Below are 72,089 nucleotides of genomic sequence, written 5' to 3' on the forward strand. Positions count from 1 at the left end.
AGCCCCCTAGTTTATCTGAATTGTGAATTGAAGATAAAAATATATATTTTTCACTAAAGTAAAATTAAAATTGTTTAAGTTTTGTATATTTTTTCACTCTAAAATTATACATCCGTGCCTGCAATTTCGAAGCCCCAACACCAAAACATACGCTTGAAGAATTCTGAACAGATTAAAATGTCTAACTATAAGTTCAAAGATAAATTTCACACAATTAAATAAAATGTAAATATTTTTGGATTGCTTTAAATCCATTTAAATTTATTTCAGTACGAGGTTTATAATGAGTAAAACAATATAAAAAATAATTGAAACAATGATTTCAATGAACTTCCAAGCACATTTAGTAGTGAATTTTACACTTATTGTGAAATCATTTTGGTCATTCATTTCTTACCTCTAGAAATATAAATAAATTATTATTGTCACAGTTTGTTTTAAAAAGAATCATTTCTGCTCTTCAGTGGAGGACGCGTTAAGCTTCACGAACCAAACAGGTTGAATGAATGGAGAGATGCTCGCGGAACGTCACGCTGGTAATGTTTTTTTTTTCTTTATTTTTTTTTTTTGCACGATTTTGTCCATAAACATTCTCCAAACGATTTAAAGTTACTCACCAGTCAGAGAAATGGCGTACAGTCCTGCTTTTAGCCACGACATTCTTTACAGTTCAGCTCGTCTCGAAATCCCCCCGCAGTACTCTGATGTTTTCACTTCCTTTTATCTTCGATAAATCCGCCCCACTTCAACATCAGCTGGCACCTTCAGAGCACAAAAAGAAGCTGAGCAAATGACAAACGAAATATAATTACACAGTAAAAGTGGTCTGTTTATGGAAAATAAATAATTAAATAAATAAATAGGATTTAAAATAGTGGTGAGCTGGAGAAGCTATCCTCCATAGCAAAACTTGATTTCTACTGTGATATTGATGTGTAAAATCGTGTTCTTCAATATTATGAATTCTTGCTAATTACAATTTGCTTTTTCAGTACAGACCAACTTGTTGGAAATCACCGCATCTCACAAAAAGGAGTAGTAAGTTATAATGCATGATGGCGATGTTTCAATTAGCACCCTTAGAATTTCTTACTTTCTTTATTCAGTTATAGACTTTTTAAAATATTGTATATTGTTTATTTATGTATTCCTTTTCCTCAATTTGTTGCTCTTGCTTTATTCTGTATTTATTATTAATCATTACAAGGGTAAATTCATACTAAAAAGCAGAAAATAGGTTTTCAAAATACGTTAATTTTTCAATACATATTGATACTTATTGATAAAAAATATGTTATTCAATTTACACCACCTTTCTGTGTTAGTCCAGAATGTGGATTATTGTTAACTTATATTATTATAATGGAATATTTCACTGTTAAACATAATACTATGTAGTCACTGAAAAATAAATAATAATAATAAACAGTATTTTATATAGCACTGTATGATAGATAGATAGATAGATAGATAGATAGATAGATAGATAGATAGATAGATAGATAGATAGATAGATATCAATGAAAGGTACTATATAATAGATAGATAGATAGATAGATAGATAGATAGATAGATAGATAGATAGATAGATAGATAGATAGATAGATAGATAGATAGACATGAAAGGCACTATATAATAGATAGATAGATAGATAGATAGATAGATAGATAGATAGATAGATAGATAGATAGATAGATAGATAGATAGATAGATTGTAAATTAAACTATTTGGAAATCACTTACGTTGTACTACATTGAATTAGCATAACTGATGTATTATGCTTGGTAAAATATAATTTTTTATAATTCTTCATTTTTATTACAATCTTTATGTTGAACAGACTCAAACAGCTCCGTACATTTCAAAAAGTGACATAAAGATTAATTTTTATAAATACAGTAATATATGCCCATATACACCTTTTCTCCTCCAATGTGACAAAACGTATCAAAAGCATTTGGTTTAAGTTAACTGGCAATTCAGAAACGGCCTCCACATGAGTGTGGGTACTATTGTGCATGTTAGTGGGCATTATAAAGAACTGGTGCCCTGCCTGGGGTGCCAAGAGTCACCAGAATAGATAATGAATTAAAGTAAGCAGGCTTTAGAATTGTATCATACATACATACATACATACATACATACATACATACATACATACATACATACATACATACATACATACATACATACTTTACACACTTTTCTTTTTTTTCCTACTAGCTGGCTGAAGCAAACTTTGAAACAAGAATATCTGAGGAAGCTACATGACCTCTCCAGAATATTCCATGTGTTTAAGCATCATTTATTGGTAAATGTTTATCTAATACAAAGAAACATCATGTTTTTTATTTTATTAAAAATATTACAAAATTGTGGTTTAATATTGATTTGCTTTTATTTACAAAAATAATTTAAATTTGGTCTAATAGAAATATGATATGTAGATCTACAATAGCAAGAAGTGACCACAATCTTCAACCAAGACTGCCTGTGATGGTTGCTTGATCAAAAACATCTACACTTGCATGAACCACATAAACCTCTGTGTAGCTGTTTTAGCTCAGTCTTTTTAAAATGATTTAAACTCCATCCATTATTCAATCCATTATATCCTAACACAGGGTCATGAGGGTCTGCTAGAGCAAATCCCAGCCAGCCCAGGGCACAAGGCAGGAACAATTCCCAGGCAGGGCACGCACACACACCAAGCACACACTAGGGACAATTCAAGATCACCAATGCACCTAACCTGCATGTCTTTGGACTGTGGGAGGACACCGGAGTTCCCGGAGGAAACCCACGCAGACACGGGGAGAACATGCAAACTCCACGCAAGGAGGACCTGGGAAGTGAACCTGAGTCTCCTAACTGCGAGGCAGCAGCGCTACCATTGTGCCACCATGCTGCCCTACTGATTTAAACTAATGTCAAAAATGACTGCATATGTTTAATTGCTGTTTTTCTTTTCAGATAATATAATAAAATGTTTTAAAACAAACAGCAAATTAAAATCTGTATAGGAAAAATTGCCAGTGCTAAATGAATACCCAAAATGTATATATATTAGAGCACACTCACTATAGATACACTATAGCCACAGTTGTGGTGATATAAAAATTAAAACAGTCAATAAATAAAATTAGCAGAAGATAAATAAATAAGTAAATAAATAAATACATAAGCAGTGAATAAACAAATAAACTAAATAAGAGTGGGAAATAAAAGTTATGTACAATACAAATTCACATAAACCAGCAGCTGAGTAAAGAACACAGGACAGGACTGGTAGGAACAGGATATTAGAAGTTCAATGACCTTATGGTCTGGGGGGTGAAGATGTTCCTGGAGTAGTTGGAGGGAGTGGTGAGACTCCAGTCACGCTTTCCAGAAGGCAGAAGTGAAAACAGGGAATGAGTTGGGTGGCTGTCATCAGAGATGATGGATTCAGCTTTCCTTAGACATCTGGTGGAGTAGATGGTATGAAGCTATGAAAGGTCAGTGCTAATGATTTTAGAAGCCATAAGGTTACCAAGCCAAGAGTGGCCACGGGTCCCAACAGGGTTGGGCTTCTATGCTCACGACCCATGGTCCCGCTGGAAACCAAAAGGGCTGCCCTCTGTTGGTCGGGAGGAGAAACAGTCTTAAAAATACTGTCTCTCCTGGTCCTTCTCGCCTCAGGGCGTCCCGGCCGTCCGCCACATCTTATGTATCTTTATTAGAAAATCTTTGTCTAAATCCAAATTCATCCATGAAAAAGTTACAAGCGTATATAAATCATTTGATGGAGAGTTGCTTGTAATCTCACTACCGTTCTTACAGTCCTTGATAAAAGTTTATGAATACTCATCTCACCCTTTGTTTGCTCTGCTTAACTTAAAACAATAGCCTGAGTGATTTTAAAGCTCTTCTTTATTGGACCCCATATGCACATAAACCTGCCATAGAAGAACCATTTATGATAATGATAATACAGACTGTTGATTTAGGTAATCCAAAGGTGTTACTGATGTCTCAAATTGTTTTAGTCTTGTTTTTCAGCCTCAAAATGGCTTCTTTGACTTTCATTGGCACAGCTCTTATCCTCATGTTGAACAATGGCAACTGCAGACTCCAAAGGGTAGAAGCAAGCTGAGGTATCTTATGAAGCAATGAAACAAACCTGAGGAATCACAAACACCTGTGATGACAATTATCCGAGACACGGTGACCTGAAATGAGGGGACGCAGTAGAAAAAGTGTTGTGTGACTGAAATGTATACAAATACCCTTAAATGAAGGTGTGCAATGTACACTTTAGTCACATCTGAATCATTTGATTTGTAATTTTAAACTGTGGAGCAGATGGGTAAATGAAGGGAAAATGTCTGTTTGTCCCAAACATTATGGAGGGCACTGTATACTCTATATAATCATAATACAGTGGTTCTCAAACTGTGGGGTGGGCCCCCCTAGGAGGGCACGAAATAACAAAAAGGGGGGGCGCGAAGATGTGAAAAAAAGAAAACAAGAATCAAAAATATAGAAAATACATCTACTTAAACCAAAACAAATTAACTTAAACTACATTCTGATACTAGAAAAATAAATATAGAGTTAGATAAATGTCGATAAAAGTTAAGTAGGTATAATAAAATATGCATCTACTGTATGATATATCATTAATTAAAAAAGAACAAATTGGTATTAGTGGGCTCTTTTCAAAAAATGTTAGGGGGGCGCGACTAAAACTGTTATGAAAACTCGGGTCACAAATACTTAAAGGTTGAGAAACACTGTCATAATATATGGTTTTGTCATAAGAAGAAACCAGAGACATCAAAAAGGTTTTGGGCTGCCACCCGTATATTGTGCCCTGGCAGCAAATGGGTTATTTTCAGCTGAGTAGTGTTCAGGTTCAAGTCCAAAACAGAACTGATATAGATGAGCAAAGAAATGGCCGCTTTAAATGACACTACCAGAAGTGACATCATTGTGACTAGAAATTTACATCTTCTTTGGCGCCAGACCCGGAAGTGACACCATTATTGGTACTGGGACCAGAAGTGACGTCTTCATTGGCACTGGAACCGGAAGTGACGTCATTATTGCTGCTGTAAACGTGCAGAATTTCACATGAATGGTCTGCAGAGGAACTACCATTATTCAGGCCCTTTAGCTGCCTCCCAATCTCACATGTGTGACAGGTTGTATCAAGCAACCTGGCATGAATAACAATATACTTAAAGTCTTGCATTTTCACGCCTATAAGTTGTGATGCTACAACAAATGAAGCATAACTTAGCCTTGTATGAATGTGTATTCACTGTGGTTGGCTGGCATCCTGTCCTGTTTTTGTTCCTAGGCTGCCATCATAGGCTCCAGCCTCATATGTTGGGACACCATCAAGTCACATCTCACCAATGCAAAACATATCTAAACTGTATCTTCTATGACCCCTAGTGGCAAGGAAATGATTTCTAATATGCCCTGGATGTGAGTACCTATTGTCTGCTCAAATGCAAACTTCTAACAACTGACAAGGAGATGGAACTGCTGTTTTGGTAGAAGACCACTCTGTAGAGAATCTAAAGATTCAAACCCATGACATCAGGATTCCAATAAGACACTGGTGTGCTTCTGCCACTCTCTCTCAGTGTACGGCTCTTCTAAAAGGTGATCATCTCCATCCTACTGGTCTAACTTACAGACCCACACGGGTTCACATTGAGTACCAGTCCACCTGACTGCGTTTCTTGAATTTAGACTGTGAGTAGAAATCAATCCAATTTACCAGAGGAAACCCACCCACTTAAGCACTGCAAGAACATACAATATTCATTTAGAAGACCCTCATTTGCGAAATGAACCCAGGGTCCTATTAGTGGTTTACTTTGACTATGGACTGTAGAAATAGGATGGCCACGCACACCCAGGCTACTTTCGGCCTTTGTACTCTGTGTTGTTATATTTTACATAATCTATGGAGTGAGTGAGACTGGTAACACAAGATAATGGCAGGGTGATGTGTGTTGGTCAAGCCTAAAAATAAAACTTTGCTCATATGATAATACATATGAACAGCACAGATTACACCATCTTACATTTTCTAATAAATGGAAAACCTTACATTTTTGAAAGTTTTTAGTAAATGGTTACTAATTTCACAATCCCAAACAACACTCAGTACTATATGCTTCCTGTTGTATGGAGTGTGAATGCACAAGAAAAAAAAATGCTTAGGACGTTAAAACAAAGTAATGGTAGATTATAGGGTACTAGCCACACAACTTGTCGAAATCAGGTAATCAGATGAATTTACAAATATTTGATATCTCTCGTCCTACATGTAACGTCAATGCCTTTCCTTGGTATCGTGCTGTGTCCGAACCTTTCTTGACCGGTGCTCCTTCTATTGTGTGGATTTCCATAAACCCACTTCTCATACTCTGTCATTTTGAGGCACCTTACTCACCAACTGTCCGCTTTAATACTTCTAGTCTTTGAGAGTGATCTTCAGCGTGCCTCCTACGCATTTACCCCTTCTTTGTCTTTTCTTTTAATCATGTCGATAAAGCCAAACTGACCAGTCATACCAAAGTCAAACTGACCAATCAGATTGCTCTGAGGGAGCTTAGCATTTTATTATATAGTAGATAACTAAACTGCTCTTGTCGAGAACATGGTGGACAGAAAGAGAACTATTGGGGACAGCATTTTTCAGTGAGTTAAAGTAATGAATAACTTTCAAGTATTTTTTGTCAGTAGACATTTTTTCAAGTCTATAATATGATAAGGCGAGTCTGCTTTAAGTCTGCCACCAATGAGTTGTGATTCCTAGTACTTTTAACTCAAATTCGAATGATTTCTAATTATCTTTATAACATTACCAAATAGCAAATACAAGTTTCTGGTCCCGTCTCCTACAGGAGGGAGTATCCCACCCCTCTATCGTGTCACTAAATTGCAGGGTGTACACACACTCACACACATTTGGGGACAGTTTAGCATCACCAATCCACCTAACCTGCATGTCTTTGAACTGTGGGAGGAAGCCGGAGCACCCAGAGATGGGGAGGTCATGCAAAAACTCCATGGTTGTGTGAACCCTGATCGACTTATCTGAAATGGAAAGTTTTATTTTTTTTAATTAAGGAAGTTAATAATGAATTATCTGAATTCTGCCTTGTCACAGGTTTAACCATGCAATGATTATTTGATTATAAAAATCAGAATCATCATCTTTTTTTTACTGTGTTTGCCCATCAAGTGTCATTGTTGTAAAATTTGTTGCTGCTTAAAACTTACAAGCAAAGAATTTTGAGTTTGTGTTGATTAATCATTTTTATTGGAGCATACTACGAGGAATGTTCAAAAAGTTTCCACACTTTTATATTTTTGCTGGAAACAGTGAAGGCGAAAACATTTTTTGCTGTTGACATTAAAAAGGTGGTATGATGTTGGGAAGATTGCATCACAAAGGATGGTGACAATGTAGAAAAGTGATGTTATTTGTTTCTGAAATTCTTAATAAATAGAGTGAAAAAAAAGTGCGGAAACATTTTGAATGTCCCTCGTATTATACTGTCTGTGCTGTGTATCTCTTGAATGTAATAAACTTACCATATTTTTTCTTTGAATGTAATAAAAATATTTAAAAAAACACAAGTAAACACAATCCATGACACACATTTTTACAAAATATTCATTTTATTTCTATGACTCACAAATAAAATTTAAAGAATGTTACTCAGCAGTTACAACACAATTACGCTGCACAAAAGTGATTAAAGGGATCCTATGATACTAAGAATATTTCCCCTTTTTAACTAGAATTATTTTTCCAAATCTGCCTTAATGATGCCACTTAGACTCTAATACTGTAGAATAATTTGAATGCGATTCGTTCTGAAACTGAAGAATCTCATTAATAAGATTTTCCTTTGCAGTCAATAAAACAAATCTTTAAATGATTACATAGTAATCAAAAGCTTAGAAGTACTTTGTCATGGAGCTTTGCTTTTAAAACAAAGCTAATATTTTACTTCAGAATATTCTGAAATTCCTTCATTTTGTAAAGAGTATTGAAGTGGTAGAGCAGGTAAACTGATAAAGCTACATACGACAAATTCATGGAGGAGAATCGCTCAGTGACAAATGCACACAGCTGGTAAACTGTTCTTGGTAATAATTTCTCAACTTACTTTTGGGACAACCCAAATACTTTCCTACAAATCATGTTCTGAGTAAAAGCTGTTTTCTGAGTTTTCTACTAATTTCCTTTGCAAATGGGCCTCAATGAATTAGAATGTAGAAAATGAAATGGAATAGCAAATAATTTACTCAGTCATTCAAAATGAGGTGCTTATTTCAGGCTGAGAAATGCTAAAAAGGTGTAATTTTGGAAAAAAAATTATCGCTTTTTCCAGAATTTACTGCAGTAGAGTGATTACTGTTGATTAATGACCGAATGTTGTGAGCTCTGCTCATTTCTGGCAGCCGCCAACTTAATTTAATGCAAATGTTTTTTTCCAACTGACGTTTACTTCAGTCCGTGTATGTGTATATTGCATTTGCTCATACAGAGCTCACTGTACATGAACACATATGTTGAAATATAATACAAGATGTAACATGAGTAATACACACCAAACAGCAGTAAGCTAGCATGTAGAATGTGTGCAGTATCTGATAGATATGGTGGTATCAGACATACTTACTTACCTACCCACTAAAAACTCTTGAGTACACAAATGGATAAGCTTCCTGTCAGTGAAAATATGTTAAAGCACAGATGACCAAGAGCCATCTCATCGTCATCCTCATTCCTGCCAGCATATCCTTAGCGCTCCTGAGTCCTGCCTCCATGACAGCTCTGCTGTTCATAGCATCTCCTAACTCCCTTCAGCTACTTAGTTGTTTCTCAGTCCTGTCACCAGTGCTTTGCTTTCTCCATCCAACTTTTTTCAATCCCGAATGTTTCTCCTCATTCAGGCTGCCCTTTCCACTCACCCCCTGCCTGCAGAAATGCCAGACCACCAGATAATTGTAGTGCTGTTATTTGAAACATCATCATTTCTGTAGAATCCAGGTTCCTGACATGTCCATTTTTAACTGCCTATGTTTCTGATCCCTAAAACATTGTTGGACTGACTACCATTTTATACACACACTCCCGATACCTTTTTCCAATTTTTCCAACCTGATTGCGTTCTATGGTTTACTTTAAAATCTAACTCTCCATCCTCTGTTACTCTTGAGCCAAAACATTTGAACTTTTTCATGCCTTTAAGACTTTCTCCTTGAAGACTACCAACTCCATCTCATTCATGTCGTCCAAATCTTTTTCCTTAAAATTGTAAGGCCTCAATAGCTCCAGTTTCTTTTCCACAATATTCTTAGAGGTACCCCTTGTCACAATGCCATCTGCAAACAACGTGTACCATGGGCCCTGATCTACTATTCCCCTAAGAATAAAATCCATAAGTAGAGTAATGGGCTTAATGATTTTTCTTAATGTAATCCATCCTTAACAGCACCCTCACCTTGGATTTCCCAGCCTCCTAGAAAGCTGTGGATCTGATGGGCTGCTTCTAGAGACCTCACCATCAATCAGGTATCTAAATTCACATCATCCATAACTGCTGTTCCTTGCAGTGAACATTGCAAGCACCTGACTCCTGACCATCAACAAGTGCTTATGTCTGCTGGCCTCTAAATCAACAAGCTCTTCAAAATCAATGTGCAGATCATCACAAGGCACACATATTAAAGCTCATACCATTTTAACTTTCAAGTCAGCCATTTCATCTTTTCTATAAGTGTCTGCACAGTTAACTTCCTGCATGTATCTCCAAAACAATTACCCAGGATGGAAACAGCAAGAGACAAGCTGTGTGCCACTTTCACCGAATGCTTTTATCACTGCACTTTCGTCAGGATGTTAGTTTCATTTGTGTCACCCATGGCCTTTTGTGTCCATCAATAACATGTTCCATAGTACAGCCCCTCTACTGCCAGCCTGTACTGAATAGTGATCAGCACAAGCTGTCAGCTTAGCTCACCCATTTGACAGCACAGCTGATAACACAGGCCAGGTTGTACACCCATACAAGCTGGAACTTCAGATATCTTTTATGCCAGCATAATCCAAGTCTTTTCCTCTCGCTCTCATTAACACATCTCTCTGGTCTTCTCTTCTCTTCTTGGCCTGGTGGCCTGTCCTTCCAAGATACCCAACCAGATTCTCTGACGTATCTCATGGTATCTTGTACTACTATGAATCTGTAAACTTTATGCAGTCCTAGGTCTGCCTGCAGTAATGGGAGGGTCTCAGAAGGAATCTGGCCACCTTCACACTATTTCTGTCACATCACAATCTGAAGATCTTTTAATCAGCACTGAGTCTGAGGAACGTGAGCCTGTAGAGCTGTTAGAGTCCAATCTATCACTCATATATGGAACTTCCTTGTTTGTTTCAATGTGACTGCAACCTAAAGACAAAAAATTGTGAGTTGGACTGCAATCAAAGATAACATTTTAGCTTTCAGTGTTCTTTACATACTTGTACTTTAACATTATAATTAAAATAGTAATAGTTTATGAAAATTTTTTTTTAATTTTTAGTGGCAGAGAAGTATGTAAGAGTTGTACAGGATATGTATGAGGGAAGTGTGACCGTGGTGAGGTCTGCAGTAGGAGTGACGGATGCATTCAAGGTGGAGGTGGGATTACATCAGGGATAGACTCTGAGCCCTTTCTTATTTGCAATGGTGATGGACAGGTTGACAGACGAGATTAGACAGGTGTCCCTGTGGACTGTGATGTTTGCTGATGACATTGTGATCTGCAGCGATAGTTGGGAGCAGGTTGAGGAGACCCTAGAGAGATGAACATATGCTCTACAGAGGAGAGGAATGAAGGTCAGTAGGAACACCAAGACAGAATACATGTGTGTGAATGAGAGGGAGGTCAGTGGAATGGTGAGGATGTAAGGAGTAGAGCTGGTGAAAGTGGATGAGTTTAAATACTTGGGATCAACAGTACAGAGTAATGGGGATTGTGGAAGAGAGGTGAAGAAGAGAGTGCAGGCAGGGTGGAATGGGTGGAGATGAGTGTCAGGAGTGATTTGTGACAGACGGGTATCAGCAAGAGTGAAAGGGAAGGTCCACAAGATGGTAGTGAGAGCAGCTATGTTATATGGGCTGGAGATGGTGGCACTGACCAGAAAGCTGGAGACAGAGCAGGAGGTGGCAGAGTTAAAGATGCTAAGATTTGCATTGGGTGTGACGAGGATGGATAGGATTAGAAATGAGGACATTAGAGGGTCAGCTCAAGTTGGACGGTTGGGAGACAAAGTCAGAGAGGCGAGATTGTGTTGCTTTGGACATGTGCAGAAGAGAGATGCTGGGTATATTGGGAGAAGGATGCTAAGGATAGAGCTGCCAGGGAAAAGGAAAAGATGGAGGCCTAAGAGAAGGTTTATGGATGTGGTGAGAGAGGGCATGCAGGTGATGGGTGTAAAGGAAGAAGATGCAGAAGACAGAAAATATGAAAGAAGATGATCCGCTGTGGCAACCCTTAACAGGAGCAGCTGAAAGAAGAAGGTAGTGAAATTTTTTACATGTGGACTTACCTAACATGTTTTTCCAAACAATGACTGCTGCAATTAAAATTACAACAGAAAGCAAGCCTATTACTACACCAACAATTATTAAGGCAAGACCTAAAATAGAAGAGAAAACCTGCATTAATACATTGGTCTACAGAGGACAACAGACATTCTAGTGTGTTATGAGTTAATTAAACATGCTTTCTTCAACATAATAATTTTCTGATGGTGTCAATATTTCAAAAGGTGTAAAGAAACTTCAAGATGAAAATTCCCTGTACAGCTCTTCAGGATTCTTATTAGCATGGACAATAATTCACCTGTAAAATCTACTTGGTGGTCCCATTTATTTTGCAAACACACTTATCCCCGAAAATATTTAAATGGATGGAAAAGATTCAAAATATAAAGCTTTCGGAGGAGTGGAGATGATATTTTATGCTAAGATGAAATGAAGGCAGTCTCTTACATGACAAGGCTGATAAATTTATGGTCTGCAAATTGGTATTCAGGGTGTCTCTTACCTCCTTGAAAGCATTTCATACATTCATGTGGAGTCTAAATATTCAACCTGCCTCCTCCACTCTCATCTATTGTTCACTTCCTCCCCTGATATCCCTTTCTTCCTTAGATTCCCCTTCACACAACCCATTTACTTGCTCTCTGGGCTTTCTCTTATTCTCCATCCATCTCCACGTCCATGATTCTTCTCCCCACATTGTTTATTTCTCTTCTTATCTCATGCCTGTACCACTTTAACTTTGTTTCTTGTATTTTCTTTGAAATATCCCCAACTTCACATTTACCCCCGATTCTCAGATTACTCCACATGTCTATCTCAACATACTCATTTCCATAGCATCCAGTTTTATACACTTCACTCTTTACATCTGCACTAATTCTTCAGTCACATAAAACGTCTGATACCTTTATCCAGTTTTTTCAACTTGATTGCATTCTTTGGTTTATTTCAAAATCTAGCTCTCCATCATCTATTTTTTGTTGATCCAAGATATTTGAAATTTTGCATGCTTGTAAGACTCTCTCCCTGGAAGTTAACTTCTCCATCTTGTTGTTGAACCTTAAATCTTACATATTATGTATTTTTTCGAAAATATCTTAAGGCTTTTATCTTCCATAGCTCTGCTCCATTGTTCCATTGCTTAGAGGTACCACATTGCACAATGTCATCTGAAAGTAGCCTGATCTTCTATTGACCTAGGAATGACACCCATAAGTAGAATAAAACAATATGGGCTTATTGATGATTCTTGATGTAATCCATCCCTAACAGCAAATCCATGTGCTATTCCTACATTATTTCTCACTTGTGTGTGGGCACCCTCATACATATCCTTAGCTATCCTTACATACTTCTCTGGTACTCCCTTCTTTTTCATACATCTTCACAATTCTTAATTAAGAACTCTATCATATACCTTCTCTGAATCTATAAATACCATGTGCAGCAAACAATAATAGCCAAAACAGACTAGTCAACACCCTGTGGTGTGTGTGGTGTACAACCAAACCCTTGCCTTAAAGTTGGACTCTTTAGTTAAGGGCTAGGCCCATCTAAAAAAATAAAAAACTGAGGTTGGGGTCAGGAAGGGGATTTGCCAAAACAAAAAACCACCAGTCGCCTTGTCACTAACTAAAAGAGAAAAGTAATAAAACAGCATTGCCTTTGCAAAGACTAACTACCTCTTAGCATGCACCATTGTGCAGAGTCAGATGTGTGTCTTTGCTGAGCTTCTGTTTGACCATTTTTTTTTAAAAATGGACTAAACACAACATAAGTAAACAGTTTAAAAATAAATGTTGAATGTATTCAATGGATGTACTGTTTTTCAAGGCTTACCCTGCTGTCTAGGCATATCCTTTAGTATGATGTCAGACTTGTTGATTGGATCTACAAAAAAAAAGACAAAAGAAATTAATTAAATTAAGTACATTTTCTTGTTGCTTTAAAAACAACATGATAGCCTGAACCCCTTCACCTCTTATATACACACAGCCTTTTTGCATTTTTCAATAATAAAATCCCCTTCCATCAGTGTGTAGTTGGTAGGTCTTTCCTATAAGCAGATCATCTACTGCAGTCTTCTGAAAAGCCACCCAAACAACCGTATTCAGAGTGTGCGCCTACTATATAAGAAAGTTTGCCACGACTGTGGATCAAATCGTTACAAATGAAGATTTGTTGACAAAAGATCTTATTTTTTTTTAGCAATCCCTGCAAGTTTTTACTTGGTTCGCTATAAATACTGTAGACAAAAACTTTAGTACCAAAATAAATTCTTTTCGGAAAATTAATTTTGACACCTAATTATGTTTTTTCTTTTTGTTTGTTTTCACTCCAATGTGTCAGGATTTACTACGGCCCCTAAGACTCTGAATTAATTTAAGTGGACTTGATGAAGCAAAAGATGGTTAACACTCTTCTCCATAAGAAGTTCTTTATTTTTATATAAACTAAGGGGCTCTGCCCTCTGCTCACTTCATTTGCCAACCCCTGGAGGCGGGCACTGGGCGCCCAATATCTCATGGCTGAGCTGCTGAAAGGGAGTTGGGGTGCTCCACTGTTAGAGAAAGTGATTGTATTTAAAGAACTGGTATATAGAAGAGTATGTGTGCCACGGGAGGAAGATGGTTTGGTCCTTAGTTACTACAGATTAAAAAACAGTTACTTGAGTATTTCACTGGAACTGTCTATTTTAAATACCAATGAATAATAAAATGTAGTAAAAAGTAAAACAAGAATTTAAAAAATTACAATGTAATAAAACATAATTAAACGTAAATAAAAATATTAAATTACATTAACGCCTTGTCAAAAACAATAATATGAATTAATTTATCCTCTAACTTACATTCTATAAGCGTTGCATTTTTGCATTTCTGTTCGCATATTGTTCAGGATATTTTTCTCTTTTTCATTTAATGGATGATTCTCTTTGTTTTTGATTTTTACTGTATACAACTCTTTTTTGTTCATTTTCTTCTTTTGACATTCATTATCAGCTCCTGCCACTCTTTTTCTTATATGTTCTAAAATTTGATGTTCTTGAAAAGATAATTTATTTTTCTACTTTGCTATTATAACTGACTGTGGTGAAGAGTGAGTTAGCACTGAGAGTGTCAAGGGGTGGGATGTAGAGAGGATGTGCGCAGTAGGAGTAATGAATGGGCGAGCAGTGTGGAGGGCAGTGGTCAAGATTGAAAAACGCGGGCACAACGCAAAACTTTTCTAATATAATAGAGAGATAAAAAATGCATACAGGCCTCTTCATGGTATACACTTTACATATAAAGAGCTGAAAGATATTTTAAAGAGTAAAAATCTGTTCCTCTGCTTTCTTGTTTTTAAAGCTATTAGCCATTCACTGATCTTTTATACTGTATGTACACACTGAGCCCAGTTCATTATCACTGAGTCTGGAGTCTATCCCAGCAGCACTGAGTGCAAAGGCAGGAGCCCACCATGAAGGACTCACATCCAATGCTGTGGTTTAATGTGTATACCCGTATCTACTCATCCTATGCCACATAATCAAAAGCTTATGTTAGAATTGGATTAGCATGATGAAAGCCTAAATGAGCATTAGCAGAATGTGTAAACAGCACCCAGACTGGGCCTGGGATTTCCAGGTAATCTCCTGTAACTATAAGCAGCTGCACTAACTCCTGTGCTGCCATACTGTATTGATATTTCTATTGTCATCACCATCATGTGCAGTAAATAAACAAATGGAACAAAGGTCTTTACAGAAATGCCCAAAAGGAAAACTCTAATTACTACTTACCAGATTCTTCAACATTCTTGCCAAATTTTTCATCTTGGTCTAGAAGAAAGAAAAACAATATAAATGGGTGCTTTTCTTGAGAAACAAGTTATAAAAAAAGGATTACAGTTCCACACAGGACTTGAAGTGATTCTTGAATGTTAAATGATGTGTCCTTAAGACCCAGAACTTAGGAAATTTTGAGTTGGAAGGATAGGCATGGGCAAGGGTTCAAATGAAGGGAGGTCAGAGATGAGCTAAGAGAGATGTGTTGGAGATGTTTGTAGCTGTTTGGTTTGGTTCAAGTGTGCTGGGTCAGCATATCACATAATTTAGACAGAGGACAAGCCAATGAAGGTAGGGCCTGATGGGTAGATGCTTTATTTTTTTGCCTTTGTTTCATTGTCCCTTCTTTGAACATCCCTCCCTTGTATAAACTTTGTATGAATAAACCTTTGTTTTATACATTTTGGTCTCATTCTAGGTTTGGATTGCTGCAAAAGCTCTCCTGTTGTCTACAATGACATTTTGATAAAAGGAAAAGCCAAGCAAAATGACACCTTTTATTGGCTAGATAGATAGATAGATAGATAGATAGATAGATAGATAGATAGATAGATAGATAGATAGATAGATAGATAGATAGATAGATAGATAGATAGATAGATAGATAGATAGATAGATAGATAGATAGATAGATAGATACTTTATTAATCCATCCATTTTCCAACCCGCTGAATCCAAACACAGGGTCACGGGGGTCTACTGGAGCCAATCCCAGCCAACACAGGGCAGGAAACAATCCTGGGCAGGGTGCCAACCCACCGCAGGACACACACACACACACCCACACACCAACCACACACTAGGGCCAATTTAGAATCGCCAATCCACCTAACCAGCATGTCTTTGGACTGTGGGAGGAAACCGGAGCGCCCGGAGGAAACCCACACAGACACGGGGAGAACATGCAAACTCCACGCAGGGAGGACCCGGGAATCGAACCCAGGTCCCCAGATCTCCCAACTGCGAGGCAGCAGCGCTACCCACTGTGCCACCGTGCCGCCCCTACTTTATTAATCCCAAGAGGAAATTCACAGTTAATTAATGTAACACCCATAGGAAACACATGTGACGTACAGCAGACTCCTGACAAAAGCTGGATAACGCTTTTGCAGAGTAAGGCCCTTCTCAATGCTCTCCGTCTCTCGTATAAGCTGACAAGTTTTAAATGAGTGTTTTCTGTCTGAAACTGAATGGAAACATCACGCCATGTGGTTGTTGATGTGTTTTGAGGTTCTGTTGTCACTTTTGGTCAGCAGAAATGGATTTTAAAAGTGTTTGGTTTAACGGAGATCCAGTCTCATTAGTATATTGTTTGGCTTGCTACAGGAGACAGAGAGCGCCTGACGTTACATGTGCTGACTGTGCTCTTTACTGCTTGTCTTGTAGGTATGTTGCAACATTAATTATTGTCCTTCATTGTTATTGTTTATATGCAATTGTTAAATTTGTATTTATTGTATTTGTGTATATATGTTTAATTAAAAAAAAAAAAACTGGATGACGCTTTTTCAGGAGACAGAGAGCGCCTGACGTTACATGTGCTGACTGTGCCCTTTACTGCTTGTCTTGTAAAATAAAAGGCAGAATTCGGATATTGCTGTATCTGTCTTCTTCCAAAGCACCAGCAGCCATTCTAAAGCCGCTACATAAAACTGGATTCTTCAGGCAAAATTGTAATCAAGAAAGGGCCTGAGTTGCCTCGGAAGCTTGCATATTGTAATCTTTTTAGTTAGCCAATAAAAGGTGTCATTTTGCTTGGCTTTTCTCTACATTCATAATGGCTAACACGGTACAACACCCTAGTACTACAGATTAAAGGAAAAGAAAGACAGTTGGAACATTCCCTTGGATATGAGTTTAGCCAAAATATAATAAATTGTTGTAACAGCTTGTGTCGCATGTGTGCACATAAGGGGAAGCTTAACGGCTCGAATGATGGTAACTACCAGCTGAACCAGGAGTTGGCGCTGTTTTATAGTGCCTTTTCTCTTTCTCCCTTTGCAGGTTGGAAGAGTGATGGCCTTGTCAATTCTGACATAACTTCCAATGTCTGCTCTCCTGAACCAATCCTTCCTGCTGACAGCCCTTATAAATCAGGAACCGGATATTGCAAATAAGTTCTGTGTTGGACTCCCGTCTGATAAGACATCTCACCTATCTTTAATAAAACACTATATACGCTCTATAAGACCGGATAGACCACCATCTTGAGCCAGTCTATTTCCGAACTCCCACCTGTAAAGACCTTCTCGCATTTTCTTCACTTTTTTGATTTCATTCATTTATATGGAGTTCACCATGATGCCCCAGATTTAACTCAAACTTCTTTGTGTTTTCTTTCACTTGTAATGCAAAGTTTAGTTTTAAACTCTCCAAGAAGAAGTTTACGATGCATATGGACACAATTTGTTTTTTGCCTCATCATTCGGAGCAAAAAGTCCATCTACCTCTTTTACTTTCCTTCTGGTAAGTGCTTATTTTTACAGATTTGAATGATATTAGCAGGTTAAACAAATGACACAAACCCAAGGTTGTGAGAAAGCAATAAAGAATCTAACTGGCCAGTAATGAACTAGAAAAAGAAGAGAACACACGGGGTTGATCATCCTGTGCTAGTCACCCAAAAGAACTTGAATTGAATGAAGAATATGAAGTTAAAGCTTTGTCACATTTGAAATGGAATTTGCTTTTTTGAGGTTTATCATTCACAATACTACAACTGTGTTTCTTTAAAGAGCCAGTTTACCTCTCACTTGAAGATTTATTTTCATCTCTCGATAGGCTTCACCGATGATAACTGTGCACTCATAGGTTCCTGCATCTGACTTTTGAAGGTTTTTGATGTTTAGAGAAACATTTCTGTTGTCCATATTCTGGTAATTGAATTGAAATCTGTCGGTCACTGTTTGATTACTCTGATGTTCAAGCGGAGGTTGAGACTCAAGGAAGATGTCATCTTTGGTCCATATGATTTTTCGCTCTGCACTTTTTCTTTGACTTTCCCAAGAACATGTAATTGAAACACTGCTGCCGACTTCCGTTTGAAGGAATACTGGCTGACATGTCATCTCAAATGCCACTGATAGGTGCAAATAAATAAATAAATAAAGAGTAATGAACAAAATAAGCAAACATGCCACATAGGAAAGACGTAATATTGAAAATGGCAGTAGGGATGCCCTAAGGATACTTACATAGAGGAGAGAAAGTTGCCAAAATGACTTGTAGTGTCAAAGAGTGCATCCTGGAAAACATACGGAAGCAAACTGAGGTTAGTAGTGAGTTCCCAATCAGGTAATCGTCTCTCCCCTATATTTCTGGACAACATTTCAGTTAATGCGTGATTCATTTCCATTGTTAGCTGTTGCTATTGTAACTTTACCATGGGGACAACTTACAAATTACACCTATACATCATAGAGCCTTAGCATCCATAATTATGTTGTGCTTCCAAAAATAGCTTCCAGTTATGTCAGACAATAATGCTGGCACTTGTACTACTCAGGTGTTGTAGACTTAAAGATGGCTCTGTTTTCCAAAACTTTAAAGACGTTAACATTCCCTTTGGGGGCAGATAAACTGCCCAGGCTCTGCTAACAGAGCTAATACTCTCAAGCAGTCATCAGTTCTCCACAGCAACTTCTCTTCAAGGCTGATCTGAGCATGGCCTACCGAGGCACATCAGACAGAACAGTCTTTGGTCCAACTGCAAACCCAACATGTGCAATGTTGGCTTTCACACAATCTTTGAATCTCTTTGATGTCCATCTTTGTATCTCTTGCTCAAAGAGCAGCTTTGGTGGTTTCTACAATCATCAATAGGGCAGAAGTGTTCTGTCCATCTAAGCAGAGTTTTCGAAACTATGGCTTCAATGTTTTTAGTCTCTTCCATATCGATGACTTCCAGGTTTGTAATTTGATCATGGCGGTAATGTCTACAATTGATCTCAGGCCATGAATATGGAATTATTCCTACAGTCTGAGCTGCCTTTAGTAGACAGTCCATGTTTAACAACTATGCTACTTGCACAGGCCAGCAGTTTAGAGAAAATGGAATCAGAAGATATATGGAGGTATCAAATTTCAAGTAAAATTACAAAATTTTAGTAAACCGCAATGAAAGTCAAACAACATAGCAAACAATTCTGACTCCAAAAATGTATACATAACCAGGGCAAAAACAAAAGATGTAAATTGTAGTGTAAGGGAAGAAGAAAAAAGTCATAACTAAAACGTTCAGAACTTTAGAAGTAACAGTAAGTCTTTTATTTTGAATCCAAGCTTGGCCAACCATTAAGTGTGTGGTGCTGACATTTAAATCATCACTGTAATGAAGTCAAGCATCACATACCTCAGGTCAACCGGCCTAGCAATGGCATAGCAACTATCAACAAAAACTAACTCAAAACAGAAGCACCCAACTGCTAAACAAGATGGCAATGCTAAAGAAGATAATGGGTACATAATAAAGTCAAAAGCGCCTAGAAACAAAAATGAATACAATTACTCGATTCCTTGTTCCTGGGAAACCCCAAAAGCAATGCTCATATGATTTTTAGAGGCCAAGAAACAGTTGACAAAAGTTTAAATCACTAGTTCGATCACGACAACAATCATACAGGACATCTTTGTACATTCTGAGCATTTAAGCTTGTGTGAGATCAACAGTTGGCCATGGCTCCTGCTGGCCTTGTAAATCTTAGCATGGATTTCCCACTTCAAGGAGCCAACAGTAGGCGTGATGGCGCAAGGTGTTTGAAATCATCCACTATTTTCAGCCGTGTTTCTTCAATGGTGATGGAGTGGGAAGAAGTGCAGATCCAGGAACAGGTTGATTTTGGACTTTTACGTTTCTCAAGCTGGGGGAGAGAACAAAGAGATGACAGATTCCTGCATAGCTGCCAACCATGAGTTTTACAGCAACAGTCCATCATAGACTTCTTCAAGGATGAGATCCAAGGATGAGTTGCTCCTCTAAATTTGACATGTCATTCAGACAGCCTAGATCAAAGAGTAGCCCATAATGACTACAGTTCAGGTATATACCATGTTCAGAACAGCACGTGAAAAAGAGGTAAAGAGCATTGGAGTCAATGTGCTCCTTTGTTTTATACTATTTGAAATATTTATTTTTCTGAGGTTTATCCATTTGATTGGACAAGTCCACTAATGTTGTCATAAAAGTTATGAGAAAGGGTAAGAATTATGCATTTTGAAAAGATAATCCAGAGCACTTCTCTGTTGGTGCTTTGGTAAGGTCTATAATATGAAGATATCAGATAGGACTGAGTCCTGCTTGATTCAATTTTCCTGGAACTCTGAAGATCAGGTGAGTGGTCCGACAGACCAGGTAGAAATAAGTTAGTTCCTTAAGGAGGTTCTCCTGACAAGGCAGTTGAGAATAAGAAGAGCCAGTAATGGAAATGGATGGGAAGAAAATGTCCCTTTAGTTACCACAGCATGGGTGTATTTTGTTTTTAATGAACAGGAGTCTACTGTATTATCCATGACATCCCTAGGCATGTCTTCTTCTTCTTGTTCTTCTTGTTCTTCTTTTTCTTCTCCTCCTCCTCCTCTTCTTCTTCTTCTTCTCCTCCTCTTCTTCTTCTTCTTCTACTTCTCCTCCTCCTCCTCTTCTTCTTCTCCTCCTCCTCTTCTTCTTCTACTTCTCCTCCTCCTCCTCTTCTTCTTCTTCTCCTCCTTCTTCTTCTACTTCTCCTCCTCCTCTTCTTCTTCTTCTACTTCTCCTCCTCTTCTTCTTCTACTTCTCCTCCTCTTCTTCTTCTTCTCCTCCTCTTCTTCTTCTTCTCCTCCTCCTCCTCCTCCTCCTCTTCTTCTTCTTCTTCTCCTCCTCCTCTTCTTCTTCTTCTACTTCTCCTCCTCCTCTTCTTCCTCTTCTCATCCTCTTCTTCTTCTTCTTCTCCTCCAATGTTTGGGAAAATATTGTGGAAAGCTTTGAAGTTCAGCTGGAACTGCTGACTTGAAGATCTCAACAAGATTTCCTACATTATTTTCCAGTGCCTCTCTGAGTAATAACTTTTTACATAACCTTTTATCTATTTTGGCATGTGTTTAAAATTATAAACAGTGAGGAATTTTCTTAATTGCACCCTGGTCTACAGCAGAGGGTACCTTGAGTAGACTACAAGTAAGGCTGTCTCAAAGAGTTATGTACTTGGATTGTGAAGGCCTAGTTATCACTGAAGACATCTTAAAGTTCCTGATGTCGGCATAGTACTGTACTTCTTCTGATTTTATCTCCACTGTCTGTGCCTGAATCTGGAGGTTCTTAAAGCAGATGTGTTTAAAAATAGACTTATTGATATAAGGTAAAGAGCATTCCTCTTGACCATGTGAAGAATATCTTCTGCTTCTTCTCCAAAAATTTTGAAAATCTGTTTTATTTTCAGCACACTAGTCTTGGTCACCTATGTTTTGCTCTGAAGATGACTTTGCTTCTTCCAATTACTGTCTTGTGCTACCAGTCAGATTCTGGTCGTCACTTTCTCATGATGTCCAACATTGTTCAACTTCTCTGTGTCAAGAGACTGCCTTATGACTGCTCAGTGTGCAGTGTGAGGATGAATGTGATTGGTTGCTGATAAGTGACAAACACTCTTTTCCAAAACATAATCCTAGTAATCTTGAAAACATAATGTTTCCCACATGCAGCTGATGATAAAGTCATGCGGCCACGTGTTGAAGCATCTGATGGTTTCTCTCACATTGTGCTTGGTCACACTACTTTATCAAAATTTCAATAGGATGTTACAAGATCATATCAAGTGGAAGTAAATTATAAAGCCTTGTGCTGATAAAAATGCAAAGTGGCCGAGTACAGTACATTAATGAACAAAGAATTAAAGTAAAGGGTTAAGAAAGCAAAGCAGAGCACATGCAAAGCTATAGCATCAAGCAATGTGTTATAAGGCAGGCAGTGTGGTGCAGTGGTTACCTTTTTGGACTTCAAATCCTAAGATTGTGTGTGTGAACCCTCATTCTGTGTGATCATGAGCAACTCACTTCACTTGCCAGGACTCCAATTGTAAAAAAAAAAAGAATATTTGACCACTTGAATCTCAAATGTTGTAAATTACCTTGAATAAAGGTGTCAGCCAAACAGGTACATTTAAACCAGTACAAGTGCACAAAAGGGGGCAAATGAACTTTAAACTCATTGGTAAATGAATTAAAAGAGTAATTTCAATATTAAGAAAATTTCAACACACTGTACCTTCATAAAAGTCTTAATATAGCTTTTAACAATGGAAGAAAAAAATTATATTCTTGGATGCTCTAATAAATTAAGAGTTCCTTAAGTGAATCACGATCGGAAACTGTTAGGGAATCCAGGTAAACGATGAACTTAGATTTTTGCATGTACAGTAGGTGCGTGTGTCTAAACCAGGGGTAGGCAACGTCGGTCCTGGAGTGCCACAGTATGTGCAGGTTTTTGTTCCAACCCAGTTCCTTAACGAGAACTCAATTATTGCTGATGAAGCACATATTGCTTAAGTGACATTTTAATGCTTCATTTTAGTGGTCTCGCTTGTTAAGGTTCTCCAACCTTAATTGCTTATTTCAATCTTAAACTGCTGCATTCAGTGTTTTAATTGCTCCTTATTAGCAATAAGATGTAAAACAGGGGTAGGCAATGTCGGTCCTGGTGAGCCGCAGTGGCTACAGGTTTTCATTCCAACCCAATTGCTTAATTAGAAACCAATCATTGCCAATCTCAGACCTTATTTAATTTTATGGCTTGTTAGTCTTTGCAATGTAAGGCTTTTATATCGTAGATTTTTTTCCTTTCCAAGGATATCATCCAAATGATTTGAAGCCTAAAACAGATCATTTTCAGTCTGTCACATTTTTCTATTAAGTGTTTTATTAAATCAAATCGTGCATGATGAACACACACAGATGTAATTGGAAAAAAGCTAGCTGGAGAACTGCTGGCTACTTTGTCTTTTACATCTTATTGCTAATAAGGAGCAATTAAAACACTGAATGCAGCAGTTTAAGATTGAAATAAGCAATTAAGGTTGGAGAACCTTAACAAGCGAGACCACTAAAATGAAGCATTAAAATGTCACTTAAGCAATATGTGCTTCATCAGCAATAATTGAGTTCTCGTTAAGGAACTGGGTTGGAACAAAAACCTGCACATACTGTGGCACTCCAGGACCGACGTTGCCTACCCCTGGTCTAAACTACTTTCTTTAATATGTAAACGATGTGCAGATACGCTTCATGTCCAGTAGGTGGCAGCAAAACCCTCCCGGAAAAAATACCAGCAAATCTGGTCGCGATATAAATTTTCCTTCAGCTACTTTCAGCTACTCGCTGCGTATACGGTTGACTGTGTGACGAATTGACTTACTTGCGCAAAATATGTAACGCTGCTACACCTCAACAAGGAGACCAGGGCTAAAATCCCACATGCTTTCTACGTGGAGCTTGCATGTGCGCCCCGTATACATGTGAGTTTGCTATGCTTTACTCTCTCAGTCCAAACATATACAGGTTAGGCGGATTGGCAATGCTAAAATATCCCTGATATGTGTATATGTGTGTGTGTGTGTTCACTCTGCGAAGGACCGGCATCCTGTCCAAGAATCGTTCTGTCCTTGCGGTGATGCTTGCCTGGACAGACTCGCGTGACACCGCTCTGAACCCTGGGCATGGTCGGTAGCACCTCCAGGAAAGAAAACAGGTTACTGCGTCCAGACCATGTGGGGATCTACCATCGGGGTGTCGTTGGTGCGCGCGTAGGGGCTCGTGATGGCAAGGGACCTTTTTACCACCTTGCCATGTACTGCGAAATTATCAATGGGGACACAGAACTGCCCACACCCCATACCTAAATCCCGCTCCATGAAACAATCGGGCGTCCGCGCGCTGTACCCCACAAACCACGCATACCTCAACCCCTGCTACGCTTCGAGTCCCCGTGCGCATCAAACGGACTTCAGTGCGCTTCATTGTTTAAAGTTTAATCAGCTCTCTTCATTAAGTCACTCTGAATGGAGCGTCAACCTGTCCCCAAATACACATGCACCTCCTCAATTAACACGACTTAAAGGGTTAAAAGTATGAAGGAAATCATTATAATGAATTTAGCTGGTAAATCATTTAACAAGAAAACTTAAGTCACATTACTCGGCAATCCTCCGAATACCGGTCCCAAATTATTTAACAACTGTTTTCCTATCGAGTGGACAATACTACACTGAAAGCCGCGAAAAAACATTTATTGCAAGACAAGATGTATTTCCAATATTTTGTATTAATTCCAGCACAACAGCTGCAACGTCTCTTAGTGGTAACGGTTCAACACGGAGCAACTAAATGTTGTAGTTATCGCTGAGCAAATGCATATAATTGCCGAAAAGATTGCGTTTGTGGCAGTTGCGCCACTGAAAGCAACCTATATTTTTAAATAAGTAAGCTGGTTATAACTAACCTTATTGCTCCCGCTCCTAAATATTGTCCACTCGATAGGAAAACAGTTGTTAAATAATTTGGGACCGGTATTCGGAGGATTGCCCATTACTTTAATCCATTTTCTAAATCAGAAACCCGACCTTATTTTTGAAAAGCAACAGCTCTACCGCCTCGCCACAATAAAGCAAGCAACGTAATTGTTCACCCAGACAACCGTATGCAGGAAAGTATTATGTTGGACTCTTCCTATCGTCTCAAGATATGCGAGTAACCCTTGAACATTAAATAAAGTGCAGGATTCGTACCCGGATCTAAGAATCGTCAGCGGTTCATCCTGTTTCATAAGCAAAGAGACGTTAGTTCTAAGGGCCAAATGTGCCATAAATCATTTTTGAGTGTTCTCTTGGTAGCCTCTCATATTAATTTCCTGCTAGCTGTTAGCTAGCTTACTCAATCGCTGCATACAATCACACACAACGAACCACACTTCTACTGAAGTAAACCAGCTCGTGTAAGGGATGTGACAGTCAGAAGATGTTTTGAGTGGACGATTGCCGCGCATTCTACTGCTGCTAGACTTAATACACAGTGCATACAATTTGAATTTCCCGACTATTTCATCAGCATCTAATCACGTTTTTGTTTATGGACCTTAATAAGTCCACTAACCTCAAAAGCATTCAAATATTACAACGATTCCCTAAATTATCAGTGCCACAATTCTACAAGTAGATAACGAGAGGCTCCGATATTTTGATAATTAAACTGCAGCAAATGGAGTAAAAGAAAAAAAAAACACATTGAAAGCGTGCACGTATACATAACAAATGCTGCACTCGCATTTTAAAACGGTTAGTTACTTATTTATACGAAACAACTAGAAAAAAGGTCCTTACATGTCCAATGTTTTCCTCGTTCACTGCGGTGTTGCTTGTAACTTCTGTGATTGTGAACACAGACAAGGAAACGGGCGGGTTTGATTTTAAAGTAGGCGGGGCAGTAACGTGACAAACAACCCATTTTTTTTACTGTGAAACATGGATATTTAGAACATGAAACGATTCCCGATTTGTGGACAAAACAGAACTCTTTAATGTTTAGTCGACTCCCTAACAGGATACTAAGACATTAAAAAAAAAAAAAAACTGAATGTAGCCTCTGTGATTGTATGCAGTGAGGATTCTTCTACAATGAGAACCTCAGTGGAATTGCACAAATATTTGTTATTATCTAATCATCTTTATCTAACGATCACGCTACAGATCTAAATGAATGAAACGTCCTTCATACTGTTGGTTCTTTATGGAACCAGAAATGATCCCCTTAATATGGTATGGTTATTAAGAATCACTTTTTGGTTACAACCGGCACCTTTATTTTTAAGAGTGTACCCTGCACGGGGAACCAGTCAACTGTAAACCCCAACCCCACTTTTACATTTTTTGGGGATGCGGGAAGAAACTCCAGTACACGAAAAATTACTTAACTTAGAAATAGCCAGTACACTGTTAAAAACCTTGGTTCTTTAATGGCATTGTATGGTTCTTTACTGGGTGTTATGGTGCCTCGTAGATTTACTAAATTTCATTCTGGGAAGGTTTTTTTTTTTGCATATGAAGTTGGAACTTTGTGTTTTGAAAAACTTCCTTCCTCTTCTTCTTCTTTCGGCTGCTTCCGTTAGGGGTTGCCACAGCGGACTATCTTGTTCCATATCTTTCTGTCCTCTGCCTCTTGCTCTGTTACACCCATCACCTTCATGCCCTCTCTCACCACATCCGTAAACCTTCTCTTAGGCCTTCCTCTTCCCTGGCAGCTCTACCCTTAGCATCCTTCTCCCAATATACTCAGCATCTCTCCTCTGCACATGTCCAAAGTGTACAATATATATATAAATATATATATATAGTATGGTATTTTACCTAGCAGGACCCCAACAGATTTAGAAAAAGTGAACTCAGTCTTGGTGGCACGGTGGCGCAGTGTTAGCGCTGCTGCCTCACAGTTAGGAGACCTGGGTTCACTTCTCGGGTCCTCCCTGTGTGGAGTTTGCATGTTCTCATGTACAAAGACATGCAGTTTAGGTGCAATGGCGATCCTAAATTGTCCCTAGTGTGTGTGTGCCCTGTGGTGGACTGGTGCCCTACCCGGGATTTGTTTCTGTCTTGTGTTGGGTGGGATTGACTCCAGCAGACCCTGTGTTTGGATATAGCGGGTTGGAAAATGATTGACTGACTGAACTCAGTCTTAGCCTTAGCGAGAGTCCTTGAAAAATTAGAGCCAATTGGTATTTTACAGATGTGTTACCATCTAGTCATGGTTGTTTACTGTATGGAGCCTGTTACAGGTCTACAAGTTCTTTCTGGAATCTCCATGTGGATGGGTCTGTTGAGAACCATAAAAAGTTCCCCTATGGAATTGCTCTGAAGCATTACTCGGACACCTTGATTTTTAAGAGCGTACATACAAACTCCACATGGAGAGTGGTGTGGGATTCAAACCCAGAAAGGATTTTTTTTTTTTAGTTATTACTATTTTTAAGTAAGACCTTTTGGGAACCTGATAAATTCTGGAGTCAGTACTGAAATTAATGTTCTGTTAATTTTATACTAGCGACATTCAAAAAGTCTCCGCACTTTTATATTTTCGTTGGAAACGGTGAAGGCATGAGGAGTAGTAATTGGTCGTGTCTGAGAGTGTCATGTGACTGGGAAAATTGCATCGCAAAGGAAGGTGACTATCAAGAAAAGTGATGTAATGATATGATGAATTTTTGAAATTCATTATAAATAGTTAAAAAAAAGTGCGGAAACCCTTTGAACGTCCCTCGTATTAATAATACTATGTTATGCAATCAATTGGAGGGCATCAAGACTCGACCTCCAGGCCCACGTTCTTGCCGAGAGACTTATAAAAGATTTTAATCTGGACTTCAGTTTGGTAGATAGATAGATAGATAGATAGATAGATAGATAGATAGATAGATAGATAGATAGATAGATAGATAGATAGATAGATAGATAGATAGATAGATAGATAGATAGATAGATAGATAGATAGATAATTAATCCCAAGGTGAACTTCACATGTTCCAGCAGCAGCATATGGATAAAAAAAAATATTAAATTAAAGAGTGATAAAAGTGCAGGTATAACAGACAATAACTTTGTATAATGTTAATGTTTACCCCCCAGGTGGAATTGAAGAGTCGCATAGTGTGGGGGAGGAACGATCTCCTCAGTCTGTCAGTGGAGCAGGATGGTGACAGCAGTCTGTCGCTGAAGCTGCTCCTCTGTCTGGAGATGATCCTGTTCAGTGGATGCAGTGTATTCTCCATGATTGATAGGAGTCTGCTCAGCGCCCGTCGCTCTGCCACAGATGTCAAACTGTCCAGCTCCGTACCTACAATAGAGCCTGCCTTCCTCACCAGTTTGTCCAAGTGTGAGGCGTCCCTCTTCTTTATGCTGCCTCCCCAGCACACCACCATGTAGAAGAGGGCGCTCACCACAACCGTCTGGTAGAACATCTGCAGCATCTTATTGCAGATGTTGAAGGACGCCAGCCTTCTAAGGAAGTATAGTCGGCTCTGTCCTTTCTTGCACAGAGCATCAGTAATGGCAGTCCAGTCCAATTTACCATCCAGCTGCACTCCCAGGTATTTATCGGTCTGCACCCTCTGCACACAGTCACCTCTGATGATCACGGGGTCCATGAGGGGCCTGGTCCTCCTAAAATCCACCACCAGCTCCTTGGTTTTGCTGGTGTTCAGGTGTAAATAGGTAGGGCAGCCGACTGATGTTTTAACAGACAGGAATCAAAGAGTGAAAGTCAGTGGTTGCCTGTCTGACCTGCTTGTCTTTGTCCGCAGGGTCCCCTCAGGGGTCTGTTGTTTCACCTCTTTTTGTACAAACCCCTGGGGACAAATAAAGTTCTAACTAATCTTAAAATTGGATGATGACTCAGTGATGACTCAGTGATTGCAAGCCCACCAAGTGAGGATGAAACCAGTCACGGTTCAGTGGTAGATGAATTTGTTAGCACGTGTGCTCAGTCTTTTCTACATCTTCTGAATGTTACAAAAACTAAGGAGCTTATAATTGATTTCAGAAGAAACCCCAATCACCCGCAAGAAACAATCATTCAAGACCAAGCAGTGGAAAATGCTGACAGTTATAATTATCTTGGGACTCATAACCCTTTTTGTTTTTCTCTTTCTGGTTTGACTATGAAGTCATTCGTTGTATAAGTTTGGGTTGGTTGTATGAAATGGTATTTTCTTGAAATAAAATGAATACAAATTTCTCTATTATAAATGAAAATCTTGAGGCGAGACTATTGCCAAGAGATTTTTTAAGTCCCGCCCTCCTCTCAACCATTTCCAGTTAACGGCCCATTCCCACGGTCCTCTCACCTCTCACTCATGTGAATGCTTTTGTCAGACACAGTTCCTGTGCTCTCAGCTCTTATAAATTTGAACGTTTTCCTCACTTTAAGTTCCCAATAAAAGAAGACATATTATGTCCGAATCTTATTGAAGAATTTCATTACAAAGGGTTATCAACAGAAGAAATGAGTACACAGGCAATCCTAGCACCGAGAAACGATGAAGTCCAACGAATTAACGCTGTTGTTCCTGCCTTGAGCCCTGTGTTGGCTGGGATCGGCTTCAGCAGACCCCTGTGACCCTGTGTTAGGATATAGCGGGTTGGCTATCTGACTGACTAACTGTATTGTGTATCTTTTGTAATTTCTTTGCAACCAATGACCTTTGTTAACTTTTTTGAACTTGATTCTCACACCATTTAGCCATGTTAATGTGGGAAGTCAATTGTTATGTTCCAGATTCACGTTTAATTTTCTTAATATACAAATCCATAGGAATGAAAAATCAAAAAAGAGATCTCCTCAACATCTTCTTGATTTCTCCTACACGGCAATGATACCAGAAAGAAATAAAATGGACATGTGTTCTTTTGTCTTGTGCTTCTTAGCTGTTTTTTTCTGAGTGAAAATACTACAAGAGTCTCCTCTTGAGTTTCAGCAGAGATCTCAGCAAAATCACATTGTGGGCATAAATCACTTTACTAAGATTACAAAACTGTAGTTCTTGCTTCTGACTAATAATATTAATTGTTCTAATATACAATGCTGTGATACAATTATTTCAAGAAGAAAACACAGACAGTGTGATATACTAGTTAAGACCTTGGAATTCAAACTCTGAGGTTGTGGGTTCAAATCCCACTACTGACACCAAAACAAGTCACTTCATCTGCCTGTGGTCCAACTGGAAAAGCAAAAGAAATGGAACCAATTTTATCTCAAATGTTGTAAGTTTTCTCAGATAAAGGCATCAATCCAATAATAAGTAAAAATATGAAGTCTTGAAAGAGATTAAAACAAGACTAGAAAGAGATATCATAAAATATCCCATGCTTTTCAAACTAAATTCTCAATTTTCACACCTTTTTACCTCAATTGTATCTCATGTCTCATTTTTTCCTCTGAAGGTGTTTATTGGAAAAACATTAGTGGCAAAGTTGATTCTTAAATAAAACAGAAATAAGAATCTCTTTTAAGTCTCATCAGGCATCAAAGATCGACCTTTGAGTAACATTTCCTGTGGGAAGTGCCATTACCTCCGAGTTTACGGTAAGGAACCCACCTTTGATCTGTTGCTCTCATTTACTGCATACGTAATGCCATTCTTTTGTATTATTTCATGGATACGGATGTTGATTCATAAAAGTTAACATCCTGTCTTTCAGACAAAAAAAAAAAAAAAAAAATACACAAATACCTGATGTCATTTTATATGCATATAAAGGAGAAAAGGATTCCTTTGCCAGTTCTGATTTAGCGTTGACAGGGTGGTGTACAAAATAAACTGGCCATACTGAAAGACTTCTCATGTCTACTTGTCTCTGACTGGGCATCTGCAGTGGGTTCAGCAGGGCATGACTTTAAGGCTGCCCACTCAGCAATACCTTCTTCATAATAACAACAACAACATTATTATTATTATTATTATTATTACTTGGTTGAGTTAACATTTGTTTAATTTTAAAGAATGAATGAAATTTAGAGCCCTGAACACACTGGAAGCTGTTATGGAAAAGAGGATGGTGGAAGAAATAAATGGCAGCATGAAAAATCTCCTCCATCCCACAGGATTGAATATCAAATTCTATTAATAACCTACAAAGTTTTAAATGGCCTCACACCGGACTACATCAGTGACCTTCTAATCCACTAGGTGCCTGTTCGCCTACTAAGGTCCTCTGATTCTGGTAATCTTGTTGTGCCCCTCACTAACCTACACTCCATGGGTGACAGTAAAGCCTTCAACTCCATAGCACCCAGACTCTGGAATGACATCCTGAAATTAATGAGATCAGCTGACTCCATTCATTCTTTTAAAAAACAACTTAAAACTCATCAATATAGGAAGGTTTTTAACTTAACTTGACATTCTGCCTTTTCTTTCAGTTCACCTCTCTGTCCAGGTGCTCAGGATAATTTGTGTGTTTGTTTTATCACAAATTAGGTTATTTGTTAGGTTCTTCTTTTAGTATTAAATTTAGTATTTTACTCTGGTTTATTTTTCTTTATTCTATTTAATGCTTTGTTATCTGTTTCACTGTTCTATTCAGGAAAACATTTGTATCTAAAGTTACGTATACCCTGCTGTTTTTTTCTAAGACTCTGTGAAGTGCCTTGAGCTTGGGAAAGGCACTATATAAATAAAATGTATTATTATTTATTATACTGCCCTACATTTTCTAGTTAGAGCAACATAAATGATTTGTAAAAAATGTAATTACTTTTTCTTAAGATAACAGAGAATTTTTACTTCAATCACTTAAGAGATAAAGACAAAGTATGGAAATGTTAAAGTAATGTGGCATTTATTAAAGTATACAAAACACCAAATAGACAACATAACAGAAAATAAACAGAACAGTCTGGAGATAGATATCTATTATATATAGTTTTAGAAAAGCTTATTGAAAATCAGCATTGCCAAATGTGGATGTTGTCTGTGGTAGAGTTTCGAGGTAGGGTTCGGCATTATTCACAGATTACATTCTATGAAGTAAAGATGAAATGGTCTTGTTTCTCGATCTCCGACATCGCTTCTTGTGAAATTCCAATCTTGTCGCCTATCCTGGTTACTCAGACAAGTCGTATTTATGTTAAAAATTTCACATGGAGCTTTGATTGGTCAGCTGTCTTCACAATAAATGACTTGCTCAAAATCTTTGATCTGCGTGTCCTTTTCCAAGCTATAAAGTATTTGAAACAGCTTTTGACTGATACTTATTTTCTGTTCTCAGGTAATTGAAACAGTTGCCTTAAGGTTTTAAATTACTAGTGCAACACAGAAAAAATGTATGAAAGAAAAATACTTTCAATATGAGTTTCCTCTGCAGCTAAATTGCTTTTGAGAATCCTGTAAATTCAGTTCATACTGATTTGTTTGAGCAAAAATTAATATAAAGAGTGCACACTTTCAAAAAATGGAAGGTTATGAAAGAAAAATACTTTCAATATGAATTTCCTCTGCAGCTAAATTGCTTTTGAGAGTCCTGTAAATTCAGTTCATACTGATTTGTTTGAGCAAAAATTAATATAAAGAGTGCACACTTTCAAAAAATGGAAGGTTTTCTAATCCAGGACAAAGACAATGCAAGCATTCCAATCACACAAAATATTTTATTGAGTTTACACTGTTGTAAAAATGATCAAAATGTTATAAAAGTGAAATAAGAAATTCATCCTTTTCTTGTATTTCATGTCAGTTACATAACACCGCTTCATAGTAACATTCACTTGTACAGAAATCCTTTCCAAGTGTTCATATTGCTTAACATTCATAAAAAATTGAAAGATGGCATAATTCAGATTAACACTGTACACTGTCCATACATTACTTCTTAACTTCATTTCACATATATCTCAAATACACATACACACAGTCAGAAAACTTTTTTCCTTTTAAGTAATCAATTTAAGGTCATTCTTAAATGATTACAAAATATTCATCTTCATTAAACTTCCATTCAACTGTTCATACTGCTTTCATATGCTCAACGTAAAAAAATGTTAAGATAGCATAATTCAGATAAACACTGTACACTTATAATATATTTAATCTAGAGTTCACACTACTTTTAAACTTCACTTTTCTTTCAAATTGTCCCTGTGGCATTAAAAGCCCACCTTCCTTAATTCTGAACTCTTGGAAGAATGTTCACCCCAGACAAGTGATTTAAAACACACAAGTCTATGAAGCAAAAAGGGTGTGAGAGATTGCTTATGAACAAAATCCCAGTCATTGAAATATTGGGCAAACGGGACAAATCATAAGTATTGTGGGGGAAAAAAACTAGAGAGTACTACTAAACACTAAAGAAGGGTTTGTTCTAAGAAGCAAAATGAAAAGAAATGCATGAAAATAGCAGCTTAGATACTTTACATCACCTCCAGAAGGCACTATTTTGAATCACTTATAGCCATATCTAATCTAATCGAATCGAATCGAATCGAATCGAATCGAATCTAATCTAGATAATATGTACATCATTAAACAGTCATCCATTAAATTATCATCCATTAAACAGTGTCATCTCCAGACAGAGGAGCAGCTTCAGTGACAGACTACTGTCAATGTCCTGCTCCACTGACAGACTGAGAAGATCATTCCTCCCCCAAACTATGCGACTCTTCAATTCCACCAGAGGGGGTAAACGTTGAACATTATTCAAGTTATTGTCTGTTTTTTTTACCTGCATTTTTTATTACTCTTTAATTTAATATTTTTTGCTGCTGGAATATGTGAATTTCCCCCTGAGATTAATAAAGTATCTATCTATCTATCTATCTATCTATCTATCTATCTATCTATCTATCTATCTATCTATCTATCTATCACAAGCTTTGTATGCTTTAATTATTTACCCTTTAACTATTTATATAGAGGACTCTCCCACAGATCAGGCCATTTGTGAGTTGAATTGCTGCTGGGTTTGTGAATAAAAACAAGAAGCCCAAAAACAGAAACAACTCAACATCTGACTGCCCAAAACAAAACAATACAAAACATAATGTACAAAATGAGTCAAGGATTTGTCTCCATTCTCACAGATTACTTTACATTTCATATAAATCTCTCGCCAAAATGCAACAACAGTGGCCTCTTCCTGTTTTATTTTTAAGGAACAGAAAGCATTTGATTTTGAAATGCTGAATCAGCACAGGTATTTCCTTCTGGGAAAATCATTGCTTTGTTTTTTTTTTTCAAGTTCTATTTTAAGTTCAAGTTCATTTGTCTCCTGTAAGGATGTAAAGTGAAATTACAGGCCCAGGGAAGTACAGGGTTACTTCAAAATGAGTTCAACAAGAACACGGGGATGCAGTGGGAAACTTGTTAAGGGTAAGTTTTGCACAAATGTTAGGACGTTTTGCTTCAGACAGAGAAATATAGTCACATGGAAGAAGTTACCAAACTGTGTGGTACACAGTAGGGCTCTCAGGACATTCAGAACTCTATGATTTCGTTTTGTAGGAAATAGATGGTGTCATGTTCTATCAGACGGTTGTGGCAAGCGCCCTCTTCTACGCAGTGGTGTGCTGGGGAGGCAGCATTAAGAGGAAAGACGCCTCACGCCTGGACAAACTGGTGAGGAAGGCAGGCTCTATTGTTGGCATGGAGCTGGACAGTTTAACATCTGTGGCAGAGCGAAGGGCGCTCAGCAGGCTCCTATCAATTATGGAGAATCCACTGCATCCACTTAATAGTATCATCTCCAGACAGAAGAGCAGCTTCAGCGACAGACTGCTGTCACCGTCCTGCTCCACTGACAGATTGAGGAGATCGTTCCTCCCCCAAACTATGCGACTCTTCAATTCCACCCGGGGGGGTGGGGGTGGGGGGAGTCGGTAAACGTTAACATTTAACATTATACAAAGTTATTGTCTTTTTTTCACCTGCATTATTATCATTCTTTAATTTAATATTATTTATTGTATCAGTATGCTGCTGCTGGAAAATGTGAATTTCCTATTGGGATTAATAAAGTATCTATCTATCTATCTATCATGGATGGTACACCTGGGAAGGGTAATATCATGGAACAATCGGGAGGACTCCATACCCTATATGGTAGCATCCCTGAGCCTCAGTACCCCAAACAGACACTCACAGGGCATGTTGGGAATTGTAGTGCCATAGAGCAACCCTGTTGGTTTCCCTGGGTGCCACGAGGGAAAGTGGCAGGTATTTATGCCCCCTACTGTCAGGGAGGTCTGCTTGACACAAAAGAACTCCTGGGTCTTGGATAAAAGGAGTTGCTCTGCCTCAGCCAGGCAAGCTGAAGTTGAGTGGAGTGGAAAAAGGACAGAGCTCACCTGGGAGGTGTGGAGGAGAAGAATGGGAGAAAGAAGAAGAGAACAAGGATCGTGATTGTGCTTGTCTGAAGGTTATTAGACTAAAAATGAAGCATTTGTTACAGTAGTTTATTAGAATAAACTTTTGATGTTAACCCAGGGCTTGTGTCTGTGCAGTGAGTCTGGGGTTTGAGGTGCTGTAATTCCCCCACAATGGTCACAATGGATAAGGTTGGTGAGTTTTCTTGCGGCGAACGACCTGTCAATATTGTTGTAAAGGTCTAAAAATATTTTGCCCTTCTGAATCAGATACTGTTAAGCTGCCCAAACTATTTCTGTAGTGTCAGCTAAATTTTCCAGTTGAGTTGTCTTGTTGATCTTGCTGATCTGTATCAGCAGACCATGGGATGCTTAACTGAGGGTGCAATTCTTCATTCGTCAGGAGAAGTTGTGCTCAGTGATTTTTTTCGGAAAATATGTATGTTGGTCTGTGTGTATGTGAGATCCTTTTGAGATTTGGTAGCTGTGGAAAAATTGAGGGCATTTTTGCAGTCACTGTAGGCAGCTCTTCCTCATACTTCCCACTTGATTTATTTACAGATCTTCTAGCATGATTAACAATTATGCAAGTTTTCCATTTCTTTCATGTCTCAGGCTTGACTCAAGGACTTGAAAGGTTTTGCTTTTTTTATGGCGTCCTTGTCCTTAGAGGATCAATCTGACCCCACTGGAGAGAAAGATTGTGGTAATAATTTCAAAAGTTGTCTAGTTCTCTTCTTTTTAGGATGATTGGCATAATGGATAATTATTCTTTATGACACCCACTGCATGCCCAACCTACCTTGAAAGGGGTTTCTCTTTGAACTGCCTTTCCCGAGGTTTCTTCCATTTTTCCCCTAACAAGGGTTTTTTTTGGGAGTTTTTCCTGGTCTTCTTAGAGAGTCAAGGCTGGGGGGCTATCAAGAGGCAGGGCCTGGTAAAGCCCATTGCGGCACTTCTTGTGTAATTTTGGGCTTTACAAAAATAAATTGTATTGCATTGTATAATAATTCACCATTACGGTTTGTAACATGAGAGCAACGTGTAGGTGTCTCTAAAATCAAAAATAATTACCAAAGGAAACTGATGGCATCAAATACTCAAGGAGGTCATGATTCTGAGGAGTATACAAAAAAATCTTTGGAAAAATGAGAACCAACTGTCGTTGCCCTACTTGGCAAACTGACGCAGTGAAAGGGAACCAGTAATGTGGCAGAGGATGAAAAGAGAAGCATATTTGTCAGAAACATAAGGGGTCAAACCTGAACATCAACAATAACCAAAGCACCAAGGCCAATAAGCAAACCAAACCCGCAACACAAAAGCAGTTCTGACTTTATGAATATATTTTTGCGACAGCTAACACCAAAGGTTTCTATAAGAACTCCAAATCATGGATGCCAGAGGCAGCGTGGCACAATCTTAAATACACTCAGATGGTTGACATTATCCAACCCTGTCTTTCGGGATGGCAGCAGAGCCATTTAGCCAACAACAAGATGGCAGCCGACATGAAAAACAAGGCAACAGATGGCATAAACAAAATGGTGGCATCTGTCGTTAAAAACAAAATGGTCGTCACAAAATAAAACAACAGTAAAATATTTTGACACTAAAAAATGAAAAAAAAAATTTGCCAAGAAGGTACAAAAGTAAAAGCTAGTTTAGGGATGTCAAACTCAGATCCTTGACTGCAGGGTTTCGTTTCAGCCATTTTCTCAAATAGTAACCAACTAGTGACGCTAACAAAGCAAATTTCTTTTGTCTTAACTTCAAGAGACTTAATTTTTATAGATTAGAACCCTTGGTTGTTTCTTTTTATCTTTAACCCACTTCCAAAAATTTATTGGGATGAAAAGTAAACCAACAGATGACCAGCAAATGTCATCCCATCTGCAGCTTTATCTAATAAAATATTTCAAAAGAAAAGAGGAAAGGTCTGAGAAATATTGATATGTTGTGGTCTAAAGAACATTTTGATGGTGGTCTCTGCAGCAGTTTCAGAAATTTCTGGTGTGATAGAATGAGAGTAAGAATACACCATTGAATTAACATCAACGTCAGGAATTTGGTTCCTATGAAGAAATTAGCTGGAGTGAAAACTGAACTAAACTTGAGACCCCACAGTTAGGTGACTAGGAAGAAAAATCTAAGTCTTATAAAGCAAGCCAATTAAAATTAAAGCTAAAGAAATAATGTTCCATTAGCAGCAGTAACTGGTTCCTAACTGAGAAAGTGGCTGGAATGAAAATCTGCACTCTCTGTAGCCATCTTGGAGTTTGATGGCCCTGATCTAAATGATCCAAAACCAAGAAAACATCACACCTGACTTGGTTTTTGCAGCCATTCCCTGATTCCTCAAGTCTGGTTTGGGGGGCTTCCACTCTCACCAACCTGATAAGTAGAACAAATCACTCTAATTGATGTCTCCTTCACCAGTCCCAGGGTTCAGAATTTATTAAAGCTCAGTTTCATCTCAATTACAGACTGTCACACATGCGTGTCAAAAGGTCAATTTCCAGGATTGTCAAAGGTAACCACTAACCCACCTAAGACAGTAAGGGACACAATTGCTAACCACCTGCCTCCTTTTCCACTCATGGCTTGGAGAAGTCACCCAAAGAGGGCTACTAATCCTGTCCCTTCCAGTCCAGGAGCTATAAAAACAGGGCATTCCCGGGAGATGGTGTCACATTTGGAAGACGGAAGTCTAAGGACAAGCCTGAACTTTATATTACCCAATGGATAAATGTATTGCTGTTATATTCTGCACCATCATGTACTTGTTATTTTCTTCCAAACTTTCCCAAAGTAAATGTGGCAGCCTGGTTAGCACCCAACATTTCATCAGAGTTCCTGTACCTACTAACGGCTGACCACATGACCTATAATTCAATTCAAATCCTATAACATTTCATTCCTGAAAAATCTGAATGTAATCTACAACAAATGACATGTCTTGGGCTGCAAGGGCATACAAGTCGTTGATTTCTTTCAGGATGTTTCATCATTTGAACTTGGGGACTCACATGAGGAAAAACACTTCTGTGCAATCTCTTTCTGCTTCTCTTAGTATCTTGTGGGCTGCCTTGTGGCAAACAGTGCTTTGAAACTATCAGAAAGGTGAACATTTATGGTAATGTGGTTGACTTCTTTTAAAGTATAAACGGAGTAACCACATAGGCAGATGAATTGACTCATCTGTAGCAGTGGAATCTATCATTTTACTTTGTGATGTCTAATCTAAAACGTTTGATGCTCCGACTACTCCTCAGGGTTAAAACATAAAAGAGAACGCTAGCAGGAAGATGATGATTTCTTTTCATGTCTCCTAAAGTCACTTTCTTTTGTATATTTTCTGATTTATGAGTAACAGATTGCTATTGTGAACAGTATTAGTATACTCCTTACAATACCCTTATTGTGAACAGGTGTGAGGGACCAACCTGCACCCCTACTTGAGTGAATCCCACTTTCTTGCCTCGACAGGAGTCCATGGGAAGGAAAGGGTCAGCAGGGGACCAGTCATATGCATCTTCCATGCCAGAACATTAGCACAGATAGATGCTGTGGCAGCAGCTACACCAGGGCTGGGGTCCCATCTACCACAGAGTGACACACTGGTTGGGCTTGGGCACCTGAAAGGACACAAGAGTGTGTGAGTGCCTACTATGGGTAGAGTGTCCCCCCCACCATGCACTGTGTGACAACATGCTGTCAGGTGAGCCACGGTATGGATACCTGCAAGGCAGCATGGGAGTTGTAGTCCAATAAGCTTGCCCTGTCAGGTTCTATGGAGGTCTCTAGGGAGGGAGCTATCAGATATTGATGGCCCAGTGATCTGGGGATGGGGATGGATATTTGAGGAGTAAACCACAAGACAATGATTATATTTTATAGTATGCACATTAAAGAGCCATCAAAAATAAATCAAATCAAATTAATAATATATTGAACAGTTATTATAAAAGTAAAGCTGAATAAATTGGATTCTGCAGCTGCATGAATAAAAGGTTAAGTACCACTTCCAGTTAATGGAAACAGCCCAAAAGTTGATAGAAATCTATGTTTAGATAGATAGATAGATAGATAGATAGATAGATAGATAGATAGATAGATAGATAGATAGATAGATAGATAGATAGATAGATAGATAGATAGATAGAAGGCACTCCATAAATGATAGATAGATAGATAGATAGATAGATAGATAGATAGATAGATAGATAGATAGATAGATAGATAGATAGATAGATAGATAGATAGATAGTTTTGTACCTAATACTTGTATGCAAAATTTGGTTGACCTAAGTGAAACCGTACTCAGGTTATCGTGTTTACATACACACCCCCACGCGCACACACACACACACACACACACAGACATAATTCCAGAAATGGTATTTTCAGACTCAGGGAGGTCTAAAACATCGAGATTCATCAAAATCTCTAAATGGAATTTTAGGAGGATTCCAATATTATCTCTATACTTCGTATATATACGAGGAAGTCAGGGAGGTGTAAAACGTCGAGATTCATCAAAATCTAGATATCGACAATACTTTCCCTATATTTCATATATGAGAAAGTAAAAAGGTAGAAATAAGAAGGAATTGTGCTTGTGCAGTGTTTGTACATCACCTGTACAGATATTTCTTAAAATAAATAATTATTTGAACTCATACTTTTATTGGTGTTGATGGGTTTGGGGGCTCTGTGGTTCCCCCTACTGGTGACAATAGAAAATGCCTTGGCTATGTCCCTTGTGTCTTGTGGGTAGTCCCCCAAGAGTCAGGCCCACATGCCAATCACTGCCAGGAACTGCCCTGCACCCCATATAATGGAGGCCCTTCCACAGTTCTTGGCAGTTCATATCAAATACGCTACGGAGAGGAGCGTTTACTTGTGGTTTGCTGTGCCTTTTTGCTTATTGAGTCTTCTTTGATTTTTGAGCCTGTGCTCCATTTTTAACTTCACCTTGGGATTCTGTATTGGGACCATGTTTGCTGTGACTTTCCTTGCCTTCTCAGAAAATTCTTTTTATGCTCTTAGGAGTCTCAATCTACTACAGATCCTTTTGGTTAAGTAAGCCTTTTATTTTATTAAGATTCTTTTAAACCCCTTAGCATCTGGTAGGGACTTGGACGGTAATCCTGCTTTTTTAACCTGCTTTTTTCCCAGAATTAGTATTATCTAATTGGTGAACAACAGAATAAATTAAAGCAACTAATAGTATTATTCAGAAGCAATTACCACAGCTTTGTAATCATAAAGAGGTGTTTTTATTACTATGTCCATACGTTTCATCATACTATATACTACTGAGCACACCATGTAACTGCAAAAAAATAAGAATCTCAAGACACTACTTGGAAGATCTAAGCCCACTGTATGACTTTGCTGAGATCTCTGTTGAAACTGAAGACCCTTGTGAGGATACCACGGTATTTTTCCTCAGGGAAAAAACTCTGAGAAGCAGGAGAAAAAAGAAAACATCATCATTTAATTTCTTTCTGATCTCATTGTTGTCCAGGAGAAACCAAAAAGATATTAAGGAGATGTCTTCTTTGATTTTTCATTCCAATGGGAAGTAATAAGGCCCACACGTCCCTTTTACCAGCCACACTTGCCAGCTCATACTGTGGGATCCCAAAGCATTTTCAGACCATCTGGGAGAAATAATCCTCCCAGCAAGACCCGAGTCTTCTCCAGGATCTCCTCCCCGATGGTCGGGCCCATAAAGCCTCCACAGAGAGGCGTCCAGGAGATATCCGTATCAGCTGCCCCAACCATTTCAATTTGCTCCTCTCAATGCAGAGGGTTAGTTTAGTAGAGTATACCACTCCAAACTAAAAGATTCCATGGCTCAAATTGCAGAAGAATACACATATGCAACTAACCTCTTTTCAAAAATGCTTATCCAATTGAGGGAAGTGGAACCAAGATAGGAACTAAACCTGTTGATAGTCCATGGCCAGGCCATTCACTCAATATGACCAGTTTACAATTGTCAATTAACCTCATATGCACATCTATGAGATATGAATGAAAAGCTGTTCTGAACACAGAGAGAATGTGTTTTCTTCCACCCAGACTGTGACTTGACCAGGATTTGAACCTGAAATCAGCCTTGAAGAGTCAGTGAAAATACAAATATATAACTTAAAATGTAACGGTAGAGATAATCCTATACTTCCATTCTGTATCTATTATTGCTTTAACTGAACTTCTCTTTTTTCTTTTCAGATGGCTCAAATCAACTTTTGCAACCAAAACCTAAGCAACTTTTACTTCTCCAAGAAATTGAAAACGATGCTTACTTTCGCCATGGTTTCAAGTCTGCAAAATTTCCTTAATTTGTAGTATTTATGAGTTCACTGTAAGTGACAATCTTGTTAAGTATGATAATCTTTCATTGACAATAACAAGGCAGGTAACAGCTAATCAATTTTGTTTTCACTTTTGTGCCTTTTCTGCCACATTTGGACAAATGGAATGTGTAGTCCTCTATTGTCCACAAACCATTTTGTTGGTTTAGACACCAATGAAGAATTACGCAGTCAAAGGGGATAGCAAAGAGGACAAAAATATTTAAGTTATACAGTATGTCCCATTAACTTCAAAGACCGCTTCATAATTAAGAACCTGGTTTTCAGTGTAAGTTAAGAAGTTAGATGGAAAGTTTTAAAGTAGGTTTATAACTACATACCTCCCAGCATAGAAAGGCGAGATTCTTTAAAACCATTCAAAACACCTTTGTAATTGTGTGGGTGCTTCGTTAATCGGAAAAAAAAAATCACATTTTTCAATAACAATACTTCAGACATTAATTCTTTCCATCAGAATAACGCTTTTATCATTTCCTGTCACTTACACTGGTGCACATCAGAAAGCTGTTGTCTTGTGGGCCCCAGACAACCAACACATTCTGCTCTCATACTATGCATGCAAAGTAGTCAGTTGCTGCAAAAACTTCTCTCCTTTCCAGGTTCTCACCAGGCTCACCCTGATCTTTCTCGATGTTCATGGAAATGAAGGATCGATTGTGTCAATGTCATCCCCACCTGAAGCTTGATCTCCAACACTTCCTTTCAAAATCCCTGCAGGACAATAGACAATACAGCATAAAGGCTTAGGGCACCAAATGGTGAAACCCATACAATTGTTTGAAAAAACAAACAAAAAGAAATCCATTTGATAAACATTAACATCTCATCAGACGTTGAGTCCCGTCATGACCTACTGGGATGGCAGAGCTTCCAGCTTTGAGGACTTCTGGCAGGAAAAGGCAGGTCCAGATGGACAGACACTGGAAGTGACATCGGTGATGGCAATCTTTAATCTCATTGTACATGTGTATAGTGACAATAAAAGGCATTCTATTCTATTGTAAAGCTGTCAGTCTTCCGGTCTGTAGAGAGAGGAAGAGGAGAGACTGTGACATTAGTACACAGTACCAGCCTAGAGCGGTGGGGAATTACCATTACTTGAGCCCTTAAGCTGTCCCCTGTGTGCACGTGCGTGACATCCTTTAAAACTTTATATGCGTCTAGAAAAGACATGTAAAGATTCTATTTATAATGGTGGCTCCCTGGTGCCTTTTTCCAGGGCAGAGGTTCCCAGTCACCAATTACTTTAATGATATAAACTGCAGCGGGACCCTTTTTAACCCTGAAAGTTTCCTTTTTCTGAATTATTTCAACTAAGCTGGTTTTAGGCGCTGCTCTCCCCTTTGCTCTCTCATATTCAGTCATCATTATAGCATCAGTGTAATCATCTTCATAGAAAGAGTGTAACATAATGCCAGTGTACATTTGGTGTTGTGATGTGCCATGACAGAGTTTTGCCAACACCAGTGGAGTTACATCTCTCTATTACAAAAAAAAATCTTGGAAGGAGACGATACGTGATTTTCTCGGAGACACTTTAACGTCCTACGAGACAAGGCAGTGAGACAAAAGGACAGCTGCTGTACAAGCTTTTAAATGTTCAAAGCGCTCCGCGACATGCAGATCATGCAGCACGACAGCAGCAGCAGCAAGCCAGCAGATGATCCAACTGAATCTCCTTAGCGTGCATTCAGCCCCCCTCTTCACAACGTGAGTGGCAGAGACGTGAAGTGGCTGGCTCGTAGTGTGCCCAAGGGTTTGGGGGTGGGTGAGCAAAGCGAGCAGGGGGCAAAGCCAGATAGTTACTAATAAAAGTCAAGGGCTAGACATGCCAACATTATGCCCCATTGTTGACAAACCCACAATGACAAAGAATAGATATAAAGTAACACACGTGTGCATGGGAGACAGTTTACATATTGTCATTTCCAGACTACGGGTTGGTGCTGTCATCTAACCCTCTCTCCTTTTGTTCCTCTGCAAACCAAGTAAAGACCATACCTTTCAGTAGCACCATCTTCGATCCCACTGATGACATCACTACCAGCACTCTCTAATGACATCCTATGTGGTATCCAGAATGCACCTTCTACAGACGTCACCTCCTTCTCTGGCCTCCCTGACTCGAACTCTTCTTGTTTATATAGGGCAGACCTCCGTTGTTCGCTCAGTAGCCTACCATTGTGAACTCTTCATTGTAAAGACGTTTTCTTTATTTTGCTGATTTTTCAGTATACATGGTGCCCATCCCCAAACCTTTTTGTGCCTCCTGTCTGTTCCTATTTACAATATTCAGTATACAGCATGTAACACTTCTTCCCTCCTAAGCGATAAGCGCTTTGTTACTGATGCCTAAGGGTAATCTGGGAAAGGGCTTGGGGTTTCTTCTGCCATTTACCTGATTTATATTTAATTTAAAATGATGCTCTCCTGTACTTAATTTTCTTAGTAAATAAACAATGTAGTAACTTTCACAACTGTCTACATTTAGTTAATTTCAAAGCTGAACATTGTGAGACTTTCCCGGACACCACCAGTTGGAAACCACATCTTTATAAAACGCAGACGTTTATTTATCACAAATAAACACAGGTTCACAGTCCCGAACACCACACACAATGCACACAGCAATAATCACCACAATATGGGCTTCTTTCTCTCAGTCCTTGGCCGCCTCTCCTCTCCTCTCCTCTCCTCCTGGGTGCTTTGTCCTGCTCCCATTCCCGACTCTGGCTCATCGACTGTAGGAAGGCAGCCCCTTTTATTCCCGCCCGGATGTGCTCCAGGTGGCTGATGACGTCCTTCCGGCAGCACTTCTTCCGGTGCAAAGGGCAGCACTTCTGCCACACCAAGAACTCCGGGCTTCCCTGGCAGGTTCCTCCGCCATCTTGCCGAGTGTGGTGGAAGTAACTATTTCCAGGTTCCACAAGGTTTAAGGCACCCTCTGGTGGTGGCCATGGGTCCCAATGAGTTAACACGTTTTTCCCCTTTTCCCGTGGTCCTCTCCTGCTCCAGGGCGGTTGCCCCCTTGTGACCCAGAAGATATAAAGTCCACCTTCCGGTCCTTCCAGGCATCACGGCCGGGTAAGGACCCCAGCAATCTGTGACAACATAAATATAATCATTAGGCTTAATTTAGAAAGAACACTTATTGATATATATAAAAAAAATTAAATACTGCCCAAAGAAAACTTTTACTGCTCTAAAGTTGATCTTTGGTGACTCAGTAAACTTAAAATAGTTTCTCCTTTATGTTTCATTTAAGAAACACAAATATCACAAATATTTCTCCTAAAATTCCATAGGAAAAATAGCTTTAGATAAAAAGGAGATATGAGATGCAACAAAAGTAAAAGGAGTCAAAATGGAGAATTTTTTCTGAAAAGCCTGTTATATTCTGTGAGATGTCTTTCTAGTTTTGTTTTAAATTCTTTAGAGACTTCATTATTTTACTTTTAAACAGACTGATGCCTTTATCCAAGGTGACTTATAACATCTGAGATGTGTAGATGTATATACAGTATACACATATGCACACACAAGGACTATTTGTTGCAACACAGCACCTGGTGTAGTAGTAAAAGCAGTTGGCACCAAGTCTGCAGAACCGGTGTGCAGTGCATGTTGGGGAAGTTGGAAATTGAATCAGACACTTAGAGTTTTATTTATTTATTTATGTTCATACTTTTTGCTTTCTTAGCCTTGAATATTAAGAAGTGAACCTTGATATTTTGATAACAATGTCTGAAACAATTTCCTGTGTTCTGAGAGATTCCAAAAACACCATAGTGCATGGATGAGTAGTAATTTCCATCCATCCATTTTCCAACCCGCTGAATCCAAACACAGGGTCACGGGGGTCTGCTGGAGCCAATCCCAGCCAACACAGGGCACAAGGCAGGAACCAATCCCAGGCAGGGTGCCAACCCACCGCAGGACACACACAAACACACCTACACACCAAGCACACACTAGGGCCAATTTAGAATCGCCAATCCACCTAACCTGCACGTCTTTGGACTGTGGGAGGAAACCGGAGCGCCCGGAGGAAACCCACGCAGACACGGGGAGAACATGCAAACTCCACGCAGGGAGGACCCGGGAAGCGAACCCGGGTCTCCTAACTGCGAGGCAGCAGCACTACCCACTGTGCCACCGTGCCGCCCCGACTAGTAATTTTCTCAGACTAAATAAGGAGAAATCAGAAATCTTAGTGATTGGTAAAAATGGATATAATGAGGATATTAGAAATAAACTCGATCTATTAGGCTTGAAAGTAAAGACAGAAGTAAAGAATTTAGGGGTAATTATTGACTCTGGCCTAAATTTTAAATCACATATTAATCAGATTACCAGGACAGCATTTTTTCACTTAAGAAAAATAGCAAAAATTAGACCCGTTATAACTTTGCAAGATGCTGAAAAATTAGTTCACGCTTTTGTTTTTAGTCGACTAGGTTACTGTAACACACTCCTCTCAGGACCACCCAAAAAAAAAGACATCAACTGACTGCATTGAGTGCAGAATGCAGCTGCTAGAATCTTAACTAGGAAAAGAAAATGCGAGCACAACTTTCCAGTTTTGATGTCACTACACTGGTTACCTGTGCCATTTAGAATTGACTTTAAAATACTACTTATGGTTTATAAAGCCTCGCTCCATCCTATATCTCTGAATGCCTTTCACCTTACACCCCAAATTGTAACCTTAGATCTTCAAATGAGTGTCTGCTTATAATTGCAAGAGCTGAACTTATAAGAAGTGGTGAGGCGGCCTTCTGCTGTTATGAACCTAAAATCTGGAATAGCTGAACGATAGAAATCCGCCAGGCTAATATGGTGGAGCACTTTAAAAAAACTGCTAAAAAAAACTTATTTTAATATGGCTTTCTCATAGCTTCATTTTAGTGTAACTCTGATATTCTGTATATGCATTCAATTATCATTTTTTTTTTCTTCTCATGGCTCCAAAATCAGTACTAACCCCTACTTTCTCTGCTGTTCTCTTTCTGGTTTTCTGTGGTGATGAGCTGTGCCACCACCACCTGATCAAATCACCATGCAGTCTCTACATTGATGGATTGAAGGCCAGAGGTCCACATGACCATCATCATCTAATTCTTCAACGTGAAGCCTGAAAACCTGAGGACTGATTGAGGTCATTTATATTAGGTAGAATGCCTAGTGGGGGCTGGGTGGTCTCAGAACTCCTGCAGATTTTATTTTTTTTCTCCATCCTTCTGCAGTTTATTTTTTGGTTTTGTTTTTTCTGTCCTCCCTGGCCATCAGATCTTCCTTTATTCTTTGTTAATTAGTACTGCCAAATTTTCTATTTTTTTTCTTTCTTCTTGTAGTACTTTGAGTTGCATCACTTGTATGAAACCGTGCTCTAGAAATAAATGTTGTTGTTGTTGAGAAGGAAACCAGTACACCAGGTGTTTTGTGCGTTTGTTCATTTGAACAAGAAAGAGATGGAGCAGATGGCATTTTTAAAAACTGTCACAGAGTTCTCACTTTCTCTTTTGCTACGTCTTCATTTTGATTGATAATTCATAATCTGCAAGAAATGAGGCCAACTATTGGTGGTAAAGCTGGTTGAGGTAGCACTCCAGTCAGCAAAAGATGCTCCTAAAACAGGTCCTTAGGGTTAAATACATACAAGTATATACTGTAGATGGTTTTAACTTTTCTTTCTATCCCCCATTGAGAAAAGAGCCTAATAGTTTAGTTAATACCTTTTGTGTTGGATGATTTGAAAACATGATGAAACACCTACACAATCACAGCAAGTTCAAGGTAGAAACAACATTTACAAACAACAACAAAATAACAAGTCTCTGGGGTTCTATGAAAATCAAAATCGTCCCACACAACACACAGACACATATGATCAATGATTCTACAGCTGAATATCAGCAGACATCTTCCCAGAAGACCAGACAAACCCAGTGTAACCTAATGTCATCACTAGGAAAACACAGTGAAAGCCATGAAATGAAGCTCTTCAGAGACGCATCTCCCCTCTTACAGTTTAAGAAGTTTTAATGGTCACCCCAAAAGTAAACATCCCAGAAGATTCTGAAAGAGATAGTGGATTGGACGGCTTAGCTGGCGCTTAACCAAAGTTTTCCTCATTTAACAAAACAAATAAAATCTCATTTCATTCCCTCATCTATTTAAAAATGGTTCCTTTGACCACAGAGAGTCTCTTAAAGGTACACACACACACACACACCCATGGATTATCCTATTAAACCAAAAGAAGAAGCACTGTCATTATCATACGTACTACCACACATTAGGAGACTGTATGTTCGGTCCATTTCTGAATATGGCGTCATTACAAGTGATAATATCTACTCACCTTGCTCATTCATATAGATACAGTGCTCTCCATAATTTTTGGGACATAGACGCATTTTTCCTTGATTTACAGTCTGTGTTCCACAGTTTTAAATTACAAATCAAACCATTCAGATGTGATTAAAGGGTGCACTGGAGACTTTAATTGAAGGGTATTTGTATACAATTTGGTCACACCATGTACAAATTATAACACTGTGAGTTTGTGGTGGATCAAGTTGCCGCTGGCACTGGGAGAACCTCGTGAAGCAAAGATGGTTGTAAAACTGCCATGGCACAGGATGAGAGGAAGACTGCAGAGGCGTTGCAGGGTAGCAATTTAGGGAGAGTCTCAAAGCTGAGATGTGGACCTGGACTGGTGTATGCAGTGTCAGTTCAGAGAAGTCATCTGCAGCTCCAGACAAGGAGGATCACCTGAACACTGGTAATCAACAGATCACCACACAAATAAAATCCCATTTCATTCCTCCGTCTATTTAAAATGGTTCCTTTGACCACAGAGAGAAGGTACACACATACACACCCATGCATTATCCTGTGTGATATGTGGCCGGCTTGGCATTCCGGCCAATACCCCCAGGCCGCCAGGTGGAGCTTTCCCTGCAGCATGGACATGCCCCGAGTTCCAGCAGGGACTCATGGACTATGTAGTTTTTATGCGCAGCCCTGCTGGATGCCTTGGGGACCACCAGGAGTCGCTGTAGGGAAACCCGGGGACTCTTATATGCCCTATGATCCGGAAGTACGTCATAATCCCAGGACAGGAGGAAACGATGTACTTCCGGGTTAAAGAAAAGGACTGTTTACCCTGACCCGGAAGGAATACGGACTTGTGGGTTGTGCCAGGAACCCCTTCCGGGTCAGGGAGTATAAAGGACTATGGGAAAGCCCAGTACGCCGAGCTGAGCTGGGAGGTAGGGTGGCAATGTGTCTGGGAGTGGTGGTTATTGTATTGATTATTGATTTGTTATATGAGTGTTGTAGTGTATAGGGTGCTTGGTGCACATATAAGTCTAAATAAAAGTTATATTTGGACTTTTATATGGTGTCTGACGTCTGCTCAGAGGGTTCAAGGGGTCACGGAGACCTTAATCTCTCACACCTGTTAAACCAAAAGAAGAAGCACTGTCATTATCATATGTACTACCACACATTAGGAGACTGTATGTTCTGTCCATTTCTGGATCTGGAGTCATTACAAGTGATAATATCTACTCACCTTGCTCATTCATATAGATACAGTGCTCTCCATAATATTTTGGGCAAAGACACATTTTTCCATGATTTACAGTCTCTGTTCCAAAGTTATAAATTACAAATCAAACCATTCAGATGTGATTAAAGGGTGCACTGGAGACTTTAATTGAAGGATATTTGTATACAATTTGGTCACACCATGTACAAATTATAACACTGTGAGTTTGTGGTGGATCAAGTTGCCGCTGGCACTGGTAGAGCCTCGTGAAGCAGAGATGGTTGTAAAACTGCCATGGCACAGGATGACAGGAAGACTGCAGAGGTGTTGCAGGGTAGCAATTTAGGGAGAGTCTCAAAGCTGAAATGTAGACCTGGACCGGTGTATGCAGTGTCAGTTCAGGGAAGTCATCTGCAGCTCCAGACAAGGAGGCTCGCCTGAACACTAGTAATCAACAGATCACCAAACAAAGGTGCAGTGTTTAACACTTCTGCTGCACTTCATGACAGCATGGCACTCAGCATCCATGCTGTGCCACCTAACAGTGACGCCCTGCTGATGTACTTTTGTCACTGGCTGCACAACCACAGCAGAAACTAAGACCACCCAGCAGTTTTGAATAGTTGTGAGCCATTTCAAGACGTTTGAAGTGGTCGGTAGAGGCGGACAGTGACTTGGAATGGGGGGCTATACCACATGCAATTCAGAACAGGTTATCCCAATTAAGCTAAGCACGTATGGACCCTACCAGCACTTGGATGGAAGATCATCTAGGAGAAGATTGGGTTGCTGTTGGAAGAGCAGTTGGTGAGGCCAACAGGGAGCTCTTACCCTGTGGGCTGAAAGTGGATCGCAATGCCCCAGTGCAGTGACGGAGACACTGTCCAGCAAAAATGGTGTCAGCCTTCGGATGAGATGTAAAACTGAGGTTCTGAGTCTGTTGTCATAAAAGATCCCTGGGCATCCTTCATAAAGAGTAGGGTGTAACCCAATGTCCAGGCTATATTGCCTACATCAGCCTTTTCATTCTGACCCCCTAGTCATTCCTTGTCTTCAATTAGCTAAACATCTCACCACTTCACCACCTAATAACTCATGTGTGGTGAGCGTACTGGCGCCAAAATGGCTGCCATCACATCCTCCAGGTGGATTGCTGCACATTAGTGCTGGATGAGATGTCACCCCACTCAATATGTAAAAGCACTGTGAGTAGCAAAAAAAAGAAATGTAAAGAATCATTATTATTATTTAACCACTTTCATCAGCCAGATATGAGTCAATTATAGTAGGAGCTGGCATTCCATCACCAATGACAAGCCTGCAATGTCGCAGAGAGAATTCCATCTAGTGTGGCAACACTGAACCATCCTTTTAAGGGTAGCAAGCCATCTAAAGAGCAAAAGGATCCATTCAGACACTCGGCACCAATGCTAAAATATTTCTAACATGAGGTGCATTTACACTTCCAAATCGCATGCTTTGCAACAAGATAGTAGTAGAAGTCCTTGTGGTTTGCATCAACATGTTCCATCTTGTAAGGCAGAATGGCTCAGGACCAGTCTGATGCAGTAGAACTGGAGTCACTGCAGACACCTGGGTATTCATGTCCCAGCACACTCTACAACCCTACCAAAGTGGTCCTTTGTGCTAAAGTTTGCTCAGACTGGCTACCTTTTTCATTTTCTGCCATAGGAAACAAAACACAGGCTCATGAAATGTCAACGAACCTGATTTTACTGGGTATCAACTAAACAAATTTTTCTAATATTACTATCAAATAGTCACCCATCTTCTCATCTCTCACAACAATTTGCACCAATGGCAGTGTCCTTTTTTAGCACTTCTTGTGAGACTTACGCAAATGAACATCTGTGGTTTAAAACTCAGAATAGAAACTGCAACTAAAAAGTAAAATAAAATTGGCCGTTTAAGTTCAGTTAAGGGAAGAGGGGTGGGCTGGGGACAAAGGGCTTGATGAAAGAGTGCTGACTGCACAACGAATCCCAGATACCACGAAAGGCTTTCCTTTTTTAATTAATGCAGAATTAATAATTTTAATTAGCTTTCATTTTTTGACCCCAAACAGTGCTTTGGTTTAATCTCTTCCAGACACTTAAAGGACAGCAGTAAATGTGGACAGTGTGCGTGCAAAGCCATCATGTTTACTGAGGGTGGGTGAGGTTTTAAATGTAATATGGTGGTGATTGATTTGGGTACATCATAGTGAACATCCATCCATCCATCCATTTTCCAACCCGCTGAATTCGAACACAGGGTCACGGGGGTCTGCTGGAGCCAATCCCAGCCAACACAGGGCGCAAGGCAGGGAACCAATCCCAGGCAGGGTGCCAATCATAGTGAACATGAACCTAATATTCCCTATTAAGGAGTGGGTTGGAAGCAGAGGGGGTCTTTAATGCTTACCATGTCTGAATTTTCAAATGCATCACATCCCAATACAGAATGTCAGACTGTCTTCTGATGACAGGTGGAATTCAAATGGGTGACAGTGGCCCAGAAGCCATTATTCTAGTAAGGACATTGCATGGTACAGCCTCCCATTCATTCACTTTCTGGAGCTGCAGTTTCCAATAATGGATCATGAGAATTCTTGTATTAAATGCAGAAAGCAAATCTATATGAGATGTGAGTGGACTCATATGACCACCCTCTCGCATACTGGGACAATTAAGAGTCATCCATTAGCTTAACGTCTTTGAGATGTACAGTACTCAGGGGGAAGTACTTGTGAATATAGAAAAAAACATGGAAAGTCAACATGATCGGAGAATGGACTGAACCCATGCTTTTTGAGCTGAGAGGCAACAGGACACTGACATTTCACAATCTTTTTATGACATGATAAGATAAAGTGCCTTCAGTGAAACACTGGTAGTTACAGTAAGTGACATCATTCTAATCGTGCAGTCACAATGGGCATTCACTGTTAAACAATGGCCCATTTTGTTCACGCAAATCAGTTATTTTGACAAGATAAGATTAATAAGGGTCATGTTATAGTCTGCTTATTATCTTGTTTATTCATGTTTATTTGAATGTTACATATTAATGAAGCAGCATGATGATACAATAAGCAATTCTTTTGCTACTCAGCTCCTGGGTTGGAATTCAGGACTGGGTTAATTTTAAACGTTCTTCCTTATGTATGTCTGTGTTTTTCTATGGGGAAACACTTTCAGCAAAGTAAAGCACTATATACAGTGCATCCGGAAAGTATTCACAGCGCATCACTTTTTCCACATTTTGTTATGTTACAGCCTTATTCCAAAATGGATTAAATTCATTTTCATTCCTCAGAATTCTGCACACAACACCCCATAATGACAGCATGAAAAAAGTTTACTTGAGGTTTTTGCAAATTTATTAAAAATAAAAAAATTGAGAAAGCACATGTACATAAGTATTCACAGCCTTTGCCATGAAGCTCAAAATTGAGCTCCAGTGCATCCTGTTTGCCCTGAACATCCTTGTGATGTTTCTGCAGCTTAATTGGAGTCCACCTGTGGTAAATTCAGTTGACTGGACATGATTTGGAAAGGCACACATCTGTCTATATAAGGTCCCACAGTTGACAGTTCATGTCAGAGCACAAACCAAGCATGAAGTCAAAGGAATTGTCTGTAGACCTCCGAGACAGGATTGTCTCGAGGCACAAATCTGGGGAAGGTTACAGAAAAATTTCTGCTGCTTTGAAGGTCCCAATGAGCACAGTGGCCTCCATCATCCATAAGTGGAAGAAGTTCGAAACCACCAGGACTCTTCCTAGAGCTGGCCGGCCATCTAAATTGAGCAATCGGGGGAGAAGGGCCTTAGTCAGGGAGGTGATCAAGAACCCAATGGTGACTCTGTCAGAGCTCCAGACGTCCTCTGTGGAGAGAGGAGAACCTTCTAGAAGGACAACCATCTCTGCAGCAATCCACCAATCAGGCTGGTATGGTAGAGTGGCCAGACGGAAGCCACTCCTTAGTAAAAGGCACATGGCAGCCCGCCTGGAGTTTGCCAAAAAGTACCTGAAGGACTCTCAGACCATGAGAAAGAAAATTCTCTGGTCTGATGAGACAAAGATTGAACTCTTTGGTGTGAATGCCAGGCGTCACGTTTGGAGGAAACCTGGCACCATCCCTACAGTGAAGCATGGTGGTGGCAGCATCATGCTGTGGGGATGTTTTTCAGTGGCAGGGACTGGGAGACTACTCAGGATAAAGGGAAAGATGACTGCAGCAATGTACAGAGACATCCTGGATGAAAACCTGCTCCAGAGCGCTCTTGACCTCAGACTGGGGCGACGGTTCATCTTTCAGCAGGACAACGACCCTAAGCACACAGCCAAGATATCAAAGGAGTGGCTTCAGGACAACTCTGTGAATGTCCTTGAGTGGCCCAGCCAGAGCCCAGACTTGAATCTGATTGAACATCTCTGGAGAGATCTTAAAATGGCTGTGCACCGACGCTCCCCATCCAACCTGATGGCGCTTGAGAGGTGCTGCAAAGAGGAATGGGCGAAACTGGCCAAGGATAGGTGTGCAAAGCTTGTGGCATCATATTCAACAAGACTTGAGGCTGTAATTGCTGCCAAAGGTGCATCGACAAAGTATTGAGCAAAGGCTGTGAATACTTATAGACATGGGATTTCTCAGTTTTTTTATTTTTAATAAATTTGCAAAAACCTCAAGTAAACTTTTTTCACATTGTCATTATGGGGTGTTGTGTGTAGAATTCTGAGGAAAAAAACGAATTTAATCTATTTTGGAATAAGGCTGTAACATAAAAAAAGGTGGAAAAAGTGATGCCGCTGTGAATACTTTCTGGATGCACTGTGTATATATACTGTATAAATGAATCATAATGGTCATCATCATTATGATTATGGTTTTCCATCACATTTGAAATATTCACACATCAATGAGGTACATACTGTATATAAACTCTTGCCAAGATGCGGTTGAGAAATGTTGTGTCTCTGTGGCCCCAGGGTCAATCCGTGAATCATTTATTTTAAAGCAAAGTGGCTTAGATAGACATGATGGTGCTGGCTTGTTGGTCAGGTAACTGGCTGAACCCTCAGTGTTTCATATGACCTGTAGTGTTCATTGTAACAGAAATCCCATCATTAAACATGCCAGGTGATAGCGGCGTCCCTCTCAGACACTGGCACCTTATGCCTTTCCCTGAGCCCCAGAACACAGAGGAGAGGCGCTATAATGCCACACACTCAGTTGCGAAGCACAACCAGATACTCTTGAATGCAAGGGGCAGGGTCTCAACACATCAGGACTGAGGCAGCTCTACCAGTGGACAAAGTCCTGCAACATTATTCTTGCATATGTATGAGGCTGATTTCAGGGTGGCACTTGAGGTGCGTTCACGTACACATATTTACAAGATGATTGTGATTTATAAAGGGCAAATTACTTAGAAATGTGTGTATGCCAGGTTTTTCAAATCTGATTTTTCTTTTTTATTTTGGTGTATGCATTTTCCTGTTGTTTGGTGTATGCATATTTTCACCCTTGAATCCACGCAAAGTCTTATAAATGAGTCATCAGATTTTTTCAGTGCATTGCAGCTTTTGCTGCTTTGTTAAAATAAAACAATGGCTACGGTCCTCTGCTGCTGAATCTCTTGCAATAATTGTTGGCAATGGCAGGTTCCTGAATGTGGCCAAATTAATAATTAAAAAAAATAATTCTTTACATTTATATAGCACTTTTCTCACTACTCAAAATGCTTTACATAGTGAGTGGAGAGCCAGTTCAAGCACCACTAATGTGCAGCATCCACCTGGATGATGTGAGGGCAGCCATTTTGGCGCCAGTGCACTTACCACACATTAGCTGTTAGGTAGTAAAGGGTGAGAGCTAGAGAGACAATTAGACACAAGGGATTAATTGGGGGACCAGAATCATCAGGCTGTAGTTGGCAATTAAGAATGGACATCGGTAGATACCCTCCTGTTTACAAATGATGCCCATGGATTTTTTTATGACCACAGAGAGTCAGGACCTCGGTTTTACGTCTCATCCCAAGGACAGCACCATTTTAACAGCACAGTGTCCCCATCACTGCACTGTGGTATTGGGATCCACTTTTAGACCACAGGGTAAGTGCCCCCTGCTTACCTCACCAACACCTCTTCCAGTAAGTACTGGTTAGACTAGAACTTGCTTAGCTTAAGGTGGATTACCTGTAATAAAGTGCAAACTGAATTATTTATAATTATGCTGTTAAATTGTTGTCACACCTTTGGTTATGACATTTTACTCTGTTAAACGTCTTATTTTCTTGTACAGTATCTGTAAAAGTAACAAAACCGGCTGTGCTTCATTGCAATCCTGATTGATCTGTTTACGTCTTGTGCTAAATGTTAGGCATTTGGGGAATGTGTAAATTACAATGTGTTCGTAAAAAGGTTGTTCAGGATTCCAGAACAACGATACTGCAAAAAATTACTTAATCTAATGCAGGGTCATTTGTGCAGCTTTAGGTTCAAGACAGGAAGTAGATGTGTACAGGACATCAGTCCTTCACAGGGCACATTTGTGTGCATTCACAAAGATCCAATTTATAAACACCAGTTAATGTCACATGCAGGAGCAACATACAAACTCCCCACCGACAATGATCAAATTATGGATTCAAACCCACACTGAATCCAAAACTGCATCAAGAAGTTACAGATATGAGGAGAATGCACAATGTGGGATGAGGCTGTTTGTGGAGTCCCTCAGGGGGTCTGTTCTGGGACTGTTTAATTTTCCTGATCCATGATAATGACATAGATTCTGGTATACCTGGCAAAACTTGTGAAATGTGTAGGTCAGGTTGGGGAGCATGCACTGGTGCGGTATGTTGCACCCACCAAACAATGACAGAGCTCTTTCAGGGCAGACACACGGTATACTCTCACCCTATAGAAATGACCATCTATCATCTGCAGCCAGGTGTTACTTGGACCTTGTCCAGCCAGTTAAAATTGTAGAGACAGAAAATACTGAGGAGGCAACAAAAATAATTCGAGACGACTTGGATGAACTTCAGAACTGGATGAACACTTGGAAAAATGTAGTTTAACACAGAATGCGCAAAGTGCAATTATAAATACCAAATGAGAGAAACTGTCCTGCAAGAAGGAAACCCAGGAATAGATTTAGGGGTTAATGATAACACAATGTTTTCATTATTTAAGCAATGTGCAGAAGGTGCTAAAAAGGCAAATATAATATTAGGTTATATAGTTAAAATTAGAGATGTTATGCTTAGGCTGTATAATGCAGTAGACAGACCACATGTGGGGTATTGTGTGCAGTTGTGGTCATCACACTACAAGAGACATAACAGCACTTGAAGCTGTGTGGATGAAAGTGACAAGGTGCATCCCAGGACTTAAGGACATGTCCTACTCAGACAATTAAATCTGTTAAGTCTCGAGCAGAGGGGACTACGTGGGGACCTCATCCAGGTCTCCAAAATCCTCAAATGCATTGATAACGAAGATCCAGCAGAATTCTTTCAACTTAAGGGAGAATCACGTACTTGGAGGACACCAGTGAAAAACTAAGGGAAAGTGCATTTAGGACTGAAGCCAGGAAACACATCTTTACACAAGGAGTTGTGGGACTCTGGAACAAACTATCGAGACATGGAGTTGAAGCAGAAAACCTGACAGCCTTTAAGAAGGATCTGGATGAGATATTGGGATGGCTTAACTATTTGCTAAATTAATGGACTTGATGGACTGAATGGTTTTCTTTCGTTTGTCAAATTTTGTATGTTCTTATTTTTATTCAGTAGTGCTAAATGATGGGCATATACAGTGTGCTCAGTATATCAGGGAAAAAGAGTTATACAAAAATAAATTGAATTAATTCATGCAACGACTCTGATTGAAACCTGCAGGAACAGACCGTTGTGTGCAACAAAGGACAATATTTTCTCCCATTATACAACACCGATTTAATGGTGCAGATGATAACACAAGGTCAAATTCATTCTTTATATGCAGCTGCCAAGCACTTCCCAGGAACAATTAAATAATTCTAGCTGAAATACAATTATTGTGATAAGGCTGTTGAGAAACCTTCACCCTATAGTGAGAAGGCCTTGAGGCAGAAGAGATAAGCAGCCAATCTGCCGGCCTGATTTCTGTTGCTCAACTTATTTTCTTACCACTTTGAAAAGCACCAAACTGTTTTAATCAACAAACACCCTCAGAAATTTATATAAAATTCACAACCACACAGAACCTATTTATTTACTGTGAAAGGTACAGGGATTTCCATGCATGGTCTTTCCCCTACAATACTTTCAAGAGTATTTTTATTTTCATACTGATCATATTCATAAAGTAAAATGAAACATTTTATCAACAGTTTTATAATACACCACTTTACTCTCTGTCTTCACAATCGACAAGCACATTCCCCGATGCACTTTCCGGTGTTAAAGAAGCTGCTGTCTCACTTTGGCCCAACATTACAGTCATACCTGATCACTTTGGAATATTAATATCACACACCTCGTTTTTGAACAACTCCTGTTGATTGTGTCTTCAGGTCTATTGAGGCAAAATGGGAAGATGGCGCACAAATGCCTGATAAGGTTCAACACATGCAAATTTATCTGCATGACAGTCCTCTGTCTTCTGAAGTGACAACACAATCACTCACATGTGACATCACTTCGGTGATTGTCATGCTCATACACTTTGCTGGACACAGAAACGCAGGTGCTTAGTAAGTGTGCAATACATAAAGTACCCTCCATAACGTTTGGGACAAAGACACATCTTTCCTTCATTTACCCCTCTGCTCCACAGTTTAAAATTACAAATCAAACAATCCATCCACTTTCCAACCCGCTGAATCCGAACACAGGGTCACAGGGGTCTACTGGAGCCAAACCCAGCCAATTCAGATCCAATTAAAGTGTACATTGCAGACATTCATGTAAGGGGATTTGTAGACATTTCAGTCACACAAGACTTTTTCTACATGGTCCCCATAAGGTTTGGGACAATTGGCGCCCCAGGTGAACTTCATTGTTTCATGAGATACCTCGACTTGCTTCCACCCCTTGGAGTCTGCAGTTGCCATTGTTCAAGATGAGGACAAGAGCTGTGCTGGTGAATAACAAAGAAGCCATCGTAAGTTTGTAAAATAAGAATAAAACCATTGGAGATATCGAGAAACCTGAGGAGGATCATACTCAACTGACTGGAATATCATGAAGAAAAAAGAACACACTGGTGAGCTCAGTGATCACAAAGGGACTGGTAGGCCAAGCAAGACCTTCTCTGTTGATGACAGAGGAATCCCCACTATGGTAAAGAAAAAACCTCAAACACCTGTCAAAGATCAGAAACAGTCTTCAGGTGGCAGATATGGATACTGTATGTCAGAAATGACTATCAAGTACTTCAAGGAGCTTGCAGAATTCTTGAAGAAGGTCTTGTAGACAAATAAGACAAAGATGAACCTGCACCAGAGTGACAGCAAGAACAAAGTATCGTGACACAAAGGAACTGCCTGAGATCTAAAGCAGACCACCTCATGTGTTAAACACGGTGCTGGGGTTGTCATGGCTTGGGCATGTATGGCTGCCACAGGTCTGGCGCACTTACCCTCGCTGATAATGGAACTGCTGGCAGCAGTCGCACAATGAAATCTGAGGTGTTTAGAGACATCTGACCTGCTCAAGTTCCAGTAAATGTCTCCAAATTCAGGGGATGGCACTTCATCCCACAACAAGATAATAATTGAAAGATACGGCTGAGGCAACACAGGAGTTTATCAAAGCTAAAATATCGAAAATTCTTGAATAGCCAAGCCAGTCACCTTATTAGAATCTACTGAGCAGGCTTTCCATATACTGAACAGAAAGCTTAAGGGGTCAAGCCCTCTGAAATAAGCAGGAGCTGAAGATGGCTGCATGAGACGCTTGGCAAAGCATTACCAGAGAAGAATCTCAGCCCCTGGTGATGTCTATGAATCACAGACTTCAAGCAGTCATTGCATGGCAGAGATATGCAACAAAGCCCTAAATATGACGGCTTTAATAGAACTGGCATTGCTCTGTCCCAGATGTTATGGTGCCCTCAGATGGGTGCATAAAAAGTGTCTTGTGACTAAAATATATGCAAATCCCCTTAAATGAAACTCTACAAGGTGCACTTTTATTGTGATGTCTGAATTGTTTGGTTTGTAATTTTAAATTGTGGACCAGAGAAGCAAATCAAGGAAGAATGGGTCTTTGTCACAAACATTATGGAGGGCACTTTTTATGCCAGCATGTTATGTCGCAGTGGCTATTTTGTCCTATAAATGAAGTTTGAACACACAGGAGAACCATTTAGTTTTCCGATTCCCTGACACTGGCTTTGTGATTTCTTCTCCCTGCTATTTAATGATAATCTACCATGTTTGTTGGCTCATTTTGCATGTTATTTGTTATCTTTATAAGAACATAAAAAGTTAAACAAAGGAGAAGAGACCTTGCAGTCCATCAAGTTTGTTTGTCAAGTATTAGCCAAGCTGCTCCCCTTATCTTATCCAGATACTTTATAAAGGCTGTCAAGGTTTCTGCTTCAATTACTCGACTCTGTAGTTTGTTCCAGATTCCCACAGCTTTTGTCAAGAAGTCCTACCTGGCATCATTCTTATGTTACCACTTGAGTTCACAATTTAATCAAAAGAATGCCACTGGACTAACTTTACTGATGTCTTTATAGAATTAAGCCAGCCTGGATTTGGTCACCACATAGCCTTCTCTGCTTGAGACTAAGAGAGTTTCATTTCTTGAGGTTGTTGATCCTGTTTTGATTCCTGTAATCCTGTGCTCTAGTGTTCATTTTCACTAAAAAGAAACTGAGAGGGGAGGAATGAGATCACATTGAAGGCAAGGCTCAAATGAAACTTAATTTTTTTTCCTTCATTTTTAGTAAGTTCAACACTATATTCATGATGTTTTCTTTCCCTAGCCAATTCACTACCTTTGTTTGCATGTTTTACATATAATTGTGTGCATATTTGTTTCCTTTCTGTGTTTAATTTTGATGTCAGCTTTCTGGATTCTGCTGTACTTTTTGTTCTCTAGAAGCTGGCCAGGTAGGCAGGTTATAGGATATTTGAGAATGTGGCATAAGAAAATGATATTTGCAACAGCAATACATTGCTGTTTATCTCCAGGAAATAAAGAATACCCTTTATCTTACAAGAATTGTTTTACTCCAGGAAACGTTAGGGAGAAAATTCTTTGTTAGTTGTGGTAATTATAACTCAAAGACACATGATATTCTATATGGTGTTCCACAAGGCTCTATCCTGGGTCCACTGCTCTTCTCAATCTACATGCTTCCATTAGGTCAGATTATCTCAGGGCACAACGTGAGCTACCACAGCTATGCTGATGACACACAGCTGTATTTATCAATAGCACCTGATGACCCCAAATCTTTTGATTCGCTAACACAATGTCTAACTTGTATCTCAGAATGGATGAATAATAACTTTCTCAAATTAAATAAAGAAAAAAACGAAATCTTAGTGATTGGCAATAATGGATACAATGAGGCTATTAGAAATAAACTGGATGCATTAGGATTAAAAGTCAAATCGGAGGTAAAAAGCTTAGGGGTAACCATTGATTGTAATCTGAATTTTAAATCGCATATTAATCAGATCACTAGGACAGCATTTTTTCACCTAAGAAACATAGCAAAAGTTAGACCTCTTATATCATCGAAAGATGCAGAGAAATTAGTTCATGCGTTTGTTTTCAGTCGGCTAGATTACTGTAACGCACTCCTCTCAGGACTACCCAAAAAAGACATGAATCGTTTGCAACTAGTGCAGAATGCAGCTGCTAGAATCCTTACCAGGAAAAGAAAATCCGAACACATTTCTCCAGTTTTGATGTCACTACACTGGTTACCTGTGTCATTCAGAATTGACTTTAAAATTCTGCTTATGGTTTATAAAGCTTTAAATAATCTCGCCCCGGCTTATATATCGGAATGTCTGACACCTTATATTCCAAATCGTACCCTCAGATCCTCAACTGAGTGTCTCCTTAGAATTCCAAGAGCAAAACTTAAAAGAAGTGGTGAGGCGGCCTTCTGCTGTTATGCACCTAAAATCTGGAATAGCCTGCCAGTAGGAATTCGCCAGGCTAATACAGTGGAGCACTTTAAAAAACTACTGAAAACACATTACTTTAACATGGCCTTCTCATAACTTCACTGTAATTTAATCCTGATACTCTGTATATCTAATTCATTATAATAACTATTCATTCAAAATCTGTACTAACCCCTACACTCTCTTCTGTTTCCTTTTCTGGTGTCCTGTTGGTGGCATCTACCCAAAGCACCATGATGTTCCAACAATGATGGATGGATTAAAAGCCAGAAGTCTGTATGACCATCAGCATCAAGTGACTCCGTGAAAAGCCCGAACTACCAAGAGGACTATTTCATTTATGTTAGGTAGAATGCCCAAAGGGGACTGGGCGGTCTCGTGGCCTGGAACCCCTACAGATTTTATTTTTTTCTCCAGCTTTCTGGAGTTTTTTTTTGTTTTTTCTGTCCACCCTGGCCATCGGATCTTACTCCTTTCTATGTTAATTAATGTTGTCTTATTTTAATTTCTTATTTTGTCTTTTATTTTTCTTCTCTTCATTATGTAAAGCACTTTGAGCTACTTTTTGTATGAAAATGTGCTATATAAATAAATGTTGTTGTTAGGCCATTTTCTCATTACAGGAACACAGCTTTTGAGTCATCAATCAACTGAGCTAAGTGGACATTCAACCAGTTTTATGTCTTCATGGATGACTGGAGTTAATTGAAGAATTTCTATGACATGTGTAATATCTTTGTAACCATGGTAGGTCTTAAATTAATGGTAATGTTATGCTGAATCTTTTGGGGCTATTTTCAGAAGGGCTTGTTTATGTTACAGTACAGTATGCCAAAAGCCATGGGCATCTTCCTTTTCCTGGGACATCAATAGTGATAACTAAGATTTACTAGGATGAATGAGGACACAAACAAGAAGTCTGGTTCAAAGTGCATAGTGCATTTATTAAAAATAAATAATAATAATAAAAAAATCAGGAGTGGTCACCCCTAGACTTTCTCATATGCTCAGATATGGGGATGGATATTTGAGGAGTAAACCGCAGGACAATGATTATATTTTTATATTAGGTACATTAAAGAAACAACAACAAATCAAATTAAACTAATAATATATTGAAATTATTATAAAAGTAAATATGAACAAATCTCTGCAGCTGCATGAATAAAAGATAAAGTGCCACTTCTGGTTATTGGAAATACAAAACAGTTTTCTATCAACTTTTGGGGTATCTAGTACATTTGGTTGACCTAAGTGAAAGCGTACTCAAGTTATTGTGTTTACACACACACACACACACACACACACACACACACACACACACACACACACACACACACAGACATAATTCCAAAAATGTTTTTTTCGGAGTCAGGGAGGTCTAAAACGTCGAGATTCATCAAAATATTGAAATTGAATTTTTGAACGATTAGAATACTTTCCCTATACTTTGTATGCAAGAAAGTAAAAACATAGCAAACAGTGTCCAAACTGAAGTGCAGTTACATGTATATTTTATATACATCCATTCATTATCCAACCCACTATATCCAAACTACAGGGTCACGGAGGTCTGCTGGAGCCAATCCCAGCCAACAGGGCGCAAGGCGGGAAACAAACCCCTGGCAGGATGCCAGCCCACCGCAGATTTTATATACAGTACATTAAATAGCTAAACTTCACAATAATGGAGAGGTAAAATCCTTCACTTTCTTCTTCTTTCTGTTCCTTTGTCTGAGAGTCTCCTTGACTCAGCCCATCAGATCCTTGCTCTAATCCCGCATAGCTTCACAGTTCCCAGGGCACCTTGCCTTTCAATGGATGCTGCTGTACCTGAACATCCCTCCTCCATCACACACTGGTGGCCTCTCATTCTCTCCCCTACTCCACTACTAGGTGGATAAGAGTGCAGCCATCATGCGAAACTTCCACACAGCCCTCGGTCCTGCCATCCTCAAACTGGTCAAGCATGGCTGATGCTGTCTAACCCGCCCTTCTTTCAAATACCTCTCCCACTAGCAATCACTGTCCTTCAAAAATAAATTAAAGATTCCTTCTTTGAATGATTCAGATCCTTTATATAACTCTGCAAACAAAGGTCCTGTCTTCACTGGCCTACAGAACTGCTAATGAGGGATGGGTATGCTAACCACTTACGTGTACTCCATCCATCCATCCATTTTCCAACCCGCTGAATCCGAACACAGGGTCGCGGGGGTCTGCTGGAGCCAATCCCAGCCAACACAGGGCACAAGGCAGGAAACAATCCTGGGCAGGGTGCCAACCCACCGCAGACTTACGTGTACTTGCATAATTAATTAATTCTTTCCCCCATAAGTGCCCTGTGGCAACACATCTTCCTACATATACCAACACTCACATGTCTGTAGGTTTAATGACGTGCAAAGTGTCAGCCCATTTCACCTCTCATTGAATTTCTCAAGAGCAAATAAAACTGATATTAACTCTTCTGAAGATTTTAAAGCCACACATTGTCCCTTATAGATTATTTTTGATCTCTGACTAACTTTAAGTTCTCAGCTTATATAAAGGAGAAGTTCAGAAAATGTTCAGAAGCCATTAAGAAGGCTAAGAGATTGTTCGGCTATATAGTGTCCTAATGTTTACAGTACAAGTCCAACAAGATTACGCTCAAACTTTATAACACACTGGTGAGGCCTCATCTGGAGTACTGTGTGCAGTTTTGGACTCCAGGCTACAAACAGGACATAGCAGCACTAGAGAAAGTCCAGAGCAGAGCGACTAGCTTCATTCCAGGGCTAAAGGGGATAAATTATGAGGAAACATTAAAAGAGCTGAGCCTTTTCAGTTTAAGCAAAAGAAGATTAAGAGGGGACATGACTGAAGTGTTCAACATTATGAAAGGAATTAGTCCAGTGGATTGAGACTGGGACTTGAAAATGAGTTCATCAAGAACACGGGGACACAGTTAGAAACTTAAGGGTAAATTTCGCACAAACATTAGGAAGTTTTTCTTCACACAACAAACCACAGACACATAGGGTCAGCTATCAAGTAGTGTGGTAGGCAATAGGACTTTAGGGACTTTCAAAGCTCAACTTGATGTTATTCTAGAAGAATTAAGTAGATAGGACTGGCGAGCTTTGTTGGACTGAATGGCCTGTTCTCGTCTAGACTGTTCTAATGGATGTACAAGAAGATAATTAATTCTGTTGACTGGACAGAACTTACTGTTACTGTGTATAATTCTGAGTTTACTATTAATAAATATGTCAATTATTGTACTAATTACTTGGGAAGGTATAGCCCTTTTTCTGTAGATATATGCGGGAACTCCGCCTCTGAGGTTTGAACTCTGGATATTCATATTTGATGAGTATTCCTTAATAGATTGTCTTCAAATGAAATGTAACACGCCTTTAAGTTAAGTTGTCTAGCCTCTGAGGTTTTATTCTGAGACGCACTAAGAGGTGCCGCTTAGCCTCTAAGGTTACAAACAAAATATTATTTATGTAAGACATGCTAAGAAAGCTATTTAGCCTATGATGTTTTATTATAAAGCCCATGCTTTTTAAGTGCTCAACTTCTGAGGGTACATATGAAAAGGCATCTATTTGTCACAGTTGTATAATTTTCTAGGGGTACACAACCTAAAATATTTCAAATGATAGTAAGTCATGTTTATTGAAATATCACAGAAGCATATAACTATTTCATCTCAAAGACAGATTCATCTTTTAGACTAAAAGAAATCATTCAGAGTCACATCGATAGTCCACATTCCTATTCCGCTGTTGGTAAGGGGACATGAGTCTGTAGTAAAACTGGATGAGGTAAAAAGGTAACATCTGTCCAAATGCATGACCAGCTAAAAGGCCTTTAAGGTGCTCACTTAGAACATTTATGGCCTAATAATCAAAACCAGTCCTTGTGGGATCTACAGTAGCCACTGAAATGAAACCGAAACTAAACAAACTTCTTTTTTTGGACTAATGTGAGCATCTGGTTCAGTAATGGTACTACGGAGTATTTCCTGTTAAGCATCTGTTTTTTGCCAGCTACACTTTTGACTTTTCAACTAAAAAAATGTCTAACTGGTGTATCTAGTGTTGTCAGAAAATTATATTTGTTTTTGTACAACTTAGGTGTTTCAGCAGATCATTTAGGAGCACATATCTCCTTTAAATCAGTTGCAGAAGGTTTGTGCCATACTCACGCATTTGACTACATATAATATGTTGGGTGAAAGTTTCCCCCCTAACCAGATCCTTCAATTTAGTATTGACACACATTGAACATTTCTTTTCATTAGCAAATGCATCTTCACACTATTCCCATTTGAATCTGAACAAACTATTAATGGGTATCCAACTGTGTGCACTTAAATATTTAAACTGAGCACAGGCTGTCCTTGTGAGGTTAACAATATGCAACTCTGTGAGGCCATCCTGGTGGTCTTTGCAAACTTACCGATTTTAAGTCAAAGTGCTGAGACTTCAAAGGAGGACTTTGAAATCAATTAATAGGAAATTAGTAATGGGGTGTACTTACATTTTCACATGATTGTGTGCACCAACCATGTTTCAAGTGGGCTGCTGCTCACCAGTATCCTGTACCTGCTCTTCTACATTTTACGTTTCCTTTCATATCAGCCTTACGGGTAGACCAACTATTATTGGCACTGTTGTCCTTGCGAGGTGGACACCCCACTGTCTTAATCCCCCCTCATCCCCATTTTCTTTCACTTAAAGTGCTCTCTGAAGGGAATGTCCACCATTCAGATGAAATCGCTCTGAGGGGGGACTCCTTTTACCCCAAACACCTGGTGAACCGCCACTTGTTTCTTCTCTTTTTTCAACTTCAGCAGCCATGCATGCACAAATGTTGCCTCAGTACTTAAAAGTTTGCCTCTGTTCAACAATGCTCTGTGCCTGAAGGGGAGGTAGGTCCAACAGGAAGGACATATTCCCATCAGAACTCGGAAAACTGGAAAAAGAAGCAAATTAATTTAGACAAACCCTCTTTGCCATCAGCAAACAGTTTGCAGATTAAAACATTTTTGTCCCCAGCTTGTCAGAGTTTGGTGCATTTATTCAATCAAAACTGAACTATAGCAATGCACTGTTTATCGGACTCAAAGTTCATTCTTAAACAAAACTGCAGCATTTTCAAAATTCTCCCAGAGATATGGTGGGGAAGCAATGAACACTGCTGCCTCACAGCTTCAGCATTCTGACATCACATCCCAAGCTGCATGTTGTTCTTGTGTGCATGGGGGTTTTTCACACATCCCAAAGACTCACTCCCCCTGGTGAAGGTGTGTGCACGAGTACGCCCCCAGAACGGAGGACAGCCAAAACAGACTATGGCCCCCTATAACCCAGAAACACGTTAAGTAGGCTTGAAAATAGATGGATAAGTTTGCTTTCTGGTGTAAGCAGTTTCTAAGGTCAAAACTACCTGCAATGCATTATAGATTTTGTGTAGGTATTTCAATTTAAAGACAATCTATTACAGAACACAATGAAATGTATTCAACCAATCTGAAATTACCAGTTACAGTAGCTTAACCTGCTCACTATGTAACAGAAAGGGGATCAGAGAACTGCAGAAAATTTCAAGTCCACAGAGAGAGACCATGCAAACCACACGGAGTAACCAAACAGGCATGCAGAGTCAGGATTCTGAAGCTGTGAGGAAGCAGTGCTGCTGACAGTAACTTCAAAATGTTTATTGAATTTGGAGTCCCAAGTAACAAAGCACTGTAACAGTATCATCAAAATTTAATAAATGAATGGAGTGTGAGGTATTTTACTGTGGCTGGGGGGCCAATCCTGCCACCAACCCCAGGTTTTCCCAGTAAATTGGAGGACGTGCTTGCAGGGCTGGATGCAGACTAACTTCATACCCAAAGACTGAACAAGGCCCTTAACCTGCAATTGCTCTAAGACCCAATGGAGTAGAGTCACTTTTGCCATTTTACAGGATTTGAACCAGCAACCTTCAGATTGCTGATGCAAATCCCTAGCCTCAGCCACCACTCCATCCTCAAAGTGCTCTGTATGTGCAGATGTAAATCTACACTACGAGATTTAAGGTGCTTCAACTGCCCAAAGTTATTTGAACTTCCCTCGATGCAAAGCTTTGAAAGCAAAAGATTCACTGTACATTTATAGAAGCAGATGTACAAATATTAGAAACCCTTATGTATTAGGGAGTGTAAACCTGTAAAGTTAACATCAGCCAACTGATTCCGTATTCGTGGGCATTAGCTGCGTCTCATTAACACTCATCCTAATAGCGTTAATGCACTGACTGCTGAGCAACATATCATGACCACCTTGCTAAGGAAAAATGTGCTTTTGCCCCAAACATTACTAGAGTTCCTCTGTGCTTCAAGACCAATCCAACGTGTCACTGATGTGGACTCCCAATTACCTGTAGGAGGGCACCACCTCAACATCCACTCCCTGAATAGTAACCAGACTTAGTGGATCTTTGGTGCAGTGAAAGTCAATAATGAGGCATCTTGGGCAGCGTTGTCATCACCCCACATGACTAATGATGGGTGTAGCCATTAAAAACAATATGGTGGCACTCATGAAACACAATGCAGCAGAATGACTTCATCATAAAAATAATGACAAAACATGAACAACATTATTAAGAACAAGATCATTCAAGAAAATATCATAAAAATTAAAATAATATTCATTGTAAGACTGAGTGTTTATGTGCAAAGTAGGCGACTGAGTTTGCCCATTGGTGTGCATTCAGCATGTCCTGCAGTAGTTGCTGGTGACTTATTCTTAAACAATTCAAGCTGACTAAATAAAGAGACTAGTCATGGGGCAGATTAACTTTCCGTGACAGAGTGCTGTTTATTCTACAAACCTGCTCTTGCTTTGTATTTACAGTATGTGAACACCAGTGATGCGGGCGCTGCATCGGTCTGTCGTGGTGAAAAAAGAGCTGAGCCGCAAGGCGAAGCTCTCAATTTACCAGTCGATCTATGTTCCTACCCTCACCTATGGTCATGAGCTATGGGTAGTGACCGAAAGAACGAGATCGCGAATACAAGCGGCTGAAATGAGTTTCCTCCGCAGGGTGTCTGGGCTTTCCCTTAAAGATAGGGTGAGAAGCTCAGTCATCCAGGAGGGGCTCAGAGTAGAGCCGCTGCTCCTCCGCATCGAGAGGAGTCAGATGAGGTGGCTCGGGCATCTGATCAGGATGCCTCCTGGACGCCTCCCTGGTGAGGTGTTCCGGGCACGTCTAGCCGGGAGGAGGCCCCGGGGAAGACCCAGGACACGCTGGAGGGACTATGTCTCTCGACTGGCCTGGGAATGCCTTGGGATTCTCCCGGAAAAGCTAGAAGTGGCCGGGGAGAGGGAAGTCTGGGCATCTCTGCTCAAGCTGCTGCCCCCGCGACCCGACCTCGGATAAGCGGAAGACAATGGATGGATGGATGGAACACCAGGTATTTTGGTGTACACAATAAAGCCTCCATGTAGGTTGATAGTCAATAGCAGGCATGTTTTCATTAACTCTATCCCTGTGTGTTACGAGGGGGAGCTGGGCTGTGAGTCAACCGCCATGTACTTCTTTAATTATGGATGGCTACTCTGCAGACAAATAAAGCCAAATTGAAATGTCAGAACTGCCTGGTGGCAAGACTATTATAATTAATTGGCTTTTTATGTAAATGCATTACTCTAGAAATTTAAATATCTTGAATAGTTAAAATATATGCTACTCAGTAGAGTATGGAAAGTGTACAGAAGGGTAAGGAAAAGTAAAGCTAACACAAACAGGGCCGTCCTAAGGGGAATTTCTCACATTTTGCTGGGATGTTGAAGATTATTTGTCCTCCTGTCCTGTGAAATAGCTCCTTAAGCCACTCACTGTCACAAGTGTTCACATTCGTCTTATTGATTGTGTTGGCATGCACAAATATAATCGGATTAAGGTGAATAACCCAGCTATGGCAGAAAACAAGTTTCTTAATAATTGGTGTTTACACATGCAAGTAATTTTCTGGAGTTCTATACTTTGTCAACACACTAACGTCATTAAACTGAGCAAAGAAAGAGTTAAACGTTATAATCGGCCACCATGAATCAGAAAATAAGCACGACGCCTGTGATAATTTTCTTGTATTTTGTAACTATTGTTAGTTAAATAACACTTTATTATAGATTTAGGTTACCAGGTTGTACAGATTCTTTTCTACTTGGCTGTTTGACTATACTCTTCAAAGAACGCAGTAGTGCTGAAATAACAACAACAGAGGTGTTTTTACTTCTGTATGATAATTATTGTTTTATGTAACACATTACTTTAAAAAGTAATCAGACTGTTTAACGCACCTTACTTTTAACATAGTACCCTGCTGCACTCGAGATTGGGTTGCCGAGTTTAGCACTGTACACTCAACACATCAACACAAATTTAGCCATTTCTGAAATACTGAGACAGATTGCTTCAGCCAGGAGTAGGAAGCAGCCATACCACATGGAGTTCAGAACGGGTCATCCACCTGAAGCTAAGCATATGTGGGTCTGGACAGTACTTGGATGGGAGACCATCTAGGAAAAGCTTGGGATGCTGCTGGAAGAAGTGTTGGGGAGGCCAGCAGGAGGCGCTTACTCTGTGGTCTGTTTGTGGATCTCAATGCCCCAGTGCAGTGACAGGAACACTGTGCTATAAAAATGGCACTGTCCTTGGGATGAGATGTAAAAACAAGGACCTGACTATCTGTGGTCATTAAAGATCCTTGGGTATTCTTTATAAAGGGTAGGGTATATCCCGATGTCCTGGCTACATTGCCCATCACGGCCTAGTCACTCTGGCCCCCTAATCATCCCCTGTCTCACAACTTCACCACCTAACAGCTCATGTGTGGTGAGCATACTGGCATAAAAATGGCTGCCGTTGCATCATCCAGATGGGTGCTACACGTTAGTGGTGGATGAAGTGGCTCCTCATTCACTGTGTAAAGTGCTTTGAGTAGTGAAAAAAATATGAGGATGATTCAAACTCTATTTAACTCTATCTATTAAGAATTTCAAAAATAAATTGCATTACCTTTTTACATAGTCACCTTCATTTGCGATGCAATTTTTCCAGCGTTGTACCAACTTTTTGAAGGCCTAATACTACTACTCCTCCCGCCTTTACCATTACCAACAAAAATATAAAGGTGCGGACACTTTTTGAATGAGCCTTATATTTTATTTTCACTACTCAAAGCACTTTACACAGTGAATGCGGAGGCACTTCATCCACCGCTAATGTGTAGCACCCATCTGGATGATGCAACGGCAGCCATTTTTATGCTAGTATTGCACAAAAGTCTGCCTCTGGAAATGCATTTTGTGGACACTTCTACCTGTGGCTATTGAAAGATTGTGCAAAGCAAACACATATGCAAGCTGACAGATTGCAATGGACGTGCAAAGACTACAAAACAGTAATGTAATCTTAATAGTAACCATATTAACGTCTACATGGCCACATACAGTAACTGGGTTATTCGCTGTTAACCAGGTTTTTAAAAGGCCAATAACCCAATTTCTTTAATCGTAATAAGCCTTAACACAGCATTTTAGAAATAGTCTTTCTATGAATATTTCGGTTATTGAAGTTCATGTAAACACGCTAATTGTTTATTATACTTCACAAACATTTTATATTTTTTCATTCTTTAGACATGAATGGTTGTTGAATGCAGTTGCCCCCTACATTTTAAAACAGACCTTAACACTTTGAGGGCTGAAATTTTTTTCCAAAAAGCTCAATTTTCTGAAAAGCACACAATGCGTTAGTTTCACACACAAATCAAGACTGCTGTTGGCGCCTGTTCAGCATCCCTGGCAGCAGTGGCTATGCAGGGGGGGCTCAACGGCCAGCAGGAATGCATGGCGGGCTGGCTACCTCTTTGTTTTCACACAGCAGGTGGGCGACGGTGGCAGTCATAGTATGACCCAATATGGTTTGTACCTCTTGTCATCATAAGTGGTGGTCCTCCTAGGCAAACACTACTCTAGGCATATCAGCTACATGGACATGTTCAGCACAACGATCAGCTGGGGACCGATAGGCTGATGCTGGTACCTCACTTTCGTTTTCGATATCCATCTCCAGATCACTTGCAACAAACTCAGAGTCCAAAAAGATAAGAGTCCAATTCAACAATAATACATAAAACAGTCCATGGAGTGTTTTGCTTTGCACATCTGCTTTAGTCTCACCAGATGTCAAAGCCATTTTAGAGGCTGTTTGCTCTTCACTACTTGTGCACATCAAATCAACAAAGCTAACTTTCCTTCAACCAAAAGAGAGTCGAACTAAAACGTAAGGGCGAGTTTTGTCACAGTTTATAGTCCATTACCATCCTCTACCCCTGAATTTCGACAAAAGTCAACATCAGCCCTGAAAGAGTTAAGGAAAGTAAAAAGTAGAAGGTCAGTAGTTCTGTTCTTCGTGGAGGACCATAGTAAACCAGGGTAGCAACAGCTAATCGGTAATAATCAAATGATGGAACGCAATTGCCAAAGAATTTGGCTTTTAATTTACTTAAGAATTATCTTTGAATTTAAAATAATTTTCGGCAGCAATTAACTAACAAAAGAGGATTGAGAGCTACTTTAGGGTAGTACAGACAGCAGGAGAAAAACCACATGGGGGAGGTCGG

The 72,089-nt window shown here is 39.5% G+C and overlaps 2 protein-coding genes across 3 annotated transcripts in view; both read right to left on the reverse strand.

Annotated features, from left to right (window-relative positions):
- The window catches only part of LOC114644810 (natural cytotoxicity triggering receptor 3 ligand 1-like), an 8,388-nt gene extending 7,432 nt beyond the window's left edge, over positions 1-956 (reverse strand). Inside the window, exon 1 of the mRNA XM_051934904.1 lies at positions 618-956. Coding sequence (XP_051790864.1) covers positions 618-660 — 43 coding nt within the window. The 5' untranslated portion in view covers positions 661-956. The remainder of the gene's footprint in view (positions 1-617) is intronic.
- A 7,051-nt stretch (positions 957-8,007) lies between these two features.
- On the reverse strand, positions 8,008-25,838 carry LOC114661881 (junctional adhesion molecule-like). Of its 2 annotated transcripts, XM_028815102.2 has the most exons (7): positions 25,784-25,826; positions 18,638-18,687; positions 18,190-18,522; positions 15,399-15,437; positions 13,454-13,504; positions 11,617-11,706; positions 8,008-10,474 (listed from the first exon to the last, which is right to left on the reverse strand). In XM_028815102.2, coding segments are annotated over exons 1-7 (705 nt in total). In that variant the 5' UTR covers positions 25,786-25,826; the 3' UTR covers positions 8,008-10,334. The 2 variants fall into 2 exon arrangements, with proteins under 2 accessions (XP_028670935.1, XP_051790575.1); XM_051934615.1 differs by having other exon boundaries at positions 10,332-11,706; positions 25,784-25,838.
- Positions 25,839-72,089: the final 46,251 nt, after the last annotated feature.

This window comes from Erpetoichthys calabaricus, chromosome 12 (assembly GCF_900747795.2).
Source record: "Erpetoichthys calabaricus chromosome 12, fErpCal1.3, whole genome shotgun sequence".
In the NCBI taxonomy this organism is placed as follows: domain Eukaryota; kingdom Metazoa; phylum Chordata; class Cladistia; order Polypteriformes; family Polypteridae; genus Erpetoichthys; species Erpetoichthys calabaricus.

Excerpts from the sequence above, each read along its gene's own strand:
- LOC114661881 (XM_051934615.1), bottom strand. Across the intron at positions 18,523-18,637 it reads GGCAACTTTCTCTCCTCTAT|TGGCATTTGAGATGACATGT; the intron begins GTAAGTATCCTT and ends TGCACCTATCAG. Across the intron at positions 13,505-15,398 it reads CAAGAATGTTGAAGAATCTG|ATCCAATCAACAAGTCTGAC; the intron begins GTAAGTAGTAAT and ends TTTTTTTTGTAG.